General features: G+C 42.5%; 1 long non-coding RNA gene across 1 annotated transcript; it reads right to left on the bottom strand.

The window, feature by feature from the left end:
- Positions 1-43143: 43143 nt before the first annotated feature.
- LOC111968328 (uncharacterized) lies at positions 43144-58543 on the bottom strand. Its single transcript, XR_002877865.1, has 4 exons — positions 58218-58543; positions 43807-43914; positions 43351-43473; positions 43144-43271 (listed from the first exon to the last, which is right to left on the bottom strand). It is a non-coding gene; the product is annotated as an uncharacterized lncRNA (long non-coding RNA).
- Between the last annotated feature and the right edge of the window lie 13546 nt (positions 58544-72089).

Raw genomic sequence — 72089 nt, 5'->3', positions numbered from 1 at the left:
TAAGCTATGCTGTTGATTGTGTTCACTTTGTGTAAAGACATCTTCATGGAACACTGCCCTGTCTGTGGGTGTGTTCATTTAGTTTTCCTTCACAGAGGATCAGGTCTAATAGGCTATGCAGATAGCCCTTTTACCAGAGAGACAGAGTAGACGTTAGTACGAAGGTCCTGATTATGAAATAATGCTTTGCTGCTGTTTTACTCTTTAGGTTTCACAATCCATAATTTGACTATTTCCTTTTAGAAATGTTTTTCATGTTTGTATTTAAAGAATAATACAGGGTTGGGATGAAGACATGGACAAATCTGTAATTTTTGATATGTAGTAATGTCCGGATTGGGACATACAGGGGAGGGTTGGAGTCTTTGAGTAGGGATGTTATGCTGTGTGTGATGTCAATTTATTTAAATACATTAACTGATTCTTTAGGCTGCGACTGGCTGTGTTGTCTATGATGTCACTGAGGTGAGGACAGCGTTCCGTCGTTCTCAGGCCTGATGAGTCCAATGCCATTGGTTCGTTACAGTAAACATGATATTCAGACACCACATGGCCTGTCTCTACTCTGTTTATTTGAAACACATTAGGAATGTGTATGTTCACCACATTATGCAACACACGCACGCACGCACGCACGCACGCACGCACACACACACCACACACACTACACAACACACAACACGACACACACAGCACACACACACACACACACACACACACACACACACACACACACACACACACACACACACACACACACACACACACACACACACACACACACACAACATCACACGACAACACACCTCTCTCTCTCTCTTAATAGTAATGCCAACTTTGCAATTTAAGAAATGGATACATACCTTGAAATGCAAAAAATGACATTCATTTTGGGACTGGATCAAATCGTTCGCAGACAGTATCGAGGAAAGATCCTGGCGTTATAAGCTCGTTGTAATCGTAAAGGCAATGTTTCCCTGCGTTCACAGAGACTGCATTCCCGGTAAATGCTGCGGCACTTGCCGGCTCAAACTGGGAATGACCTTTGGCGTTTTACATGCGATCTCTCGCCTACTTCAGCGATACAGATTTTGAATTCAGCGCTTACAAAATAGACACTTAGCACGTTCCTCCTCACCTTCTGAATTCCACGCTGCATTAAATAGTAAATCAAATACATCGCACTGATTTTGTATTTTCAATCAAAATCAATCACAAAATCCACTTTCTTGGGGGGTATACATACATCACTAACCTCTGGATTATGAAGGTTCCCGGGGTGGATATTTTCTGTAGCTGCAGACACACACTGATCCATGTCCAGTGGATCTGCACCCTGCTGGCTTGTTGGGGCTGTTGGGGGTTGGAGAGAGGATTGAGAAGTGAGAAACTGGTGTTGGGGGGCACAGAGATAGACACAGCCTCCCTCTTGGTCTACGGAGGTGTCTAAGCTGACTGAAATGATGGACTGGCTCTGCGGGTGCCTGATCTGAGCAGGGCTCTTGAGTTTGAAATAGCTCCCGTCTCGGCAACTGAATCTAACGAGTCGTCATCAAGACCTCTACATGCCACTTATATCAACACCTTCCAATACCAAGACACACTCATATTAAACTCACATAAAACAACTCTCTCTCTTCTCTCTCTCTCTCTCTCTCTCTCTTCTCTCTCTTCTCTCTCTCTCTCTCTCTACTCTCTCTCTCTCTCTCTCTCTCTCTCTCTCTCATCTCTCTCTCTCTCTCTCTCTCTCTCCTCACACAACTCCCTCTCCACACACACACTCAGAAACAAACATAACAACACACACTCTCTTCTCTCACTCTCTCTTTCTCTCACTCTCTCTCGTCTCTTCATTCAATTTGCTTTATTGGCATGACGTAACAATGTACATATTGCCAAAGCTTATTTTGGATATTTACAATATGAAAAAAAAATGAGAATCAAAAGTGTCAACGGGACAACAGTAACAACAATAACCAAGGGTCAAAATAACCATACATTCAACAATAACAATAAACATACAGTAGAGTACATGTGTAGGTTGATTGGTCTGTCAGACACTGTCCCTCAACTTATGGCAGGCAGCAATGTAGTGCGCTGCCAACCCACAGCTCTCTGCGTCCTCCCCCAACAGAACGGGTAGCCTATCCTCATCAGACAGGTCTTCGAAACCTTGAATAAGGGTTTCAAATTTGGGTAAATGATGCTCTCTAATTGTTTTATATTTTTCACATTTTGTCAGGAAATGCAGCTCCGTCTCAGGTTCTGCTGTGCAGTGGTTGCTCTCTCTCACTCTCTCCACACACACACTCATAGAAACAAACTACAACTCTCTCTCTCTCCCCCTCTCCCACTCTCTCCACACACACTCATAGAAACTCACCATAACAACACGCTCTCTCTTTAATTTATGAAAATATTGCACACTCAAAATCGACAAGGTTACTATGCAAGTCCTTCACCTCCTCCACCAGAGAAAAAGAAGAACGTTCTGTACTATCGTTATTACCATTCAAGAAAAGACATCGAGAGCTAATCAAAACTGAGCTAATCAAAAGGTCTGCGTTCATAAACCACATTACTTTGACTTCACAGCACTTGCCACATCACATAACCTTGCATGACCATACCAGATATACAGTTTCACACTACCTAGAAACACAGAGACCCAGATCAATACACAGTGATGGGGTCCTTTAACATGTAGTCACCCTAATGAGAGTTTCACATTCCTCATTCCCTATCTTATTTTCATTTAATTTGTCCCCTTTCCATGCTGTTTCTGATAACTGTAGCCTCACAATTAGTGGTGTAGGGAGAGCGGAGTGAGTGGGACTGACTGACTGACTGCGTTGGGTTGGGGCGACTGGTTGTGATTTGGCATCAGTTTCAAGGCAAAAGGCTAATTAAACCAATCCCTGACAGGCCCGCACTTTGACGTCCCCTACAGGAGGGATTATCACTGGTGGAGAGAGAGAGAGCGAGAAAAAGAGAGGGGGGTGGGGGGGGTTGAAGGAATGCGAGACAGGAAGTGCAATGGAGAAAGACAGACAATAATTACTTATAAATAAAAATTGGATTTAAAAGTTGTTCCTCTCTAAAATGGTAAAGAGTATTACTTACCATACTAAAGATAGAAGCAGACAGGCACACTGACACAAACAGAACAGAATATCTGTCTGGGTTGTAACCCATCCCTTCAGACAGACATATCCTGGCAGTAGAGTGGACTGACTGAGGCACACAGGTTCGCGGCTCAATAAACACAGACCAGACAAAACTGTCAAACTAGAAAGGGTCATTTTCCTGAAGAAGAATTGTGTGCTTTGGTAAAACTATAGACATCCCGATATAAATGTGGGACGTGGATGTCTCTTAGTACAGAGCAGCAACATCTCCCTCATAATAACCAGCCTGGTTATTTTCATTACCGAAAACGACTGTGGGAATTAAAACTGCCGACACACACACACACACATCCCTGGGTTATGGAGAAGGTATAGCGGAATTATTTTCTTTCCTCTCCTCTCTGCCTGCCTGTCATGGTGGGCAGGCCTCCCCCTTCTCTCTCTCTCTCTCCTCCTGCTCTCTCTCTCTCTCTCTCCTCTCTCTCCTCTCTCTCTCATCTCTTCCTCCCTTCTCATCTCTGCTCTCTCTCTCTCGCTCTCTCTCTCTCTCTCCCTCTCCTCTATCTCTCGTCTCTCTCTCTCTCATCTCTTCTCTTCTCTCTTGCTCTCTTCTCTCTCTCTCTCTTCTACCTCTCTCTTCTCTCGTCTCTCTTTCTCTCTCTTACTCGTCTCTCTCTCTCATTCTCTTCTCCCTCTCTCTCTCTCTCTCCTCTCTCTCTCTCTCTCTTCTCTCCTCTCTTCTCTCTCTCTCTCTCTCTCTCTCTCTCTCTCTGCTCTCTTCTCTCTCTCTCTCTCTCTCTCTCTCTCTCTCTCTTCTCCTCTCTCTCTCCTCTCTTCTCTCTCTCCTCTCTCTCATTCTCTCTCTCTCTCTCGCTCTCTCCTCTCTCTCTCTCTCTCTCTCTCCTCTCTCTCTCTCTCTCTCTCTCTCTCTCTCTCTCTCTCTCTCCTCCACTTCGATTACGACGGCAACACTTCAAATGACTTAAGCCCCTGTTAGGTGTCAGCACCGTTATAACAGTCCACGAAGTAGTTTGACATGGATACAGTAAGGTCAAGCTAGTCACAGAGGCAACATAGCTATTCTCTCTGACCAAAAACCTCCACAGGGGGGACTGCTTCTGAGAAGCACTAGACATAGAGGGGACAGAAGGGTAGAAGAAAGAAAGGAATGGAGCGAAGGAATGAGGCAGACAGAGAAAGGCAGGTGTGGGAAGATGGATGTCAGGTGATCAGACACCTAAGAGGCAACGCCAGGATAAGGGGGCGGAGGAAGAAAGAAAAACAAAGGAGAGGAGCATGGACGCGTAGGTAATTCTTATGGTACACAGAACAAGTTTGTCTCTGTGCGGTGTCTTGAATTGAAGGCGGTTCATGGCGAATCAGAGGAGTCCCCAGACTTCTGGTGGTTAAATCTTAACCACTATTATAATTCACCACTCTCTGTCCTTGTACAATTGATGGCATGCCTGTTCTCATGGGTATGTTTCCAAAAGCAGTCATACAGGTATCACTGCAACTCATTCCTTGTGTGTGTGGAGTGTGTGAATTGTGTGGTGTGTGTGTGTTGTGTGTGTGTGTGTGATGTGCTAGTGATGTCTGTGGCAATGTCTGATGTGTCTGTGTGTCTGTGTGTGCTGATCCGTTGCAGTCCGACGTAGCTGCCGTCGCGTGCGTGCCCTCGCCTGCCCTGCACTCGCTTCTCTCTCCTCTCTACTCTCGCGTTCTTCTCTGACAGTTTCAGAAGAAAGCATGTAAATGACGAACAGGACTACATCAACGTTTATTTTATTGAGAGACATTCCTGAAATGTGGAGTGCATATATCGTTGCCATTTGACCCGGTGCATTGAGGGCACTGATCAGAGTGACTACATTGAAACGCAACCTCATTCTGAAGTTTCACTCTGACCTTTACCACCTCCACATGTCAATACAACATAAACTTATATCAAAAACAAATAACAGTGGACAGTAGGCACCAAGGGAAAATGACTCAATTTCAAACCGATTGAAACGTTGATTCCATTGTACCCTGTCGTCATTGTATAGAGTGTACATTGTACCACAAAGAGCATCATGCCGATTGCTTACGGATAAGACACGTCGGAAACACGAGAAAACAGCATCAACTTTATCTCCCTCTTCGAATTCACACCCACTGAGGACAATGGTGTTGTCTGGCCACAAAGAACCTGGTTCAAAAAAAAAAAGGTAAGCCACTATAGAGGGAAAGAGGTGCCATGTGTGCGGACGCAAGCCAAATTAACAGAGACACGTTTCTTTATTTTTCCCCAAATCCAAACTCGCAAACAAGGAAAAAGAGAGGAAGACTAACGTCAACACGGGTCCTGCTGCAACAATGACAAGCACAGTTCAGGTCAGGCCAAACTTCAAATCTTTTACCACATCCGTGTTTGTTCTTATCTTTCTTAGCTACAGTGACAAAAGCCGGGGGAGGGGGGGAGGGGGAGGGAATATTTTTAGTGAAAAAGAAGAGAAGTCTAGCGTAGAAGTAGAAGGAACATGAAGGGCAGCCAGGCAGCCATGCAGCAGAGCGGAGGTGCTGTGCCTGCGCGAACGGCCTCTTTTTCATATTCAGATTCGCCTGCCTACAGCACAGCATTATTGACACATTTAGGGAATGATCGCATTGTGGGAATTAGCACGGCGCCTTTCATTTCCAACCAACCAATACGGCGATTAGGGATGCTATTTTTTTTCTTTCTCACCTGCGCCTCGCATTACGCGCGGGCCCAAAGATTTACATAAATCTTTGTCTTAGATGAAGAGAAGAAGGTTTCGAGGACAATGAAGTTATAAGCATATTAGAAAATGGGAAAGGGGAAGAGAGGAAAGTGTTTTGGGCGTGGTGTGTGGTGGAGGAGGTGGCATGGAGGTGGGTGGGGGAGGGGTAGAAGAGAAGCGGGGGCGAATTGGGAGCTAAGAGAAGAGATGAAGGGGCGAAGGAGGGGAAGAGGAAAATAAAGTTTTATTCATTCTAAATCACCCAGTGTTGTGTTGATGCAAATATGCCCCCCCCCCCCATTCCCTCCTCCTACTCTGTTTTTGGCGTCATGTAGTAAAAACGAAAAAGAAAAAGACGTGCCGAAAAGGGAGGGAGGAGGAAGGTGGGATAAGAATAAGCATTAGCATGTCTGTAAGAGAAAAGAGAGAAGCGGAGAGGCGAAAGTGTTCAGCAGCGTTCTATTCAGCGTTGGGTGATTTAGTTGTGCGTCTCTGACTGCGTCTCACAGTGAAAGGCGTAGCATCGCTCTCCGTTCTCTCCCTGCTCTAATCTTATCGCCTGTAGCAGTCATTCTCCAAACTGACCTAGATGGTTGCGCCTCCTCTCTCCCCCCACATCCTCCCCCCTGCGCCTCCCTCCCCTCCCCTCCCCTCCGTTTGATTGGATTCCTCCTCCTCCTCCATTTTCTGATTGTGAATCTGCTTACATTAAAGCCAGCAGATTGGATCAGAATCTGACCACTGAAGGCGATTCTCTTTTTAAATGGAGAGGAGGTTAGAGTAAAATGGAGATTATAGGGAGAGAGAGAGAGAGAGAGAGAGAGAGAGAGAGAGAGAGAGAGAGAGAGAGAGAGAGAGAGAGAGAGAGAGATGAACCATTGAGACAGTATCAGCGTCATCATCTCCCAGCTTCCTGTGGATTCGCTTTAGTCTTCTCTCATACTTCATTTTATTACAGTATATCATTACACTCAGATAAAAGGCGCTTTCTAGAACCTTAAAGGGTTCTTCATCTCTTTTTGTCTCTTTTTAGTCCCTTTTTGTTTCCAGGTGGAAAGAACCCCTTTGGGTTCCATGTACAACCCTTTTCACAGATAGTTCTATATGGAACCAAACGGGTTCTACCTAGAACCAAAAAGGGTTCTCCTATGGGGACAGCCGAAGAACCCTTTTGGAACCCTTTCTTCTAAGAGTGTAGACAAATGAGCTGGTTGTGGATTCCCATCGCCCTCGCTCACTTCCTCCCTTTATGATTATCTTTGCTCTTTGTTTACACTTTCAAAAAGAGGCTACGGTCAATTTGAAAACAAAATGTGCTGTAATTTAAGCTATTTAGCCTCTTGAATTTGTGTTTGTACATTTGACAAATAATTGTATATGGACTCTGTGTCCATTTCAAATGCAACTCTTCTCATAACCATCTGCTATTTATTTTCATGTCTTAAGTCTCCAACTTTCTTCCACAGGGACCCCCTGCCAGGGCAAACCAGCGACCTAGTGACGGACAACCATCACCCCAAAAAGTTAGAATAGTAAGGAGAAAGTAAATTGTGATTTTTTAACAACTCATTTACTGCAATTCTACACACTTTGCCATGGGGCGGAGAGGTATTTTTTGCGGTTGTAAAACAAATTTCCTGCAATTCTACACATCTTGCCATGACTTATGCCATGTTCATATGATATCTGAGTCAGAGGGACTAACAAAATCAATGGGGCCCCCCTGTAGGTCAGAGCCCCTGGGCACGTGTCCTGTGTGCCCGGTAAGTAAGCTAATTCAGCCATGATTACTACAAGGTTTAGATTGCTAGGTAAGTAAGCCTATCCAGCTATTTAAAACATGTTAGCCAACACGGGCTAATTGAGTGACTGTCAGTGACTGACATAACAATAGGAAAACATTATTCATTTTTTGGGGTCTTGGGCTCCCTTGCGGTCGCGGGGCCATAAGCATTATGTCGCATATTGACCGCAAGCGGGTGCTTTTCAAAAGCCTATGACATATACTCCAGTAAGTGTCATTAGCTCCAGTGAGTGTCATTTGCTTTAGGAGTTAAAAAAAGATAGTTGACATCATAAGAAAGAAGATAATCTACACTTTTCTACTGCAAGTATGGATCTTAAAATGAGTTTATTCTGTTCGTACTAGCAATATTCATAAAAACATCTTCTTTTTTTTTTTTTTACAGTTTGAAAATCCCTGTCTTAAGTTATTAAAATGTAATAACTATATTTAATAATGTGATAACTACAATATTAGGTAACCATATGCTATTTTTTTTTACTGTGTGAAGGTAAACCTATCTAATGCAGAGCAAATAGTTAGTGTGAAGTGAGTTTGGTCTAGTGTCCCAAAACACACCATATTCCCTTATAGTGCACTACTTTTGACCAGGGGCCATAGAGCTCTGGTCAAGAGCAGTACACTATGTAGGGAGTAGGGTGCCATTTGGGACGCATACTATGTATCTGTATGCAGCAGAGGCAGTCTAGGCCGCAGCCAGCTCACTGTATCTGGCCCCTGTATTAGCCATGCTGGCTGTCCTGTAGCAGATGCATACACAGTAGCAGGCTGGAGCAGGGTCCATATGTCCAGCATATGCCTGGATGGACTCCTGCTGGTTACTACTACAGAGACATAGAACGCAACAGCCATGGCAACTCTATAGTGACTCGACTTCCTATAGAACACTCCTTATTTATTGCCCTCCCCTTTTCTTACTCTGACACCATTATCCCCCTCTCTTTCTCCTTCTTTCCCTCTCTTTGCTACCCATTTCTTACTCTCTCCTTTCTCTATCTCACTCACTCTCTGCCAATGGCGCCTATCCTTTATCTCGCCCCCCTCTGTCTTCCACCCCCTACTCCCCAACCCTCCATGCCACCCGTTCTCCCCTCCCCTCTCCCTCTCCCTCTCCCTCCATCCTTCCCTCACGATAGGCTGTGCGGCAGGCGGCGGGTTCCCCGTCGGTAGTAATAAAATAAACAAATGACAGTGGACTGACGTCCCACCTTGAAACAGAGGAAGAGGTTATTTACATATATGGGAATTTATAATCTGCACACGCTAGATCACTCAGCCACGACAGGTCCTACCAACACAAAGGAGATGTGAGATATAAGGGAGGGAGAGAGGGGTCACAGAAGAGGTGAGATGGAAGGGAAAGGAAAGGGGATACCTAGTCAGTTGCACAACTGGATGCATTCAACCGAAACGTGTCTTCTGCGTTTAACCCAACCCCTCTGAATCAGGGGGATAGAGAGGGGTGGGGGCAGAGAAGAAGGGAGTTAGAAGGGCAAAATAGAAAGCGGTGAGAGGGAGGGACAAAAATGTACAAAAGAGATAGGTCGAAGGACAGAGAGTGGGTCTCCTCTCCCCCTCTCCTGTCCTCTCTGTTCTCTCTGTGTTTGGGCCAGTACTGTGTTCTGCTGTGCTGTGTTCAGGGAGGATGTTGTTGTTGGTTGTGTTGTGATCAGTAGCTGCAAACTGGGGTCCTGTAGTCCTCAGGAACATGGCATTGTAATCTGGCCATGTTTTATTTATGGACCTTACTGAGGCAGATAACGGCTGTTTTAACAAACAAAGATGATTGCTTCAGGGGCCAACCGCTCCTCCTGAGGTAATTAAGACAAAGTAGCTCCAGGGCCAGGAGGGAGGGGAGGGAGGGAGGGGGGAGGAGGGAGGGAGGGGAGGGAGGGATTTATGCAACGAGGCAGCTATTATTTATCTTTAAAAAATTAGGGATTCAAAAGGTGACGGTGTTTACATTTACGTCATTTAGCAACTTCATAAATGGTCATACTTCTTTCGCATGGCCCTGTGGGAATCGAACCCACAACCCTGGCGTAGAAAGTGCAATGCTCTACCGACTGAGCCACAGGGACGGAATCAGAGGTGGAATCAGCCAAAAAAACAATTGAACAGTATACCGCTGTGTGTTAGGGTTGAACCAGGATGTGGACATGAATCTAGGGTTAAAGGTAGGTGTTAGTTTTGAACCAGGATGTGGACATGAATCTATGGTTAGATAGGGTAGAGTTAGGATAGAACCAGGATGTGACATGACTCTAGGGTTAGAAGTAGGGTTAGGCTTGAACCAGGATGTGGCATTAAGCAAGGGTTAGGGTGAGGGTTAGAGTTAGGGTTGAACCGGGATGTGGACATGAATCTAGGTTTAGAGTTAGGGGGTAGGATCAGGGTTGAGGCTAGGGTTGGGTTAGCATTGAACCAGGATGGGACATAAAGCTAGGGTCAGCGTGGGTAAATTCCACCAATCAGAGGCAGTCTGATAAAATGCAGTAAATGCAGCACCAATCACAGTGACTGACATCTCTTAATGGTGGCTCAATTCTCGGCCTGCCATGTTTATTTGTAAACTGAGCAGACATTATGAGATGCTGGCTGTACAAGGACTGAGCCTGCCAGCTGGCCCAATCTGTCTGTTTGGACTCTGCTCTCCCTTCCCTCTACTCAACCCCCTCTATAATGCCAGCCCCCCCCCCCCCCAGTCAATACACAACACACACACACACACACACACACCACACACACACACACACACCACACACACACACACAACACACCACCACACACACAACACACACACACACACACAACAACACACACACACACACACACACACACACACACACACAGATTGAGGGCAGGGATGTCAGGGGTTCTTCTGCCCATTACTACACCATCACTACAGGCGTGCGCACACACACACACACACACACCACACAACACACACAACACACACACACACACACACCACACACAACACACACCACACACACACACACACACAAGCACATTACACACTTACTTATACAGCATATTTCAGACATGGAATGCGTCGCAATAATGCTTTTTACAGGAAAAAAATTACAAGAAACAATGAAAATAAAAGCTGAAATATTTACTACACAACAAACATAAGATAAAAAACTAACGAATGACAAAAACTGAACAACTAAAAAGCACCTTACGGAAAAGCAAATCTAAACAGATGTTTTAAGATCTCTTTTAAATATGTCCACAGTTTCGGCCTGCCTCAGGTTCTCTGGCAGGGTATTCCAGAGGCTGGGGGCATAATGAGTAAAGGCTGCCTCTCCATGCCTCTTGGTCCTAGGCTTTGGGATAGTTAAAAGGCCAGTGCCAGAGGACCTGAGGGACCTACTGGGTACATAACTTAAAAGCATGTCTGAAATGTATTGGGGTGCACAAACGTGGATTGATTTAAAAACCAATTGAAGATTCTTAAAATGAATTCTAAAACTCACAGGCAGTCAGTGCAGAGACATTAAAACTGGTGTAATGTGTTCTCTCCGTCTGGTCTTGGTCAATACCCGTCTTGCAGCATTCTGTATGTTTTGCAGTTGACCAATGGCTTTCCTGGTTAGAGCAAACAGGAGAGCATTACAGTAGTCAAGCCTGCTAATAGAAGCATGGATGAGTCTCTCTTTATCAGCCTGAGAGAGAAACGGCCGCACCTTGGCAATGTTCCTCAGGTGGTAAAAAGCTATTTTGGTCACATTCCTAATGTGTGATAAGAAATTGAGTTCAGAATCTAAAATAACACCTAGGTTTTTTACCTGGTGTTTTATCTTTATTTCCCGTGAATTAAAATGTGCGGCTAGATTCTCTCGCTGTGCTTTGGCTCCAACAATAAGTACCTCGGTCTTGTCTTGATTTGGCTGGAGGAAGTTGTGAGCTATCCAAGTAATTATCATCGCTAATACAGTCCAATAATTTATCTGCGGAGCTAAAGTCCTCTTGTGACACAGAAATGTAAAGTTGTGTGTTGTCCGCGTAGCGTAGTGAAAATCAATGCTGTGGTTTCTGATAACGCTGCCAAGGGGTAACGTCTATAAGTATATACTGTAAATGAACCTTATCAATGAGACACAATGGGAAGATTCTTCCTTCTCGCTAAACACACACACAAGCACAGAGAGAGATAGCCTTGGGCGTTTCCAGTGACGTGACATGGTCGCCTAGCCTGTCTTCATCTGAAGGAGGAAGACAGAGGAGTGTTTGTCTGCGCGCGTCTTTGTGTACACGTGTGTCTCTTTCGGCGTGTGTGTTTGTGTGCATGTCTATTTCTTCCCGTGTGTTTGTCTGTGTGTGAGAAAGAGCGATGGAAAGAGGGAGAAGAGAGGAGGGGGTTTTCACCAACCAGCCTCCCTCCCTCCCTCCAGCCCCCTGGTGAGAAAACAAATTGGTCTCTGTTCCTGTTCACATCAATTGATGTTCTATTAGAACCAGATGGCCTTGATAGGCACAAACCTGTCTTGCAGAAAATACATACACAATGTCCATCTCCTTTCATTCTCTCTCTCTTTCTCTCTCTTTACTCATGGGGGCCATTTTGCCATAGGCTGATGGCAAGCGCCCAAAAAGTATGACTTTAGATCTTCTAGGACGGGTCTTCTTTCCTCCCGTCAAGGTTTTTTCTCTCTCTCTCTCTCATTCTATTGCTCTCTTTCAAAGTCCTATTTCTGTCTGTCCCTTTCTATTACACACACACACACACACACACACACACACACACACACACACACACACACACACACACACACACACACACACACACACACACACACACACACACACACACACACACACACACACACACACACACACACACACACACACACACACACACACACACACACACACACACACACACACACACACACACACACACACACACACACACACACACCCTATTCCCCATCTAGTGCACTACTTTTGACCAGAGCTTAATGGGTCCTGGTTAAAAGTATAGTGAACTACATAGGAAGTTGAGATGCCATTTGAGATGCATCCCTATAGCTATGAGAAAGAGTGAGCTATCGTCCAGAGGTATTTACCAGTGACTAGATAGAGACACCTGTGATGTGAGTAGAGCAGCATAGCAGAGGATTATACACCATACAACTAATCCTCTTCAAAATGCGCTCAGAGACCTAGAGCAGAACTGCCCCCTCAAGATTCTGAGCCTGCTTGGCAGGGTTGGTCCTGCAAAGCCAAAGCCCCCTAAAGGGAGAGCATACTATACAAGGAAATTCTCAAAGCTGCTAATGAGAACCTTGACGACCTTGTACCTAGCCGGGGGGGATTCCGGTGGGGTGCCCCCACCCAGGCAGTGGCAGTGCTGGCAACACTAGCTGCAGTAACCCATGGAGAGGGGGTCACACTCGGACATTCAGAGAGGGGGTATATTATTGTGGCCCTGGTGGCACAAAATCAAAAGTCTGACTGTATGGAGATGCTTGGGAACATGGTCAATACGGGGGATCGTGTTGTGGGTGTTTCAGGGGAAAGGGGTACATCTGACCTCCATCATCTAGGATGTTTTTTTGCACCGTTTTGCAGGACTTCTCATACAGCTGCAACTGTATATGCATTCGTAAATCAAGACCTTTCTTGAGTTGGGCTCTGGGATGGTGCAACTGTTGAGAATGTGAGCCTATGGTTGTGTTGGGGAAAGGGGTTGAGTGTGTATGAGTGTGTGGGTGTATGTGTGTATCCCACAACTGTTGCGAGGGAGTAAAAGATGTTTGGGACAATATAGGATGATTCCCAATAATTGTTTGCTAATATAATAATTGCTTGCAATAATGTCATTTTGGTAATGGCGAGACTGGTGAGAGGTAAAATCATTTGCATAAATTGCCTACATTACTACAAATAATAATAACTAATTATGGAAAATAAGAAACAGAATTTTAAAATATATATATATATATTTTGATGGTTATATATAGTACAAATCGAGGTGAGGGCGATGGAAATGCATTTGGCGGTTGATCTACTTCGGTTCTGTGAGTGGCGCTGTGTGCTCTTTTCAAAGGATGGATCCCAGTCTCTTCAGGGCTATGGGATACGGGTGGGTCGGGGGTGGTCTGCCGGGCGTTGGGATGACAACCCAACTTGGGATGAGGAGGGCTTTTAGCGGGTGGAATAGTGGGAACCAATTGGACGTTTACTTAGTAGCAATGCAAATATCATGGTACAGCTATATAGACACTCAATCATCATGTTACTCTTTAATGGTATGTTTCCAAACATATATTTTGATAAATAGAATTGAAAGTTGTGTCTCATTATGGTAAGTGGTGAAACAAGTATAGCCAGTTACAATTGTAATGGCTTAGCAGATAATAAGAAAAGACGATCAGTATTTACCTGGCTAAAAGAGAAGGAATATTTCTCCCATGGGCAAAGAAATAGGGGTGATAGTATTAATTAACAGTATTTTTGATCCAAATGTGCAAACAGATCATCAAGGTAGATTATTTTAAATATGTTATTGGACAATAAACAGATATGGCTTATTAACCTATACGGTCCAAATAATGATGATCCAAGCTTCTTTGAAAATATATATAAGAATGTATCAACTCTACAAGCAACACTAGACTCTATTATTATGGTGGGAGATTTTAATACGGTCTTAAATACCTCTATGGACCGGAAAGGAAATCACACTACAAACTATCACCCTCAGGCACTTAAGGAAATCATGACTGTCATGGATATATTGGAATTAGTGGATATATGGAGGCTTAAATACCCTGACCCAGTACATGGCGAAGGCTTAATCAAGCTAGTCGTCTTGATTACTTTCTTATGTCATTCTCTCTGGCACCAAAAGTTTAAAAAGTGTTGGTAGGGGACAGAATGCGGTCGGATCATCACATAATTGGCATATATATTCTCTTACAGAATTTCCACGTGGGCAAGGCTACTGGAAATGTAATCAAAGCCTACTAGATGATAAATTGTTTATAACTAGGACAGAAGAATGTTTAACTGACCTTTTCAGACATAACATAGGTACAGCAGATCCACTTATTGTACGGGACACTTTTAAATGTGCCTTTAGAGGCCATGCAATTCAGTACTCATCTATAAAACAAAAGCAATTTAGACCAAAAGAGTCCATATTAACAAAGGAAATTGAAGGACTAACAGTACAGTTAAATAGCAACAATAACTGTACCATAGAGGCACAGAATAAGTTAGAGGAAAAACAAAAAGAAATGGAGGAACTTATTCAAGAAAGATCCAGTGTAATATATTATAAAAATAAAGCGAACCGGATGGAATATGGAGAAAAATTTACCAAATTCTTTTTCAATCTTCAATATAGAAATGCTACCAAAACAAATGTATTGAAACTTGTTACAAATGATGGAGTCACGCATGATTCACCGAATTATATTTTGAAAGAGGAAGTAAAGTACTTTAGGAATATGTTATCGTTTCAGTCTCCTGCATCTCCACTAACCGAAGCTAATTGTATGGATTCTTTCCCTAATAATAATGTAAAATTAACATCTGTACAGAAAGACTCATGTGAAGGCCAAATTACAGAGGAGGGACTTCTTGATGCAATTAAAGCCTTTAAGGCTGGGAAAACTCCAGGGCTGGATGGCATACCAGTGGAAGTATACCAAACTTTTTTTGATATACTCAGAGGACCATTATTAGCATGTTTTAACTGTAGAGTTCTGTAATACTATCCAGGTCTATGCTCAAACAGTTCGAGCTTCTACTTTTAAAAATCCATCTCTCCAGAAATAAGTCTCTCACTGTTGCCGCTTGCTATAGACCCCCCTCAGCTCCCAGCTGTGCCCTGGACACCATATGTGAATTGATTGTCCCCCATCTATCTTCAGAGTTCGTATTGTTAGGTGACCTAAACTGGGATAGTCTTAACTTCTTATGGCTGAAGGGGCAGTATTGAGTAGCTTGGATGAAAGGTGCCCATATAAAACGGCCTGCCCCTCAGTCATAGTTGCTAATATTTGCATAGTATTGGATAGAAAACACTCTAAAGTTTCTAAAACTGTTTGAATTATGTCTGTGAGATTAACAGAACTCATATTGGCAGGCAGTTGAAATCAAAACAGGAAGTCAGAAATCTGAGCTTGTCTGTATTCACCAGAGTCCCTTAAGAAATCCAATTGAGTTATGAATGATGTTGCACTGCCTAGGGGTTCCACTAGATGTCAACCATCAATAGAAATTCCAATGAGACTTCTATGATGTTGTGGGAGAGAATGAGAGCAGAATCAGTCAGGTGTCCATCAAGCAGCCATTTTCTGATCATGCCTTTTCTTCATGCAAGACACTGACGTTCCATTGCTCACGCAGACAAGAACGAATACTCCGGTTGGAACTTTATTGAAGCTATATGTTAAAAACATCCTAATGATTGATTCAGTACTTAGTTTGAAATGTTTCTTCGACCGGTAATATCACATTTTGAAGTTTTTGTCCGATATAACGCTGACCAGAATTAGCGTTTGGATATGTAAACCAGACGCGCTAACAAAAGAAGGTATTTGGACATAAATAATGGATTTTTTCGAACAAAACAAACATTTATTGTGGACCTGGGATTCCTGGTGTGCTTACTGATCTAGATCATCAAAGGTAATGGAATATTTATCATGTATTTTATTGTTTATAGTGACGCCATCTTTGCAGCTGTGGTATGCTGTTTTTGAGCGCCGTCTCAGATTATAGCGTGCAATTATTTTTCCGTAAAGTTTTTTTGAAATCTGACATAGCGGTTGCATTAAGGACAGGTATATCTATAATTCAATGTGTATAACTTGTATTATCATCTATATTTATGATGAGTATTTCTGTTGAAACGATGGGCTATGCAAAGTCACTTGATGTTTTTGCATTTAGTGAATCTTGTAGCCTCAATGTAAACTCAGATTTTTTGATATAAATATGAATAAAAAAATAAAAAAAACATGCATCTATTGTGTAACATGAAGTCCTATGAGTGTCATCTGATGAAAATAATCGAAGGTTAGTGATGAATTATATCTCTATTCTGGCTTTTGTGAAGCTATCTTTAGCTGGGAAAAATGGCTGTGATTATTGTGGTTTTGTGGTGACCTAACATAATCGTTTGTAGTGCTTTCGCTGAAAAGCCTATTTGAAATCGGACACTTTGGTGGGATTAACAACAAGATTACCTTTAAAATTATATAAGACACATGAATGTCTGAGGAATTTTAATTATGAGATTTCTGGTTTTTGAATTTGGCGCCCTGCACTTGGACTGGCTGTTGTCATATCGGTCCCGTTACCGGGACTGCAGCCATATTAACACCCCGGGCGTCCTACAATCTAAGCTAGATGCCCTCAATCTCACACAAATTATCAAGGAACCTACCAGGTACAATCCTAAATCCGTAAACATGGGCACCCTCATAGCTATCATCCTGACCAACTTGCCCTGTAAATATACTTCTGCTGTTTTCAACCAGGATCTCAGCGATCACTGCCTCATTGCCTGCGTCCATTATGGGTCCGCGGTCAAACGACCACACCTCATCACTGTCAAACGCTCCCTAAAACACTTCTGAAAGCAGGCCTTTCTAACCGACCTGGCCCGGGTATCCTGGAAGGATATTGACCACATCCCATCAGTAGAGGATGCCTGGTTGTTCTTTAAAAGTGCTTTCCTCACCATCTTAAATAAGCATGCCCATTTCAAAAAATGTAGAACTAAGAACAGATATAGCCGAATCCCACCGTACCTTCTCCGCTATGCAATCCGGTTTCCGAGCTGGTCACGGGTGCACCTCAGCCACGCTCAAGGTCCTAAACGATATCATAACCGCCATCAATAAAAGACAGTACTGTGCAGCCTTCTTCATAGACCTGGCCAAGGCTTTCGACTATGTCAATCACCGTATTCTTATCGGCAGACTCAACAGCCTTGGTTTCTCTAATGACTGCCTCGCCTGGTTCACTATCTATTCAGATAGAGTTCAGTGTGTCAAATCGGAGGGCCTGTTGTCCGGACCTCTGACAGTCTCTATGGGGGTGCCACAGGGATCAGTTCTCGGGCTGACTATTTTCTCTGTATATATCAATGATGTCGCTCTTGATTCTTTGATCCATCTCTACGCAGATGACACCATTCTGTATACATCTGTCCCTTCTTTGAACACTGTGTTAACAAACCTCAAAACGAGCTTCAATGCCATACAACACTCCTTCCGTGGCCTCCAACTGCTCTTAAATGCAAGTAAAATGAAATGCATGCTCTTCAACTGATCGCTGCCCGCACCCGCCCGCCCGACTAGCATCACTACTCTGAATGGTTCTGACTTAGAATATGTGGACAACTATAAATACCTAGGTGTCTGGCTAGACTATAAACTCTCCTTCCAGACTCATATTAAGCATCTCCAATCCAAAATTAAATCTAGAATCGGCTTCCTATTTTGCAACAAAGCCTACTTCACTCATGCTGCCAAATATATCCTCATAAAACTGTCTATCCTACCGATCCTTGACTTTCGCAATGTCATTTACAAAATAGCCTCCAACACTCTACTCAGCAAATTGGATGCAATCTATCACAGTGCCATCCGTTTTGTCACCAAAGCCCCATATACTACCCACCACTGCGACCTGTATGCTCTCATTGGCTTGTCCTCGCTACATATTCATCGCCAAACCGACTGGCTCCAGGTCATCTATAAGTCTTTGCTAGGTAAAGCCCCGCCTTATCTCAGCTCACCGGTCACCATAGCAACACCCACCCATAGCACGTGCTCCAGCAGGTATATTTCACATCCCCAAAGCCAACACCTCCTTTGGCTGCCTTTCCTTCCAGTTCTCTGCTGCCAATGACTGGAAAAAATTTCAAAAATTACTGAATTGGAGACTTATATCTCCCTCACTAACTTTAAGCATCAGCTGTCAGTGCAGCTCACAGATCACTGCACCTGTACATAGCCCGTCTGTAAATGGCTGGCTAGGCCACTCCAGAACCTTAATGTGCTTCTTCTTGAGGCACTCCTTTGTTTTTCATGGCCGTGTGTTTTGGGTCATTGTCATGCTGGAATACCAATCCACGACCCATTTTCAATGCCCTGGCTGAGGGAAGGAGGTTCTCACCCAAAATTTGACGGTACATGGCCCCGTCCATCGTCCCTTTGATGCGGTGAAGTTGTCCTCTTCACCTGTCTATCTCTACGAGTACACAAGCACCTGTGCACGCACAAATGCACACACAACCCCCAAACCCCTATGCCAAGTAATCCCCAGCATTAGATCTCCACTGCTCCTCAACTGGCTAAGACAGGGGTCTTCAACCTTCTCTTGCCCAGGGACCGCATCCCAGGCAAACAGCGACCCAGGGACCCCCATCATATGTTGGCAAAGAAAAAAATCACATCTTGTCTTATCATCAGGTGAATGATAATGGCAAGGAGAAGTAATCAATATTTAAAACTGAATAGATTTGGTAGGTCGTTTTTCATTGTAATGAAAATTGTCATTGGATGAGGAAGTGTAAACTCTAACATGGCCAATTAGCTGGAAATGGTGACTCCAAACACATTTTCACTAAGAGCAGCTGTTTAGCTGGTTAAAAAAAGGTTAGCCATGTGTTGGCAAAAATGTATGTCCAAGTCAAGAAAGCTTATCTGCAGCCAGCGGCACTTGCCGCACCGGTAGACTATTGACTGATAACCTATTGACTGGGATCCTATTGACTGGTAACCTATTGACTGGGATCCTATTGACTGGTAACCTATTGACTGGTAGCCTATTGACTGGTAGCCTATTGACTGGTAGCCTATTGACTGGTAGACTATTGACTGGGATCCTATTGACTTGTAACCTATTGACTGGTAACCTATTGATTGGTATTTTATTGACTGGTAGCCTATTGACTGGTATACTCTATATGCGACTGGTGAGTATTGACTGGTAGTTTATTTGCTGGTAGTTTATTGACTGGTAGCCTATTTGACTGGTAGACTATTGACTGGTAGTTTATTTGACTGGTAGCTTATTGACTGGTAGTTTATTGACTGGTAGTTTTTGACTGGTACGCTATTGACTGGTAGCTATTGACTGGTAGTTTTGACTGGTAGTTTATTGACTGGTAGCCTATTGACTGGTAGCCTATTGATGGTAGCCTATTGACTGGTAGACTATTGACTGGGATCCTATTGACTGGTAACCTATTGACTGGTAACTATTGACTGGTAGCCTATTGACTGGTAGCCTATTGACTGGTAGCCTATTGACTGGTAGCCTATTGACTGGTAGTTTATTGACTGGTAGCTTATTGACTGGTAGCCTATTTGACTGGTAGCTTATTGACTGTAGCTTATTGACTGGTAGCTATTGACTGGTAGTTTATTGACTGGTAGCTATTGACTGTAGACTATTGACTGGTAGCGCTATTGACTGGTAGTTTATTGACTGGTAGCTTATTGACTAGTAGCCTATTTGACTAGTGGCCTATTGACTGGTAGCTTATTGACTGGTAGACTATTGACTGGTAGTTTATTGACTGGTAGTTTATTGACTGGTAGCCTATTTGACTGGTAACCTATTGACTGGTAGTTTATTGACTGGTAGCCTTATTGACTGGTAGCCTATTGACTGTGAAGTTTATTGACTGGTATACTATTGACTGGTAGCCTATTTGACTGGTAGCTTATTGACTGGTAACCTATTGACTTAGTCTATTGCTGGTAGCTTATTGACTGGTACCTTTGATTGGTAGTTTATTGACTGGTAGCCTATTGACTGGTAACCTATTGACTGGTTAGACTATTGACTGGTAGTTTTTTATTGACTGGTAGTTATTGACTGGTAGCCTATTGACTGGTAGACTATTTACTGGTAGTTTATTGACTGGTAGCTTATTGACTGGTAGTTTATTGACTGGTAGTTTTTGACTGGTAGCCTATTGACTGGTAGACTATTGACTGGTAGTTTATTGACTGGTAGTTTATTGACTGGTAGCCTATTGACTGGTAGCCTATTGACTGGTAGCTATTGGACTGGTAGCTTATTGACTGTAAGCATATTGACTGGTAGTTTATTGACTGGTAGGCTATTGACTGGTAGTTTTGACTGGTAGTTTATTGACTGGTAGACTATTGACTGGTAGTTTTTTGACTGGTAGCTATTTGACTGGTAAGCTATTTGACTGGTAGTTTATTGACTGGTAGTTTATTGACTGGTAGCCTATTTGACTGGTAACCTATTGATTGGTAGTTTATTGACTGGTAGCCTATTGACTGGTAACTTTGACTGGTAGACTATTGACTGGTAGTTTATTGACTGGTAGTTATTGACTGGTAGCCTATTGACTGGTAGACTATTACTGGTAGTTATTGACTGGTAGCCTTATTGACTGGTAGTTTATTGACTGGTAGTTTATTGACTGGTAGCCTATTGACTGGTAGATATTGACTGGTAGTTTATTGCTGGTAGTTTATTGGACTGGTAGCCTATTGACTGGTGCTATTGACTGGTAGCCTATTGACTGGTAGACTATTGACTGGATCTATTGACTGGTAACTATTGACTGGTAACCTTATTGACTGGTAGCCTATTGACTGGTAGCCTATTGACTGGTAGCCTATTGACTGGTAGCCTATTGACTGGTAGTTTTATTGACTGGTAGCTTATTGACTGGTAGCCTATTTGACTGGTAGCTTATTGACTGGTAGCTTATTGACTGGTAGCCTATTGACTGGTAGTTTATTTGACTGGTAGCCTATTGACTGGTAGACTATTGACTGGTAGCCTATTTGACTGGTAGTTTATTGACTGGTAGCTTATTGACTGTAGCCTATTTGACTGGTAGCTTATTGACTGGTAGCTTATTGACTGGTAGACTATTGACTGGTATTTTTATTGACTGGTAGCCTATTTGACTGGTAACCTATTGTACTGGTAGTTTATTGACTGGTAGCTTATTGACTGGTAGCCTATTGACTGGTAGTTTATTGACTGGTAGCTATTGACTGGTATAACTATTGACTGGTAGCCTATTTGCCTGGTAGCTTATTGACTGGTAGCATATTGACTGGTAGTTTATTGACTGGTAGGCCTATTTGACTGGTAGTTTATTGACTTGGTAGTTTATTGACTGGTAGACTATTGACTGGTAGTTTATTGACTGGTAGCCTATTGACTGGTAACCTATTGACTGGTAGTTTATTGACTGGTAGTTTATTGACTGGTAGTTTATTGACTGGTAGACTATTGACTGGTAGTTTATTGACTGGTACTATTTGACTGGTAACTATGACTGGTAGTTTATTTGACTGGTAGTTATTGACTGGTAGTTTATTGACTGGTAGCCTATTGACTGGTAGCCTATTGACTGGTAGACTATTGACTGGTAGTTTATTGACTGGTAGCCTATTTGACTGGTAGCCTTTGACTGGTAGTTTATTGACTGGTATCATATGACTGGTAGCCTATTTGACTGGTAGCTTATTGACTGGTAGTTTTTACTTGACTGGTAGCTATTGACTGGTAGTTTATTGACTGTACGCCTACAATTGACTGGTAGCCTATTGACTGGTAGCCTATTTGACTGGTATTGTTATTGACTGGTAGCCTATTGACTGGTAGTTTATTGACTGGTAGCCTATTGACTGGTTAGTGTTATTGACTGGTAACCTATTGACTGGCTAGACTGCATTGACTGGTAGCTTTGTATTTGTTGGTAACTATTGCCTGGTAAGTTTATTTTGTCTGTGCCTTGACTGGTAGTTTTATTGACTGGTAGCCTATTGACTGGTAGCTCATTGACTGGTAACCTATTGCCTGGTAGCCTATTGACTGGTAACCTATTGACTGGTAACCTATTGACTGGTAGACTATTGACTGGTAACCTATTGACTGGTAACCTATTGACTGGTAGACTATTGACTGGTAGACTATTGACTGGTAGCTTATTGACTGGTAGCTTATTGACTGGTAGCTTATTGACTGGTAGCTTATTGACTGGTAGTTTATTGACTGGTAGTTTATTGACTGGTAGTTTATTGTCTGGTAGCCTATTGACTGGTAACCTATTGACTGGTAGACTATTGACTGGTAGCCTATTCGCGGATGCTTTTTCAAAGACTATGTCAGATACTCCAGTGAGTGTAATTGGTTCCAATGAGTGTAATATGCTCAATATTAGGAGTTGAGAAATAAAGTTGACAATATTAGAAATACTATATAATCTTATTTTCTACTGTAGGTATGTATTTCAAATTGTATTTATTCTGTTAAAGTTTATTCTGCTGTTGGTAACAATATTAATAAAAACACAAAACATATTATTCCCCCCCCAAATATTATTATACAGTGCATTCGGAAAGTATTCTGACCCCTTCACTTTTTCCACATTTTGTTACGTTACAGCCTTATTCTAAAATTGCTTAATTTACTTTTCCCCCTCATCAATCTACACATAATACCCCATAATGACAAAGTGAAAACAGAATTTATTACAAATAAAAAACAGAAATAACTTATTTACATAAGCATTCAGACCCTTTGCTATGAGTCTCGAAATTGAGCTCAGGTGCCTCCTGTTTCCATTGATCATGCTTGAGATGTTTCTACAACTTCATTGGAGTCCAACTGTGGTAAATACAATTGACTGGACATGATTTGGAAAGGCACGCACACCTGTCTATATAAGGTCCCACAGTTGACCGTGCATGTCAGAGCAAAAACCAAGCCATGAGGTTGACGGAATTGTCTGTAAAGCTCCGAGACAGGTTTATGTCAAGGCACCGATCTGGGGAAGGTTACCAAAACCATTCTGCAGCATTGAAGGTCCTCAAGAACACAGTGGCCTCCATCAGTCTTAAATTGAAGACATTTTGAACCACCAAGACATCCTAGAGCTGGATGCCCGGCCCAACTGACAAATCGGCAGAGAAGGGCCTTGGTCAGGGAGGTGACAACGAGCCTCATAGTCACTCTGAAAGATGTCCAGAGTTCCTCTGTGGAGATGGGAGAACCTTCCAGAAGGACAACCATCTCTGTAGAACTCCACCAATCAGGACTTTATGGAAAGAGTGGCCAGACTGAAGACAATCCTCAGTAAAAGGCACATGACAGCCCGCTTGGAGTTTGCCAAAAGGTTCCTAAAAAACTCTCAGACCATGAGGAACAAGATTCTCTGGTCTGATGAAACCAAGATTGAACTCTAGGGCCTGAATGCCAATCGTCACGTCTGGAGGAAACCTGGCACCATCCCTACGGTGAAGCACGGTGGTGGCAGCATCATGCTGTGAGAATGTTTTTCAGCAGCAGGGACTGGGAAACTAGTCAGGATCGAGGGAAAGATGAATGGAGCAAAGTACAGAGAGATCCTTGATGAAAACCTGCTCCATTGCGCTCAGGACCTCAGACTGGGGCGAAGGTTCACCTTCCAACAAGACAAGACCTTAAGCACACAGCCAAGACAAGGCATGAGTGGCTTCGGGTCCCTGAATGTCCTTGAGTGGCACAGCCAAAGTCTGGACTTGAACCCAATCGAACATCTCTGGAGAGACCTGAAAAAGCTGTGCAGCGACACTCCCCATCCAACCTGACAGAGCTTGAGAGGATCTCCAGAGAAGAATGGGAGAAACTCCCCAAATTCGGTGTGCCAAGCTTGTAGAGTCATACCCAAGAAGACTTGAGGCTGTAATCGCTGCCAAAGTTGCTTCAACAAAGTACTGAGTAAAAGGTCTGAATACTTACGTAAATATGAGATTTCAGTTTTACATTTTTAATACATTTGCAAAAATGTCTAAAAACCTGTTTTTGCTTTGTCATTATGGGGTATTGTGTGTAGATTGATGAGTAAAAAAAACTATTTAAACTGTTTTAGAGTAAGGCTGTAACGTAACAAAATGTGGAAAAAGTCAACGGGTCTGAACACTTTCCAAATGCGGCGTATATATTTTCGCAGATCCCCAGTTGAATAGCCCTGGGCTAAGAGGAGAAAACATCAAACTAAATATAACACTGTATTTGTTGTCCCCTGCCTCTCTTCTGTGTAAACTGTAGCCATGTGTTCCTGTCCATGTCTTCCAAATGAAATCAAATATATTCTTTTGTTGTCACATGCTTCGTAAACAACAGGTGTGGACGAACAGTGAAATGCTTACTTACGGGCCCCTTCGCCACCATGCAGAGAGAAGGAAAATAGTGAAATAATAGGAAAGTAAAACACGTAATAATATAAGTCATAATTGATACACAATGAGTAACGATAATTTGGCTATATCCAAGGGATACCAGTACCGAGTCGATGTGCAGTGGTACAACAAAGTAATTGAGGTAGATATGTACATATAACTAGGAATAAAGTGACGGATAAATAACATTAGCAGCAGCGTATGTGATGAGTCAAAAAAGTTTGTGCAAAAAGGGTCAATGCAGATAACCAAATGTAGCTACCTGGGCTAACTATTTACCTACCTATTTAGCAGTCTTATGGGGGTAGAAGATGTTCAGAATCCTATTGGTTCCAGACTTGGTGCATCGGTACCGCTTGCCATGCGGTAGTAGAGAGAAAAGTCTAGAAAAGCTGGACTCTGACCATTTTTAGGGCCTTCCTCTGACACCGCCTGGTATAGAGGGCCGTCATACCAAGTGGTGATGCAACCAGTCAAGATACTCTCAATGGTGCAGCTGTATAGCTTTTTGAGTATCTGCGAGCCCATGCTAAATCTTTTCAGCCTCCTGAGGAGGAAGAGGCGTTGTTGTGCCCTTTTAACAACTGTGTTGGTGTGCTTGGACCGTGATAGATACTGAGTGATGTGGACACCGAGGAAATCAGCGTGATAGCGCTAAGATGATGAGCACGAATGTGTGTGAGTCTAAGTCTGCGATGGTGTTAAGATAATGAGCCCATTTTAATTAGTCTCTAATTTACAGCTGGATGAGTATGTGTCCGAGAGGTTAATGCTGTGGATTCCACAGGAGTCGATTGGCCTGCAGTATGTAAGCTAGCCAAGTGACAGAGGTATTGCATTCTTCCTCAAGGAGAAATCCAAACATTTGTAATTACGTAGCGCACTAAAGGGGTACATTTCCTCAGACCTTTTTATTAAGTTCGCAAATTGAGGTCAGGGATTGGAATGCTTCTAGGTATGCCACCAGGTCGGCACAGTGTTATTGACGGGGGAAAGCGTCTCAGCCTCTGCTTAAAAATGCATGCAGCTTGCGCCTTCCGCAAACGTAAATCCATCTCAATTAAAATATAAAACGTCTTATTTATTTTTGTTCTCCTTTTCAAATCTCACTCAGACACGTTCATTTTTATTGTAGAAGCCTGCAATTATCTTGGGAACTCCCGGGGGTGGAGATCGGTGACGCTATCACTTGCCCTGATGGGCAACTTGCTATATCCCAAATGGCACCCTATTCCCTATATAGTGCACTACTTTTAACCAGAGCCCCATGGGATTCTCCCTCCCTGAGCCTAGCAGACCCCTTTTCTCCCACTACCCCTGCATAGATACAGTATGAACAAGAAAAGGAACCAGCTATATTACTGTAAAGAAAAAGCATCTACTTTTAAAAATTCCCCCCTAAAATACATAATCAATAGTTTGCTCTGAGGGGAGCGACTGCATGGGGTTAGACCAAAATGACAGGGCAGGGTAAAACCAGGCCCCTGGTGAACAGGATGTTCTATGCGGTGTGGTGCTGGCCACACACCACCTCTACTTAGCTTCATACAGCCCTCTGCTGTTTCATCTGGCTGCAGGGAAAAGCCCTGCTAGGCCCCAGAGAAAACCTGTATCCTGTTACTAAACACCAGCTAAGTGACCACTGGCTCTGACCAGAGAGACTTCAGGGTAAATGACCAGGGAGCTGGGGACCTATTGACTCTCTGGGGGAAGATGAATGGGCTGACTCAGACAGACCTGGGGAAACTGAGTGCTGGTTAGATATGGATCGTGAGTTAATATTTGAGGGGGAAGGGGGAGGAGGGGGACGACAAAGAGTGGATTGACATAAGTATCTTTGGAAATATATCACATTATTCCAGGTTCAGATGAACCCACTAAATATAATATTATGTCTGTTGTTCTCACTTTCCCCCCCATTTACTGTTTTCATTCCACTCCGCTTTTACAATAAGTGCTGCTCGTAAGGTTTGCTCACCTTTTCAAACCTTAATAATTCAAAAGGCTGTAGAGCAGCACATCATTTCAAAACAGAGGTCAATAGTCACCACTCAAGAGTCTCTTCGCCCATTCCACGGTCACCTTGTGCTCACACGCCAAGGACCAGACTGCACTTCACCATTGGTTCTTTTGTTGAGGGAGACGGGAGGAAGAATCGTCCACTAGCCCACTGTTGTCTGACTGGTTCTCTCTCTGTCTTTGACATGGACTGTCATTCTCTCAACCTTTTCTGACTCGCTCTGGTTCTCTCTGTCTCTGACCTTCTCTCAACCTCTCTATCTTTTTCTTCTTCTAGCTGTTCTCTCATCTGGCCTCCCCTTAGACCTCCTTTTGATCTTCATCGCCCTGCTGTGGCTCCTCTCTGACTTTCCTCTGGCCATTATATCTGTTTTTTTTCTACCTCTCCATTGTCTCCGGCCTGGCACTATTGCAATGCCCCCAATTGGCCCATATTTGTCACTTCCTCGGCTGCTATCTGGCCCAACCTTGGATTCTCTCTGGGCTTCTCTCTGTTTTCTTTCCCTCATCTCTATTTTGCTGTCTCTTCTCTCAATCTTATCTGTTACCTTTTTGGCCCTGCATAAGCCCTTCTCACTGGCCTTGCCCTGACATTTCCTATATATTGGCTGTCTTATTCACCATCTCTCCTTGTCTGTCTCTGGCATTCATTTTGGCCGTCATATAGCCTTCCTTTCGATCTCTCTTCTCTGGCTGTTCCATGGTTCCCTCCTGGCTGGTCCAGATCACCTGGTCCAGAAACCCAGAGGTTAAAGCAGCCAGCTTGTCCTATTTGTCAGAACCACGCAGACCTGTTCTGGAGGGTTTTATACTTCATAACTCATGGTGGCATACAGCTAGACCAGCACCGGGCCTGAGAGAGAGCGACTGAAACATTATATCTTTCCCTCTTACCATCAAGAGAGGCGAGGCGGGGGCTTGTGGTGTTGTCCTAAGCCTGTGGTCAATGGCAAGTTCTTCAGCTCTTAAAGCAGCCCCCCCCCCTTCCCTCAACCCCCTCGCCCACTCCACCCTCCATCAATCGCCCACACCACCCTCATTCAACCCCCTTCTCCACACCACCCCCTCAGACCTTCATTACTCTCAGAGAAAAGTGGAGCCCTTTTACATTTAGATTTTGACCTGAGATGAGGCTTTAGAGAAGGGGGAGGAGAGAGAGAGAGAGAGAGAGAGAGAGAGAGCGAGCAAGTGAGAGGAAAACAGAAAAGACAGAAAATACAGAGAGAAAGAAAGGGAGAGAGGGAGAGAGAGAGATACAGGACTTACAGACATCTAACTCCATTTGAGCAAGGTTCAGACTAACATAGTGAGGGGGGGGGGCACCTAGGCCCAGAATTGTTTCAATCTTGCCCATTGTATTTGATAAGCAAAAGCTCTTACCGTTTGCCAGAGAGAGTCTAGCAAAAACCTGTCCCAATATGTATATGTTTTATTTAATGATAACATCTTTTCTTCCCTTTCATTGTCTGAGCAGTGAATTATCATTACATATTTTTTCTTCTCTCTCCCTCCATCGCTTGGGCTTGCATATCTGCAATCTGGGCTTGCATATGTGCGTCAGCGAGATAAGTTGACCTTTTGAAAATCTGGGCTTGCGATCAGATTGAACGGTTATTGCAATATTCCCATGTAGCAAGATTAAAAGAAAAAGGGCAGTTTGCGAATGCTTTGTGGTATTTGTACATACTTTACATGCTCATCAAATGGAGAGTTCCCTCAAGCTTTTCTCTCTTTCTTTCTTTCTTTCTTTCTTTCTTTCTTTCTTTCTTTCTTTCTTTCTTTCTTTCTTTCTTTCTCCTTCCTTCCTTCCTTCCTTCCTTCCTTCTCTCTCTCTCTCTCTCTCTCTCTCTCGCTCTCTTTCTCACCGTCCCTCCCTCCCTCTCCCTCGTTCCCCTCTCCCTCCCTCCCTCGTTCCCCTCTGTGCATGCCATTTGGTCTGGTAGAAGCGACCACATTCCAGCGGAACAAGACCAGACAATGGTACCGTGATTTACAGGAGACTATCATTTCTGAAGGGGGAAATATTTGCTCGACAGGTTGGACACATTTCACAGGGATCTCTCTTTGTGTCTCAGTCTCTGTACTGTAAACTTATGGATGTGTCCAAAATGGCAGGATATTCCTTATATAGTGCACTACTTTTGACCCGAGCCGTCCACTCTTACAAAAAAGGGTTCCAAAAGGGTTCTTCGTCTGTCCCCATAGAATAACCCTTTTGGATCCAGGTAGGACCCTTTTTGGTTCCAGGTAGAACCCTTTTTCGTTCCATGTACTGTAGAACCCTCTGTGGAAAAGTTTTTACACGGAACCCAAAACGGGTCTTCCTTGAACCAAAAGCATTCTACCTGGAACCAAAAAGGGTTCTTCAAAGGGTTCTCCTAACCCTTTTAGATTCTAGATAACCACTTTCTTTCTAAGCGTGCATGGGCAGTGTTCAAAAGGAGTGCACTACAAAAGGGAATATGGTGCAATTTGGGACACAGTTTATGTCTTCATGTTGGTTGAGTACAAACCATTTCCGGTGCTACTAAAGGATTAATAAATAAGCTATATACTGTAATGCTTGAGAGACTCTTCTGCTATTTAAAGTGCCTACAAACATTCGCAAGTACTCATTCAATTGTTGCTAGTGGCTGCACTAACATTGCACAAGTTGCTTTTGTTTACATTGTGAACATTGTCAATGTAGCTAGCAAGCTAGAGTTTCTGCAAGCTAGCTTACTGACTTCATGAAGTAAAATAACCAGTGGTCTATAGTCGAGGCTATACGCAACCAAAATCAACATTATTTCCGATTATTTCCGATTCAGAAGATAGAATGAACAGGTGCGTCAGCCATAGAGAATTGAAGCGCGGCGATCCTTGAGCTTGGACACTGCCGTTGAATGTGACACAAAGCAAGCACACATGAGCAGTATAGCAGCTTTCATTGATTTCAAAGGAAGTATTCTCTCAATGGCTGATGGCAATGCCGGATGGCTATAGTGTAGCAGGGCCGTTAGCCAAGTGTCTTTCAGAAGACACCTTCACTGGCTAATGTCATAGACAACATGTAATGGCATAACACAACACATTCGATAAAGTGGAACAACACTCTCACTCACGGTTGCACAAAAAGAGCTGTGCTCAAACTACGCCCCAAAATATTCTAATGATAACACTTTGTTTTTACTGCAAACAACCATTAAAGGGCTCAAAGGGTTCTTTGGGTCAGTATGGTTCCACATAGAACCATCACCCTTCCCAAAGAACCCTTGAGGAACCCTCATTGTTTCGTGTGTACACCACAAAGAGAAAGTACAGTTAATCAACCTTGAAGTATTGTCTGAGTATGAGGACGGATGACCTTCTGAAGATTGTATTCACTTAAAACACACATGTCAATTATCCTATGAACAAACAACATGTTTTTATGAACCAGAAGTACATTGAAAGAGCTTACACAATCCCGGGCCTGATGCACAGTTCACTCCTGAGACACAGTACAGTCTCTTGTACACAGAGTCCTGGGCATGTGAGGAGTTAACGCTGCAGCATCATGCCTGGCAGTGTGCAATATTAGGATCGGAATTATCTGACCTACCCACGTCCATATCTGACAGGCATTCTATTCAAAACAGGCCACAAAAAAAGAGAGGAAGACAGAAAGAGAGAGAGAGAGCGAGAGTGAAAGAGAGAGGTCAGAGCAACAGCCCAGATATTGGAAAGGAGGTTTACTCAAGTGCATCATTAGCCTCGCTAATAAAAGGCATCCCCCTGTCCACACCTCGCCTCCCTCTCTCTCATCCCTCCATCCCTCTATTAATATTCAGCCAGGCTGGCTGGCTGGGCTGCGACCTCCTTAGGAGACGTTTCCATGAGTCAGACCATCCCACAACGCACCGGGGTTCTGATCTTTCTCACGTAATTAGGGTGATAAATAGGCCTCCCTCCTCTACTCATTCTCTCCCTTTCTCCTTCTCTCTCTCTCTCTCTTGCTTACTTCTCCTTTCAGTGCTGTGATCTACCTTTTTGAATCATTATATGATCATGAAATTTGACACATGCTTATATATATATATATATATATATATATATATATATATATACAGTACCAGTACCAGACACACCTACTCATTCATGGGTTTTTCTTTATTTTTACTATTTTCTACATTGTAGAATAACATATATGGAATTATGTAGTAACCAAAAAACAGTGTTAATAAAAATCTAAATCTATCTTAGAGTATGCAAAGCTGTCATCAAGGGAAAGGGTGGCCACTTTGAAGAATCTCAAATATTTGATTTGTTTAACACTTTTTTGGTTACTATATGATTCCATATGTGTTATTTCATAGTTGTGATGTCTTCACTATTGTTCTACAATGTAGAAAATAGTAAAAAATAAAGAAAAACCCTGGAATGAGTAGGTGTGTCCAAACTTTTGACTGGTGCATTCGGGAAAGTATTGAGACCCCTTGACTTTTTTCATATTTTGTTGATTAAATAAAAAAATCCTCATCAATCTACACACAATACCCCATAATGACAATGACAGGTTTTCAGACATTTTTGCAAATGTATTCAAAATAAAAAACAGAAATACTGTTCAGACCCTTTGCTATGAGACTCAAAATTGAGCTCAAAGAATGCGAGAAACCAAAATACAGGTGTGCCAAGCTTTTAGCATCATACCCAAGAAGACTCAAGGCTGTAGTCGCTGTCAAAGGTACTTCAACAAAGTACTGAGTAAAGGGTCTGAATACTTATGTAAATGTGATATTTCCATTTTTTATTACAAATTAGCAAAAATGTATAAAACCTGTTTTTGCTTTGTCATTATGGGGTACTGTGTGTAGATTGCTGAGGAAAAACAAACAAAAAAATCAATTTTAGAATAAGGCTGTAACGTAACAAAATGTGTAAAAAGTCAAGTGGTCTGAATACTCTCCGAAGGCACTGTATATATATCTTTCGGTATATAGTTTTTGTTTAAAATTAGTATTTAATTGTTGTAATTATTAGACAGTAGGTACCATATTCTTCTTGTGACTAAGTATTATTTGTTTGTTTTAATTTTTACATTTGGACACTCTTGAAAATGAAATTCTGAAGAGGTTTCAATCTGCAAAATGTCAAAATTTGTTTATTACGTCATGTTTTTTATTTATTTTTTATAAAAGAGCCAAATTGTTGGGATAGTGTAATGAGACCCCTGAAATCTGGAATTCTGCTCTCATCAAGTGTAGACATGTTTAATTATGACTTTATTCCATAACCTGATCTCTCTGCACGCCACAGCATTGTTTTTGGCAAGTGTATGATGGTGTGTGTGTGTGTGTGTGTGTGTGTGTGTGTGTGTGTGTGTGTGTGTGTGTGTGTGTGTGTGTGTGGTATTATCGCCTGAGACGTTTCAAACTCATGTGTTAGACATGCAAAAGAAGTGGTATTATGATTTGCATGCATAGTAGTAAATCCTACAAGCCATGTCCCTGAGAGAACTGTGTATCTGCCAGATAGAGAGACAGGGAGGGAGGGAGAGAGAGATAGTGTACAAAAGGTTTCCGTCTCTCAAGCTGTTCTCACTCTAGATGTGAGTTCACTCCTTGCTCCTTCTAGTCATGCTCCTGGTGCATGTTTGGACTAGTTCTCAGTCATGGTCAAGTAGTCAAGAATAATACAGTGCTTTAGCCCTCCACTACAGGTAGAGACACAGAGACAGAGAGAGAGGGGGTGACAGAGAGACAGAGAGAGAGATACAGAGACAGCGAGAAAGAGAAACACAGAGACAGAGAGACACACAGACAGAGGGAGACAGAGAGACAGAGACAGAGAGACAGAGACAGACAGAGACAAATATAACATCTACATGGACAGGGAGGATTTCATAGCATTATTGTTGCATTTGTCTTTGTCCTCTACTAGTTGTCCTGGAAGTTACTCTAAGAGGTTTTTGTTCCTCGGCAGCTCTCTTTTTGGGAAGCCACACATCCTCCGAGGCAGATCTGATATCGCTGTCTGAGTGGTGGATAACATCTAGGAGCAGTATGTCTGTCTGTACCAAGCCCTTCCCTCCCTGGGGTGGAACTGCCTGCCTGCCAGTGCCAAACTCAGCATTAAAATATGATTTTGATGGCCATTATTAAGATAATGATCTTGTGCATCTGGCAGCAGATTACATTGATAGCACGGAACGCTAGGGCTGCATCCCAAACGGCACCCTATTCCCTATGTAGTGCACTACTTTTGACCAGAAAAAGTAGGGCACTATATGAGGAATAGGGTGCCATTTGCGATGCACCCTGGGAACAACTGTCCTTTCTAGTGACTCTCCACACATTCAAAGTGTCTGATTAAAAGAGTTGCTCTTGCCCAGGCAAGTGTTATGATCCGGCGGGCATGGTTGTATTCCAAGTGGTACTCTGTTCTCTATATAGTGTACTACTTTTGACCAGGGCCCATAGGGTTTGGTCAAAAGTAGTGCACTATGTAGGGAATACAGTGCCATTTGCAGACCCAGCACCTGGATAAAGTGACTAAGGGGGCAGCTGAAATCAGCGAGGGGGCTACATCAGCAAGGGGGTTCTTGCTTTGGAATTATATTGAATTCTGCTTATATCACGCTATACCACAATAAACATGAAGTTCAAGTGCAGAGACACCGAGATCATTGAGTACTTTTGAAGTGAAAGGTTGGGAGAAATCTGTACCCGATCTCAGCTCCCCTGTATCCTGTGCTTGACTTGGCCCGGAGCTGTCCAGAGATTGCGCAGATTGAAAATGCGTCTGCCTGAATGTGCATGATGCGTGATTCCAAGTTGTCAAATGAGGGGTTATAAGGTCATTAAAAACAAAGCAATTCATGAAGGCACATTTTTAAATATTATCAATCACTTACAAATCTACATGATAGACATGATCAGAATGACGCTTCAGTGTGTGTATGTGTGTGCTTCGTATGTGCTAGTGCTGGGTGGGCTGTTGCTGAGTGGGCCGTTGCTGAGTGGGCCGTTGCCCAAAGAGAGAGAGCACAATATTTCAGCAGCAGGTATAAAAGAATGACAGACTAACTAGATAGCCAACTCCAAACATAACTCGCTAGTTAACTAAGCATTCAAGTTGTTGTTGCCTTTCCACCGGTACTGTAGACAGCCTAAATAAATCTGCACCTTTGGGAAGCTGGGATTCCCCTCTATTAAACACTAGCCATGTCATTGCATAATTGACAAAGAACTTGCTGTGCATAGATGTCCCCTGAAACATTAATATTAGAGCCTTAAATATAAACATGTCTAGTTAGATACCTTGCTTTGAAAAGCCTACCTTATCCATTTCATCCCTGATTCATTTTTATAAAGACAAAAGTATTTGTTTGTAATATTTTGGTGGCAACCATCCTCCAGGATAGCTACTGGTCTAACCACATTGTAGCCGAAACATTAGCTGCTCAACAGGAACTTGATGAGCAGACTTGGGTGTTTCAGGGCTGTATAAAAAGCAACGCCTGCACATCCAGGAGATCTCCAGATGGAGGGTACACCACATGATCATAACATGTGACTAACAGTGTAGTTCTACTATGTGTGCGTGTGTGTGTGTGTGTGTGTGTGTGTGTGTGTGTGTGTGGGGGGGGGGGTTAAATGCCTTGATCAAGGACACAGCAGTAGGAGATGGTAGGCTTACATGGGATCAGACACAGCAGCCTTCCAGTGTCAATAATGCTTACTTTCTCTTGTAGGCTATAATACTAGTCATGAAAATGTTGTTAAAAGTCATGGAGAAGTCATGGAAATGTGTATGAACCCTTAACAGTGAATAATCAGAAGTCTTTATAGCATAATGTCATTTGTGAATTTCGGTGAACATAGTCTAATGGGACGATTTGGAAAAAGACAGCTCCTGCAATTCTTTCATTCAGTTAATTAAGCACTGGCTGTATTCAGCGTAAATGAAGGTCCTTCTAGCAGTCTTAAGGACCAAGATTGAGAGGCAAAGGTTGAGAGCCATGCATCCTCCGAAACACGACCCTGCCAAGCCGCACTGCATCTTGACACACTGCTCGCTTAACCCGTAAGCCAGCTGCACCAATGTGTTGGAGGAAAAACCATCCAGCTGGCGACTGAAGTCAGCTTGCAGGCACCCAGCCCACCACAAGGAGTCGCTAGAGTGCGATGGGACAAGGAAATCCAGGCTGGCCAAACCCTCCCCTAACCCAGACAATGCTGGGATAATTGTGCGTCACCTCATGTGTCTCCCGGTCACGGCCGGCTGTGACACAGCCCGGATCTGTAGTTACACCTCAAGCACTGCGATGCAGTGCCTTAGACCACTGCGCCACTTGCTAGGCCCTTGCAAAACCTGTCTCAATAACCAATACAGCACAGGTGTGGTCTACCAGGCTCAGATACAGCCTCCCCTTGAGTTACCCAAAAAGTGGACTAACAAGAACATCCCCAAACGGGAACTTAAATACATTTTGGCCACACCTATTCTTGGTGCTCAGGCTATGTATACCTATACACACTAAAGCGGGCATGTTCACACAACATTAAAGATTATGAACAGTCAAAATCCTGTTTTTCATGAAATTTGATGAATTTTGGATGAAACCAGATCAAAGTATGATGACCAAAGTATGAAAAATCATTGTTGCTTCTACATTGGTAAAGTTTGATCATGAAGTTACTGGTCCCCTCCCCCATGTCAAATACTTGGATTCAGAAGACGGGAATATAAAGGGGATAGGCTGACATCACCCTAGCTCTCATTTTAACACACCGATGGTAGCATGATGTTTTCTTACCTAATTTAAATAAGTATCGCCTTGTAATCAATATCAAAGAAGGCATGTTTTTTTTAATTGAACCTTTATTTAACCAGGTAGGCTAGTTGAGAACAAGTTCTCATTTACAACTGCGACCTGGCCAAGATAAAGCAAAGCAGTGCGACACAAACAACAACACAGAGTTTCACATGGAATAAACAAACATACAGTCAATAACACAATAGAAAACGTCTATATACAGTGTGTGCAAATGAGGTAAGATAAGGGAGGTAAGGCAATACATAGGCCATAGTGGCGAAATAATTACAATTTAGCAATTGAACACTGGAGTGATAGATGTGCAGAAGATTCATGTGAAAGTAAAGATACTGGGGTGCAAATGAGCAAAAATAAATAACTAAATAACAGTATGGGGATGAGGTAGTTGGATGGGCTATTTACAGATGTGCTATGTACAGGTGCAGTGATCTGTGAGCTTCTCTGACAGCTGGTGCTTGAAGTTAGTGAGGGAGATATGAGTCTCCAGCTTCAGTGATTTTTGCAATTTGTTCCAGTAATTGGCAGCAGAGAACTGGAAGGAAAGGCAGCCAAAGTAGGAATTGGCTTTGGGGGTGACCAGTGAAATATACCTGCTGGAGCGCGTGCTACGGGTGGGTGCTGCTATGGTGACCAGTGAAGTGAGATAAGGCGGGGCTTTATCTAGAAAATACTTATAGATGACCTGGAGCCAGTGGGTTTGGTGACGAATATGAAGCGAGGCCAACCAACGAGAGCATACAGGTCGCAGTGAAGGGTAGTATATGGGGCTTTGGTGACAGAACGGATGGAACTGTGATAGACTGCATCCAATTTGCTGAGTAGAGTGTTGGAGGCTACTTTGTAAATTACATCGCTGAAGTCAAGGATCGGTAGGATAGTCAGTTTTACGAGGGTATGTTTGGCAGCATGAGTGAAGGATGCTTTGTTGCGAAATAGTAAGCCGATTCTAGATTTAATTTTGGATTGGAGATGCTTAATGTGAGTCTGGAAGGAGAGTTTACAGTCTAACCAGACACCTAGGTATTGTGTATTTTGTGCTTGTCCACAAGTCAGTTTGTGTAGGGGCGTGGTTTATATAGCTAAATTGCTACTCTACCGGTGCCAAAATTCTACTGCAGGGTGTCAGTAAATACTATTAAAAGTTTCACTATTTATCTACAGCAAAGATACTTATATGTCTCCCCTTTCATCTGTGTCTGGTGTTAGCTAGTTACTGGATAACTACTGTAGGTCTTCAGCTAGCATGGAACAAAAGGATGAGAAGGGTCGTTCAAAACTCTGATGCAGTTGTCATGTCAACACATCCGTCAGTGTTGCGTGAACCACATCACAAGAGACATGCTAAAGAGACATGCTAAATGTATGCAATTTCAATACTGTTTGAGTTGGTTTGTTTATCACCAAAAAGCTTGAGGTGATTTTACTGCAACACTGCTCACTGCATCCAAGTTTCTTGACATACAGATGAAGTCGGAAGTTTACATACACTTAGGTTGGAGTCATTAAAACTCATTTTTCAACCACTCCACAAATGTCTTGTTAACACACTATAGTTTTGGCAAGTCGGCTAGGACATCTACTTTGTGCATGACAAGTAATTTTTCCAACAATTATTTACAGACAGATTATTTCACTTATAATCCACTGTATCACAATTCCAGTGGGTCAGAAGTTTACATACACTAACTTGACTGTGCCTTTAAACAGCTTGGAAAATTCCAGAAAATTATTTCATGACTTTAGAAGCTTCTGATAGGCTTATTGACCTAATTTGAGTCAATTGGAGGTGTACCTGTTGATGTATTTCAAGGCCTACCTTCAAACTCCTTGCCTCTTTGCTTAACATCATGGGGAAATCAAAAGAAATCAGCCAAAACAATAGTATGCAAGTATAAACACCATGTGACCAGGCAGCAATCATACCGTTCAGGAAGGAGACGCGTTCTGTCTCCTAGAGATGAGCGTACTTTGGTGCGAAAAGTGCAAATCAATCCCAGAACAACAGCAAAGGACCTTGTGAAGATGCAGGAGGAAACAGGTACAAAAGTATTTTTATCCACAGTAAAACAAGTCCTATATCGACATAACCTGAAAGGCCGTTCAGCAAGGAAGACGTCACTGCTCCAAAATCGCCATAAAAATGCCAGAATATGGTTTGCAACTGCACATTGGGACAAAGATCGTACTTTTTGGAGAAATGTCCTCTGGTCTGAAGAAACAAAAATAGAACTGTTTGGCCATAATAACCATCATTATGTTTGGAGGAAAAGGGGGACGCTTGCAAGCCGAAGAACACAATCCTAACCGTGAATCATGGGGTGGCAACATCATGTTGTGGGGGTGCTTTTCTGCAGGAGGGACTGGTCCACTTCACAAAATAGATGGCATCATGAGGCAGGAAAATGATGTGCATGCATTGAAGCAACATCTCAAGACATCAGTCAAGAAGTTAAAGCTTGGTCACAAATGGGTCTTCCAAATGGACAATGATCCCAAGCATACTTCCAAAGGTGTGGCAAAATAGCTTAAGGACAACAAAGTCAAAGTATTGGAGTGGCCATCACAAAGCCCTGACCTCAATCCCATAGAAAATGTGTGGGCAGAACTAAAAAAGCGTGTGCGAGCAAGGAGGCCTACAAACCTGACTCAGTTACACCAGCTCTGTCAGGAGGAATGGGCCAGAATTCACCCAACTTATTGTGGGAAGCTTGTGGAAGACTACCCGAAACGTTTTACCCATGTTAAACAATTTAAAGGCAATGCTACCAAATACTAATTGAGTGTATGTAAACTTCTGACCCACTGGGAATGAAATTAATCATTCTCTCTACTATTATTCTGACATTTCACATTCTTAAAATTAAGTGGTTATCCTAACTGACCTAAGACAGGGAATTTTTACTAGGATTCAATGTCAGGAATTGTGAAAAACCGAGTTTAAATGTATTTGGCTAAGGTGTATGTGTTACGTACATTGTTGGATGAATGAGACCAAGGCGCAGGGTGGTAAGCGTACATCTTTCTTTATTAGATGAACACCAAAAAAACAACAAAAGGATAAACGAACGTAACGTTCTACAGGCTACACAGTAACTGTACAAAAAACAAGATCCCACAACCTAAGGTGGGAAAAAAGGCTGCCTAAGTATGATACCCAATCAGAGACAACGATAGACAGCTGCCTCTGATTGGAAACCATACCCGGCCAACAAAGAAATAGAAAAACTAGAATGCCCACCCAAATCACACCCCAACCTAACCAAATAGAGAAATAAAAAGGCTCTCTAAGGTCAGGGCGTGATAGTATGTAAACCTTCGACTTCAGCTGTATGTGTTTGAAAGAGCTGTTAGTCTAGGTGAGCTCATGAATTTAAGCTTCCTGCCCACTCAGCCTGTCTTTTCAAATTTCCTGGTAGTTAGCCATGAGAGAAATAAAAAATTATATATCCCCAAAAATATTATGGGTGGTATTTGAATCACTCAAAAGGCTATTTTACAGGGGAATCAGAATGACGTTTCGGGACCTTTAACCGGACTCATGCTCTCCAGGCAAAGACAATGAAGAATTTGAAACTGGTAAATGTAATTAAATAAACCAAAAGTTTGTGAGCAGTTTGGGAGATCTCCAAACAACGTTTCCACTTGGAGAATGAGAATGGTATGAATGTATATTGTATTTAATGAATTATCAAAATGTCCATAACCAAACATCCTAAATTATTATGGGAATATGTTGGGATTAACAGTAAATTCACTGATGAACATATATTTCATGGGGCATTAATAAACACTGACAAACAATTGACACAATTGACACATGTGCAAAAGTCCCCTTATTCTGGTCTCGACATTTTAAAAAGCGCTCGAGACGCTTTCCTCACACATGAGCAGGAATCACAAACATTCTCAGGACGTAGCAGTGGTCATTTTCCCTCCAACTGATAACATTATGGTTCAGTATTTCTAACCATCCCCTTTAAAGAATGGCACATTCCAAACGAGCACCGGGTACATGATACATATTGACCAACATGGTGTGTCCATTTGGTGAATAAAGATTGGAGGGAGCAAATAAAGGAACATCATAGCAGTTGCCCCGAGGCAGATGAACACTTTGACCAGGCCCTAAACACTGTCCACTAACCTTTTGGCGATGCTGGGGCACACACTTCCCCGTATGGGCCTTTGTTGAAGCAGGTAAGGGAGCATTCTCTCCTGAACAATGCACAGTGGACACTGTGGTTATCTCCAGACCCCCCAGCAGAGACACAACTACCATGCCACACCCTGGAACATTTTGCGGCACAGTCATTTTCTCTCCAAGCCCTGCGAAAGGATCAGAGCACACCCTCTCTCGTCTCCGGGCTTTGAAGAGAGTTCGGTCATAATCAATTAAGAGTCAGTCAATGTCGGGATGAAAACCTCACACACCCCATCATAGGGCAGACACTCCTGCAGAGCGCCTCCCAAAGGAACAGCAGAGGAGTTTGGCCTCCAACACGGCGTCCTCACCATGGCCCAAACTGGTAAACTTGACCCCACCCTTATAAATCTAAATAAAATATTACAGGTGGAGGAGTATCACGTTATTCACTTATTGTGCCACAGAGATGAAGTGCTTTTTTTCTCGCTTTTTACGGAAAACCAAAAGAGTCATAACCACTCCAGTGGCTTTCCATAACCCCCCTAAACACACCGCCGTGCACTCTGTCCATTGTGCTGACACAGCGCAGAGGAGATACCAATTTTTTGGTGCCAAACTGTCACTCAATCCTTTTACAAAAAACTAAAACTCAGGGGGCATAGGTTTAAACTGAGGGTGCTAAGCCCCCTTTAGCCCCCTCGTGGAACCGGGTACCGTCATTGGTACACAACCCATGTGTAGCCACAGCTAACATCCATGCATGTCACAATAGTTATTTGTGCATTCAATGTGATGCGTTTCACAGAAGTATAAGTAATATAGTGTAATAGGAGATCACATAACATAGTCACACACAAACATATTAACAATATGATATAAGAACAATAGCTAATAGAATTATATCTGTTCCAGATTACTTCTCCGAGCTGACTGTTCCTAGGCGTATCACGTGGAAAAGGCACGTTACTTAGCAATTTCGTCACTTGAAAACGGGCGCACTGGCATTTTCCAGCGCTACGCCAGGTTCGGCAATTTACCTGTCGAACATCAGCTCGACCTGTCGAACATCAGCTTGACCTGAAGTGGCAGGGTTGGCAATATTTGAGGTGTGTCCTTAAAAACAAGCGCAAAAGTGACAATTTCATGCAGCGCTACTGGGAAGTTTTAAGACCCACCAAAAGCAGGTCTTAACGGTAACGCAGTTGGTAATGGCATGAATTTGGAGAGCAGAAGCGCAGCCTATCCAGCCATGACGCACAGTGCCCACGGAACGCGAGATGTGCATTCCGTTGCCTGTGAATCTCGTATTTAGAAACATTAAAAAACGATTGGTTTCCCCCCATTCCGTTTCATTTGATTAAAAACCAAGCATAACCTACCCTCCCCTTAATCAAGGCTGGATTAGCGGCTTCACATAGGTGCACCTTTTCATTCTGGCCGTGCATTAGCAATTTAGACATATTGTCATTGTTTTAAAAAACATATATTTCCCTGTGTTATTAAACTCTTTATGACAATGCATGACATATATCCTAATGCCTTTCTTTGAGGGATTAGTTCAACCGTAATGCAGTGGTCTGAAACGCCTGGTTTACTGAACGTACAATTGTAAGGTAACCAGCTCCAATAGGATTGTGAGTTTATTCAAAATGTGGGCATAAAGCTGAACCAACACATGGTGTGGCCTTCCAAAGGCAAACATGAATTTGTAATTTTAAGCTTTTTCAAATTCAGCTCACTTCGAGCAGAGTTTTGTTGAGTGAACAAACTTGAACACATTAGCTCAAATTCTTGTCCATTTTAAGTCCACTCAACTCACACTGATTAAAGAACTGAACTTCCTGATTTGGCCTTGTTTTGAAGCTTGGTAATTAAGAAATGCTAGAGGCCATGACTGAAGCAATACGAGAGTTGTCTTGGGTGTGCGGTTTGATGTGGGTGTTTCTTGGGTGTTTCTTTGCCATTCAATCACATCAAACTATAGCAGTAGTGAGTACAGACAGGTAAGCTAAGCTAACTTTGCTATGGAGAGAACAACGCTTTGAAGTTGAGGACTTCTCCCTTTGACTGACTCGCCATCTCAAGTTTGTCAGCTAATTCAGTTCTGTTTAGTCAAGCTGAAAGCCGCTAGCTAGCATAGCTTGAGGATAGCTGCAGCTGGCTAGACTAGCGGATATTTATCTGTCAAACCAGTTATGGCAAGATATCATGAGCCAGTGTCTGTAATGGGTTTCATAAGACACCTGTTCTGCAACACTTTGCTATGAAAGTAGCTTACAACTTATTTTCAAAGTTTCATTACCTCATGTAAAGACATGTTACCGTAGAAACAGTATCGACTGCGAGTTGAAAACACAATATTCTATAACCGGCTAGTTGTCTCGTCTCGTTTCTCCTTATGTCCATTGTTAGATCTTTCCCGGGGGACAAATTCCAGAACTACTAATATCCCTACAGGTGTTGGATACAATGTTGACATTGCACAAACATTGCCCAGCTTGAATGTAGATACATTGATCAACTAAAAATTGATGTGTGTTTGTGTTACAAAGACAAAACATTTTATGCTGTAAATATCATGTTTATGTGCTTATAAGTATGCCTACACTTAACTAGAAAATACAAATCATTTGCGAGTAGAGTACAATTCCAGCTGTCTAACCAGAACAAGAAGGAGGTTATATTTGTCTATATGGCCAAATCTAAGGATTTGGCTGTCTAAACACACACTAACATGCACAGCTCTCTGGGTGATGTTCTGTCTTCAAGTCTCCAGTGGGTGATAAAGTCCCTTCCATCTATGTTATGTATTACAGGTTATGGACAGGTGCAGTCAGTTGTCAGGACGGGTGGAGTGCATGACACTCCATCCTGGAAATGACAGGGTTTGCTTCAATCCAGGCAGAGTTCAATAACTACAGGCAGATGTGAGATGCAGGAGGATGGCACTCTTCTTATACCACTCTGTAGGCTTCTCCAGGAGGAAGCTTTGCATCGGTCAGTAGCCCACAGAGTAATATGAGAAGAGTGCAATTGCTGGACTTATGTAGATATCAAAACACTTTGTTTGGCCTAATGTTCAAGTGCAACAGCTCCACGTACAATAAACCATACTTCACATAATACTGTAGAACCAGTGTTCTGCTAATATAACAATGTGCAAATATTATACTTCCCATGTATGGTGTCCCATATAAGACAGGAGTACCCTGACGTGTTTGAAGAATACACAGCCCCCCCCCCCCCACCACACCCAATTGATAGTACCATTCGATTCAATAATAACAAAACATTATAAAAAGATAAAGATGTGTCTTGTATTATTTTAATGCTGAGTTCAATGTCTTTCCCAATTCAGACATCAGTATGAACCAGTATGAAGTATTTCAGTCATTGGACTCCATTTCAAAAGCATCTCTTCTGTCCTGCATCTGTAGAAAAGCGAGGAAGAGTTGATGAGGGACATGTATTGTACGGGTGATATTATTAAACTCTATTATTAGTAATCACCTTTTGTCCCTTCTGAGGTGTTGGCCAATGCCTGATGGGCATGGAAGCATAGACCAGTTCCATGCCCCTCTAATCACAGATACTGGTCATGAAGGAGCTTCTACAGTATATCTGACCCAGCTCCTATATCACAGAGGGAAAGAGAGAGAGAAATACTGTCACCATACAGTCATGGAAGCCAACAGTAAATACACGGTTGAACATAGCCAATCACAGATCCTGATTCACAGCTAACTCACATGGGAAATGTGCCAGCATGGCACTGACTGGTTGGCATTATTCACTCTGCCAGGGGTAGTCCATTGGCAAAGTGAAAAGGGGCACCGTCTTAGAACATAAAAGACACACAGCATTGATTACATTTTCAATGGTGGTTAGGTCAATTCCAGGAGAGATAGTATTTTGACCATTAACTAGATCAAATGTGATCAACCTGATTCAAGTGTCCCCCATTACCCTGATGCAGGACTGGTGTCTGGCCACTGCCTCAGCCTTCTGTAACAGCTCCTGATATGGTTCCCACGATGCTGCTGAACAACAAATCCACCAGGTTTTGTACGTAGCCTGTGAATGAAATAAAATATCATCACTCAGTAAACATATAGCGAGGAAAATGACTTTCTATAGTTTGGAAGTAATGTATATGCTAATAGAGGGACTGTAACTACAGAATAGATTCAGGCTGGTGATGCGGTTACTATGGAACTAGCTGTGTACATTGTTGAATGCTTGCTGATACCTTTTGCTATTTGCTGCTGGAGCCATAGCTATCTATATTTGTAATAGACAAGCACAATCCTTCATTTATTTTTGCCCTAGAAAATACACAATACACCTTTATGAGAACAGGCATGTTGTTTTGGGTTAGCAGACGAAGCCACCGAATGCTAGCTGGTTAACCCAGATTAGCAAATTAGATATCTATCAAAATCTTTGTCCAAGTTGAAATGAGTTGGCTTGGTAGTTAGCCAGTTCGAGTTCTAACATTATTGAAAGCAAGCTGCAAGCTAGTATCCAATGCCTGCCCTGTATTGACCCTAAATGCAAAAAGGGATTCAGTTAGCAAGATAGCTAGCTAATGTGGTCCTGTGATGCTACATAACATTACACATTAGCTTGATGTATTTAGTTACTTAGCAAAATTTATTTTTTATTATTTATTTCACCTTTATTTAACCAGGTAGGCAAATTGAGAACACGTTCTCATTTACAATTGCGACCTGGCCAAGATAAAGCAAAGCAGTTCGACACATACAACAACACATAGTTACACATGGAGTAAAACAAACATACAGTCAATAATACAGTGAAAAATAAGTCTATATACAATATGAGCAAGTGAGGTGAGAGATAAGGGAGGTGAAGGCAAACAAAATATATATATAAATAAATAAAAATATAAAAAAGGCCATGGTGGCGAAGTAAATACAATATAGCAAGTAAAAAAAAGTAGAGTAGAGATAGTAGAGATAGAAAAAGTAGAGATAGAAATAATGGGGTGCAAAGGAGCAAAATAAATAAATACAGTAGGTAAAGAGGTAGTTGTTTGGGCTAAATTATAGATGGGCTATGTACAGGTGCAGTAATCTATGAGCTGCTCTGACAGCTGGTGGTTAAAGCTAGTGAGGGAGATAAGTGTTTCCAGTTTCAGAGATTTTTGTAGTTCGTTCCAGTCATTGGCAGCAGAGAACTGGAAGGAGAGGAAAGGAGAACTGGAAGGAAAGGAAGAATTGGTTTTGGTGGTGACCAGAGAGATATACCTGCTGGAGCGCATGCTACAGGTAGGTGCTGCTATGGTGACCAGCGAGCTGAGATAAGGGGGGACTTTACCTAGCAGGGTCTTGTAGATGACCTGGAGCCAGTGGGTTTGGCGACGAGTATGAAGCGAGGGCCAGCCAACGAGAGTGTACAGGTCGCAGTGGTGGGTAGTATATGGGGCTTTGGTGACAAAACGGATGGCACTGTGATAGACTGCATCCAATTTATTGAGTAGGGTTTTGGAGGCTATTTTGTAAATGACATCACCGAAGTCGAGGATTGGTAGGATGGTCAGTTTTACAAGGGTATGTTTGGCAGCATGAGTGAAGGATGCTTTGTTGCGGAATAGGAAGCCAATTCTAGATTTAACTTTGGATTGGAGATGTTTGATGTGAGTCTGGAAGGAGAGTTTACAGTCTAACCAAACTATAGCAGTAGTGAGGCCAGTGTTACCTGGCGGTTTTTTTCTTTCTTCATTTCTAGTGCTGATTCAGGTGTTAAATGAACTCTATAACTGTTACATTAGCACTTGTTTGTGTAAAAGAACCCCAGTGTTGGTGTAAATAACTAGTGATGGGAAAACAATGCTTTCCGATGGCTTCGGAGCTTTCACAAATTGTGCCGGTTCACAATGGACATTAATGACATCTGCTGGTCAGCAATAAATAGCAGTGTTTGATTGTCAGCAGTTTTTATCTCCACTGTTTTCAGCAAAACTCCGTAGTGCATCGGTAAGTCGTTGGCTTTAGTAGTCAACAATTAGTTGGAATATCAGGATTGCATCTTACATCATGCCTTCCTTTTTCGCCTTCAACAATAAAAAAAAAACAGTTAATCTATGTTATTATTTGGGATGCTTAAGACAAACGATTATACTATAATAAATAAAATGAATTATTTGAACAACAATGTGCAGAAAGTGCGATTTCATATTAAACTATTTTCAAAATAGTTTTCCTTCACCACAATTCGACCTCATACCTTCAAAATCCTAACTATATTTGTAAGTACGGTGTCCAGTAGACTTCTGTATTTGAAAGCAGCTTGGAATCGAAGAATGCACCGGAACCACGGCAAAATCAGTGGGATCTCGCATTTGCAACACAAGTGCTAAAGAAAAAGCTTTGGATGTCATTGATGACATACTTCTGATGAAGTGATACAGGCATCGGCACACTGCTTCAAAGTAAGCTGCTTTTCGATTGACTCATGCCTGGATCTCCGCTATCAAAGTAACATCACTATTAATAACCAGTGTAAACATTTTATCTGTGACCAATGACCTTGAACCTTCTTGGATGGGCACTTTAATGTAAATCTATGCCAGCACCCAAGGGGGCTTGAACTTTCTAGCTCTCCCTGTCGGTTTTGCGGTGAGGTATTGTCTTCATGAGTGACAGAACACTGAGCCAATCACAGTGCAACTAGAGAAGATTACCAACCCCTACGCTCTGTATTTTCTTCTGGCTGCCCCTCCCCCACAGAAAGCACTGAGCTGGGCTGAAACACCTGCATTTTGGAGCTGCCTTAAGAAAGCAAAAGAAGAGACCATGTTTGTATGCGGCTTTATTAACTAAATACATTTTTTTTTTTTTTACATCGTTTGCAAACTGATATGTATTAGTGCCAAAATAACATGCAAAACAGGCAAAAACAAAAAAATCTTGTGGCTCTGTCCCACCTGCCCTGAATGACGGGTCACCACTGATTAGCAGGCTACTGGCATTACACAATTGGCTAAAAGACTGCTGTAGCTCTGTAGGTGTAACTTTTGTAGATAACTTTGACACCTTTTGTAAACAGAAGATGCTATACCGGAATGACGGAGTCCATTTAAATCATCTTTGCTCCTAGACCCTGTCCAAATATTTCAAGGCTGCGCTGAGACAATGACTTATCAGTGACACAAGCCCTGCTTAGATAAAACCTACCATTCTGTTGTCTGAGTTGTCGTAGTGCTGCTGCAAATGTACATTGGCCAAGGGGTATTAGCAATCATAATGTAAGTAAGCTAATTTATGTCCCTGAATGCCTCTGTCAATCCTACAGCTGTTGTATGCAGTGATCATGCGCCTATGGACCGGAGTTATACTGTTAGCACTGAGGTGGTTTGCCCTAGTAGCAATTCCACTACGTGCAGCTCACCCTGCACTATCAGCTCAAATATAAATATCACTGTCATGTCTACCTCTGAGAAGCCTCCCAGTAAAGCAATAAAAACAATCAAGAATCCCAGAAAAGTGCACAAAATAGCCCATAATTAACATATGTAGCCTAAGAAACAAGGTTCATGAAATCGATAACTTGCTAGTAACAGATAACATTCATATAGTGACTATCTCTGAAACTCACTAAACACCTTTGATGATACAGTGGTAGCAATACTTGGTTTCAACATCTTCAGAAGAGACAGGAATGCCAATGGTGGAGGTGTTGCTGTCTATGTTCAGAGTCACATTCCTGTAAAGCTTAGAGGATCTCCTGTCAAATGCTGTTGAAGTAATATGGCTACAGGTTCAAATCAAACTTTATTCCTCACATGTGCCGAATACAACAAGTGTAGACCTTACCGTGAAATGCTTACTTACAAGCCCTTAACCAACAGTGCCTCACCTAAAGCCCATTCTTGTGGGAAGCTGCTATAGACCACCAAGTGCTAACAGTCAGTATCTGGATAACATGTGTGAAATGCTTGATAATGTATGTGATATCAACAGGTACATTAAAACGGGTGACCTAAATATTGACTGGCTTTCATCAAGCTGCCCACTCAAGAAAAAGCTTCAAACAGTAACCAGTCCCTGCAACCTGGTTCAGGTTATCAGTCAACCTACCAGGATATTTACAAACAGCACAGGAATTAAATCCTCCACATGCATTAATCACATCTTTACTAATGCTGCAGAAATATTGTCTAAAGCAGTATCCAAATCCATTGGATGTAATGATCATAATACAGTCGCCATATGTAGGAAAACCAAAATTCCAAAGGCTGGGCCTAATATAGTGTATAAGAGGTCATACAATACGTTTTGTAGTGATTCCTATGTTGAAGATGTAAAGAATATTTGTTGGTCCGTGGTGTGTAATGAGGAGCAACTAGATGCTGAACTTGACATATTTATGAAATTGCTTATTCCAGTTACTAATAAGCATGTACCCATTAATAAGAAAATTACAGTAAAACGGTTAAATCACTTTGGATTGATAAGGAATTAAAACATTTGGTTAAGAGGGATGAGGCAAAATGAATGGCAAATAAGTCTGGCTGCACAGCCGATAGGCGAATAGACTGTAAATTGAGAAGCCATGTGACTAAACTGAACAAAAAGAAGAAGAAACTGTACTATGAAACAAAGATAAATGATAAAGAAAAAAGCTTGGGTGCAACTTAAATGCAATTTTGGGCAAAAAGGCAAACTTGGCCCCATCATTCATTAAATCAGATGGCTCATTCATCACAAAACCCACTGATATTGCCGACTACTTTAGTGAAACTTAGGCATGACATGCCAACAACCAGTAAAGTGTATTCATGGACGATAAGGGAAGTCAGGTTTCCACAAATATGTGACAAAAAATAAATATACAGTACCAGTCAAAAGTTTGGACACAGCTACTCATTCAAGGGTTTTTCTTTATTTTGACTTGTGGTTTTGACTTAATTCTCTGTACAGGCCAATGATTATGACAACGATTCTGATCTAACCGTAAATGAATATGTTGTGCCACTGGCCTGAGACAATTAAAGTTCAATATGTAGCCTAGTAGGCTTACGTTAGCTAGCTATGTAACTTAGCTGGTTCATTGTTGCCCATGCGAAGAAGTTAGGTTAGCAAGCATTTTAGCTAGGTAGCCTATGACAAACTAAAAGTGTACTGTATACAGTGTCATAGACTGTTTTCCAACATGAAAGGGAGGAGGATGGCATTGGTGTTCAACTAGTCCACATGCACACACACGGACTCACACACGACAGACAGAAATCAGTACCATGGACAGCCACATGGTATATAGCAGCATTGATTGGACTAGCTGGCTCGCTAGCTAACGTGATGTGTATGACCTTATTATTCGTATCTCAGAGCCATTTGTTTGGCTAGCTGTAGCCTAATGTTAGCTAGCTAACATTGAACCTGGTTGGTTAGCTACCTGCAGATTCGTGCAGGGTAGTAACTTCATGAATTGGGATTATGCTTCATTATTTACCTAGCTAGCTAGCTACATATCTGTGTGGGCGTGGGTACAATCACTGGGGAAGCCAAGCCAGGAACAAAATGCCATATTACTAGCTATATGTTTCCATAACTGCTTTGTTTATTCTGTAACCTGTCAGTCCATATGCCTTGCCACTGTGATATGAAGTCCACAAAGCATATTGCATGTTACAAACAGTTACATGACCTACAGCATGGTTAATCAGGTTAATGTTTCCGACATTTTCGGACTACTAAACAACTATTAATTTAGAACACCAGAGTGTTACCACAAGTCACAAAGAAAACAGGAGCTGCCTCCACTATTCCAGCACCATTTCAATTTCAGCATTTCAACATCAAATCACCTATGCTTAGTCTAATACAGTGACAAATAAATATTCCAAAAATAATTTAGTCCAGTCAACGTAAGCTAAAAATGATGTAGCTGTCCATGGTACGGATTTCTCTTTGTGCGTGTGTGTCTGTGTATGCGTGCGTAAGTATAAAAAAACACATTGACTCACCCTACTTGAAGAGAAACTACTATCTTCCTCTCTTTCATGTTGCCGAAACGATCTATAACTATGACAAACAGTATGCTTGCTCGCTTGCCTAACTTCCTTCCATAGGCAATGATTAGCCAGCTAGTTAATGATTAGCAATGATCAGCCTACTACATCTAGCAACATATTTAACTTCCATCCTCTCAGGCCAGAGGTACAATGTATGAGTTTATGATTGGATCAGAATCGCTGTTATCCAAATTCCTATCTCCATCCATGGCTAATTTAAGAAAGGGACAATTTTAGCTAGCCATCGGATGACAACACAACATTTCAATATTTTTTTCTGTCAAATTATGTTTGGCTTGATGTCATGTGATTGGTGTGAAGCCAAATCCAAACTGTCTTCCCTTGATATTTTTATTTTGGTGCGCCAGGACCATTCACAGTTGAGCTCACTCAATTTAGCTCAACGCTGATTGGCTATTATTATGTTTTTTAAATTTATCAAGTGTTAATCAATGCTTCCCTTGCGTTCTTTGCTATGGGGCGGCAACAATATTGTACTCTTTTTGACCAGACAGCATCAGATAGATAGGCTAGATGCGCTCGGATGCTTCCTCCGGTGAGATACATTCAACCTCTTGCGAACTGAAGGAAAATGATCAACCGCTGAGAGACGAAAGAAACATTATTTCATGTATTTTTTTTGGGGGGTAACTTTTTGGGATCCATGAATACACACCACTGCCTATCGCTGGATTCAAACCTGCAACCTTTGGAATCAGATGCTTATGCCCATCCGCCATCCCCGTCCACAACATTGACACCTACTTGAATGTAACGGCCCTTCACTGGTTTCCACGCCATCTCCCGACGTCCTCAGACTTGGATGTCGAATACTGACTTGTATCACAGGTGACCTGCCTGTGTTTGCAAATCTTGTGTCTGTCACCATAGCAGATCTCACCAGTACTGATAGCAGCTAAGTTGTTAAAGTCACAGAGAAACTGCTGTTTTCTGGCACAAACTGTTGCCATGATGCCGTTGTTGTGAGGTGTTGATTGACTTGGTACGAAATGTCAGGAAGAAAGGGACAAAGACTTATAGAGGAAGATGAAAACAAAGCTGCACACAAGTCTACGTCCCAAATGACACCCTATTCCCTATATAGTGCACTACTTTTGACCAGATTCCTATATAGGGTACAGGGTGCCATTTGAGACGCAGCCACCGTTGCTCATTAAGCAGGTAGAAACGTACGATGAGACACTAGAGTTCTTAACCAGACCTACTACAATGGTTCTCCTCTTTCGGATACAGAATGTAAGTTTTAGTGCGAAAATTAACATAAAGGATATGGAACTGCTAAAGATGTTAGTGAAATTTCCTGTTTAATGCAACACAACATACAACGCTAAAAGTCACATCAGCACTTCTTACTTTCCTTATTTACTGGTTCGTTAATTGCGGTCTCTACATGGGGCGTCAGGTAGCTTAGTGGTTAGAGCGTTGGGCCAGTAACCGAAAGGTTGCTGGATTGAATTGCCGAGCTGACAAGGTAAACATCTGTCGTTCTGCCCCTGAACAAGGCACTGTTCCCCGGTAGGCCGCCATTGTAAATAAGAATTTGTTCTTAACTGACTTGCCTAGTTACATTTAAAATACCCCTATCATTGAACTGCAAAACTGTAGTGTTAACTATGTTGTTGCTTCATCTGCTGCTTTTAAAATCCAATGAAATGTATTACCAAGATTTACACACAATAGGACTATATACAGAGGGATTTTAAAGTCTTGTGCCTCCATAGAATTACATTATTGTTACGTGAACTCCATGACATTTTTTTCACGCTATTTGCTCACTCAACCCTATTAGCTGACTGGGTAATGTAAACCCATTCACTGTGAATCCACATCTCCCAAAAATCGCTTTTAATACATGTTAACACACCATAGAGAAGTAATAGTCGAGGACAGCATTATCCAAATCTAACCTCATGAATAATGTAAATCCATGTAGGACGCTTGCTTTGTCGTTGCCGGTCCTTTTGAACGGCAAACTCTCTCCGCTCCTACAGATTCATCTAGAACGCATTTGAATGAGCATGGATGTAAATCATGTAAATATTCTGTCTCTTTCTGTCGTTGTGCAAAAAAAAAAAAGTAAAGTCAGAACGAACAAACGGGTCATTTGAAAATCACGGATACCTGATGACATGCTGTTATGGCTTTTAAATTGCTTAAGTAAATACACCTTATGGAGGCTTGAATTAATTCACGGATATAGCAATTATTCCCCGAGGCATATCCTGCTTCCGCTCTACAGTCATAATAATCGTTAATGGACCCCTGCATTTGTAAGATGCAAATTAGTAATCTGTTCATGACAGCACATATCTTTCTGTTAGTGTGGTGTTTGTGTGTTCATGTGTTTCAACTACACAATAAGGTCCACAGGTCTCTTAAGACATGTGAATCTGCAGGTTTAACATGATCACCATATCTATATAGGATAAAGGGTTGTACGGGTGGATGGTTTGAGCTGTCTGGCTGGTATTGGTGAGCAAGGAGTGTCGGGAAGCAGACGATCCAGTGCAGGGTTTTTACTTTAAGGCTCTTGGAGCAGGTGCAGGTATTTACGAAATATACAAATCCTCCAACAAGATGCTGGACCAGGCTGAAAGTAAATAATAAACTGATAAAAAAACGAGTCAAATGAATATAGAGCTTGAAGATCAGTCTGACTAGCCCGTACGGCATAGAACAAGCCTAACTTACACCTGCAGACACAGGCAGCCATTTTCCTTTCCCATAAATCTCTACACCTGAGCATTTATAACGTGACAGAGAACAAGTGACAGGAAACAGGAAACACTTTTAATTGAAAGCACTTTGTCAAACTAAACCAATTGACACTTAACAAAGTAAACAACTCGACAATAACAGTTGAAATAGTGTAACCTGTACGATGCAGAAATATATATAATACTTTAAAAGAGCTGGACTAGAGCAGAAACTCTACACCCTCAATTAGTAATGGAGTGTCCCTTCTTAATGAGCAGACCACGGTCAACTGTGTGCTTGGTGGCCACGCCCCTCCGCATGCTACAAGACAGATCACACACACAAACCTTTTTATGTACTGCTTTAGACTAGCAAAATGACTAACAAAGTTATCTGAGTCATTGCTTATGTCCTCTGTCATTTATATTCACTGTTTAGAAATGATTTAGGATGCATCTAACACAGGTAACACACTCAACCAAAATGAATAATTTGTGAGGTGACCAAGCAATTATATCAGGATGCATACTGTGAAAGGGGACTAGCGAGGAAGCCGGGTTAGCTTTCTCAGAAGGGATATTTAGGATAGGATAGATATGTGGTATATATTACAGATATTGGCAGATATTACTATTACATTCATACCTTATAATGCATTTAAGCTGTGGTTAGGTGTACGGTGTGTCAAAGGGGGGTGATTGGCTGTTGTCCATAAGGTTCTCCATATGGACCTCTCTCTGTATTTGTGTGTGTGTGTGTGTGTGTGTGTGTGTGTGTGTGTGTGTGTGTGTGTGTGTGGTGTGTGTGTGTGTGTGTGTGTGTGTGTGTGTGTGTGTGTGTGTGTGTGTGTGTGTGTGTGTGTGTGTGTGTGTGTGTGTGTGTGCGTGTGTGCGTGCGTGCGTGCGTGCGTGCGTGCGTGCTTGCTCTCGTATGAGAAAAAGGAGGTCAGCCTCCTTGTCCATCCTTTCACCTGCACATTCTGACAGATGGACAGAGAGAGGGGATCAAGAGAGAAGGAGAGAGAGAAAGGAGGAAGGGGGGGGCTTTGGCACTAATTGCCCTTTACTGCTTTGTGTGGCGCTCTGGTCCTCAGGTTCACTCTAATTAGTGGGCTCCGAGTGTGATCTCCGGGCATCTGGCCACTGCCTCCACCATTGCAGTGCCAAACAACACCAGGGCTGGGGAGACAATGATAGCCACTTATCCCCTTTATTCACAAAGAGGGAGCCTTAGCGGGTAATCATTAACGTGGGTGATGGACGGAGGAAAGGAGGGATGGATGGATGGATGGAGGGAGGGGACAGTGTCTGACGGAGCAGTCTAGAATGGTGGGGTCTGTGTGGGGGAATGCCAGGCAGGGTTTGGGCCTAGGAAAGGTAAAGGGGAGTCTCACTGCTGTAGGCAGTATCAGTGAGGAGAGAGCACGGGGAGTCGTGTGTGTGTTAGGGGTTCAGTAATAGTATGGTCTGAAACCCCAGAAGAAAGAAACTGCTGTTGTGAATTAGCATGCACTATCGTCCAGGCATCATGGTGCATTCAATTGCTCCGTATGCATGGTGTGGATTTTTAAATGTATGTACACATGCAAAGGCTTCTGAATTGCGGGAGGGACTAAGGAACCATGGACAGAATGTGTCCGGGATAAGTTAAGAAACCTTAGTAAAACCTTGTGACCTTGAATGGGGAAGTAAACTCAATGTACCTCCGAGCAAGAGCACAAAACATGGCCACCAAGAATCCACACGGGTGTCACCCACATTTCTCAGAACAAAGACACTAGAGGGAAAATATTTTCTCTGAAAACAGTAAAAACAAAACTCTCTCCTTTTCTGTCTCTCATCATCTCTCTCTATCCTTGCTCACCCTCTCTTTTTCTCTCCTCTCTCTCTCATTGCTCAAGGCTCATCATTCGCCAGGCAGGCAGGCTGAGAGCGATAATCTTTTTCTTCTTATTTTAACCATGATCAAGGCCCTGTGTTTGCTTATGTAATACACAGGCAAATGTTAATCTGGTTTAAAGGTGCCCTCCATCCTGGCCCGTCTCTGATAACACAATTAAAGTAGTGACACTGTCATGGCGGCAAGCCTGGCAGTGATTAACAGACAGGGCCATGCCAGCTGAGGATAGGGAAACACTTTCAAATGAAATATACACTCACGCACACACACACACAACCTTCATATTTTAGGGACATTTTCTGAACCACCACGTTTCCTCCCCTACACAAGCCATATCCGCTTCCCACCAACACCAATGGAAGACAAACAATGTATCTAGCCAATGTTGTTTACCATGCGGTTGTTTGTTCATGGTCCTGCTGCGACAACAGAGGGTACAAGGTGGTTAATCAATAAATGAGCAGAGGTGTGACATGTGTGTGTGTTGTGTGTGTGTGTGTGTGTGTGTGTGGTGTGTGTGTGTGTGGTGTGTGTGTGTGTGTGTGTGTGTGTGTGGTGGGGTGTGTGTGTGTGTGTGTGTGTGTGTGTGTTGTGTTGTTGTGGTGTGTGTGTGTGTGTGTGTGTGTGGTGTGATACCTGGATGAGTTATGGGATGAGATGCGGCTCAGAGTGCCATAACGGACCGGCTCCTAAATAATGCTTTGATAGCACAGCATGTAAGAGTGTGTGTTTGAGAAAGGGAGTGCGTGTGTGTGAGAGAGAGAGAGAGAGCTGTGTGTGTAAGAGCATGGCACAGAGGGAAAGAGATAACAGTCACTGGAGATGAGAACCGTTGACCTCTTGTGATAGATTGGCATTAAGAGAGTGGGAAAGAGAGCAAGAGAGGATTAAAAAGAATTCTGACAGGAAACAGCCCGTTTTAGAGTCAGCAAGGTCATCATGGTGACCCGGGTTGCGTTCCAAATGACACCCCATGAGCCCTGATCAAAAATAGTTCACTATATATTGAATAGGGTGCCATTTGAGATGCAAACCAGGAAGTAGGGATAGACATGGCGACAGTCGCCCAAGGAGCATACAAGGGCTTATTTGATTAATGAGTCACTGAATCATCTCCGAGTCAAAACTGTAGAACACAGCAACAGTCAGGCAGGCACTATGGCTTGGAGCACCTGAGGCCTGCAGGTTGGATCCCTTCTGACATGACACACCTGTTAGAGCAGGTGAGACCTGCAGGTTAAACTGTACCTGCTTGGACTGCCTCCAGCATCCTATGACCGTAGGGTGCAAGGGTTGAAGGGAATCAGCTGCCAAATGTTTCTGTATGAATGTGCCCAAATATGTGTCACACCCAAGATCCCATAGATCAGGGATGGGGAACTTTGATGGAGTTGTGGGCCACATAAAGCTGAAACTCATCATAAGGGGCAGTACTGGCTTGTGGGTCTGCGTAAAAAAATATGGCCGTTTTACAGCTAATTTTCTGCTATTCTACACATTTTGCCATAGGGTGGAGGCAAATATTTACAGTGTTCAATATGATAACTGATGATCAATGGGCCCCACCCTGGTTGGTAATTCAACCATGCTTACTACAAGTGTAGATAGCTGGCCGCCTAGACAAACTTACCAATCCCCCAAAAATAAGAAAAGCTCACATGGGCTAATTAAGTGACTGCTGATGCACAACCAAATTTCGAAATTGCCCATTGCGTATTCTACTATTCGAACTCTCAGCAGTAAGCTGAGACCCTGACTGAGTCCACCCCCCCCTCCACCCCCCCTAAATGAATAGGATTCGCAGGACTACAAAAGGTCCCCAGTTGCCCCTCCCAGCCATACATAGATAACAGCCATGGTGGATTTTATTAAGTAAATATATCTCAGTGATAATCTGCTGCCATCAAGATAGCGTAACATGTATGACATATTGATTGATAGAATGCTAGATTTTGATCTGTGGTCGTTGAGTTGTACAACTGCCTAGAAAAATGTCTCTGGCCTTCAATCAGTAAGTAATAAAGTCTTCACTAATCTAACGATACCGAACATCTCACTGATTACATGATAATACTATGCTATATTTGCCGTTTAGAAAACACTTTTATCCGAAGTGATTTCAGTCACACGTGCATACGTTCCGTTTTTATCAAGTATCTATAACTGCTAACTCTACTCTCTCCAAGATACGGTCAGTGTTGGTTGGTTGCGAGAATGTTGGCTGTTGATGGACATCATGATTAAGACTGGCTAATCTTCCATTCCAATCACACTCACAGTAGGACATGTTTTATATTTCTATACTTAGGTGACCTGTTCACTTTCTTCCTGCATGTTCAGTTCCAGCAGATCATTGGCAAATCAGAGGAGATGTACTGAAGGTATGCAGCAGCCCAGATTGGATTGCATGGCTTCTTAAACGAAAGCAAGTCATTTCATGGCTAATGCGCTTAATTTGAGAAAATAATTCAAGATTTTCACAGTTGTTACTTGCCATATAATTTATACAGTGGGGTTGCCACTTTTAAACAGGATTTTTGTATAAATATATTTTTTCATTCATCAAATGTACCCAATGCAAAATTAGAAAACATATCATTATTTGTCTGTTTCAACGTTGGACTACAAAGCGGGTTACGTTTTTTTGGGCCTTTTTTTGGAATGTGTTCAAGTGACAAGTTGTATGGCAAAACAGAGCATTTACACTTTCAAATTGAGATAGTTCTGTTTATACTTCATCCGAGAACAAAAAAACATCTAAACTTAACTCAAGTTATTTCCCCCAAAGCTATCTACATGAGCAACAAAACACGTCGACTGACGTGCATAGCAGCAATTTGATTGCAAGCAATGTACGATTAAGCGAGCGCACGTAACACAAAGTGCATAGACTTCAATTGTTAAATAAATAAATAAATAGTTATGTATATAATTAAATAATGAATAAATAAATCAGGACTATAAAAGCTGATTGATGTCCAGGAAGGGCTCGTCTCTAATGGAAGCTGGTTGACAGTGATTGCGAAGGCCCATTTAACAGCTGATGTTTTGTTATGATTGGACATGTCACTCTTCTTCTGCTGATTAAAAAGGGAACAGAAAAAGCTCAAATGCACCCCTGCCTGTGTCCTCTCCTTTATGTTCCTTTTTTTTCTCTCAGGCAAAAGCGATGGGTGCATATTATTTCGTCAGTTAGAACGTACGTGTGACATTCAGGGGGTTGCAACGACACAGACTGCCCTTTCCTTTCTCGCTTGGAAAAAAAGTAACTTCTCTTCCAAGAAGTTAGTCACGAAATAGATGTTTGTGGTCTCCAGTGGGATACAAGTCAGTGGATTTGAAATGGTTTCTTCAGTGTCACTCTACTTAGAAATACTTGCAAACTGGAGTACTGAAGTACTCATCTCTCTCTGTGCTATGTACTTGAGGACATCAGTCATTTGAGGTGTTATCTTCCTATGAAGTAAGACATTGTGTATTGTGACTTTACACCTCTGAAGTTGGAAAAGTAACAATAAGCCAGCCATATTTCACATCCTGACTTACTTAACCAATTTTCACTGAAGAAAATACAACACATACGATTGCACCGTTTGTTAACAAGATTTGGAAGACATCATAGCTAACTTCAGAGTAAGCATCGTTCCACATAGCTGTGTGTCTTTCCTTAGCATGGGAAGAACCCAACAGGGATTTGAGACAAAGCTTTCACTGTACTTACCGTCCCCATAGAGCCTCTGCCAAGTGGTGCCTGCCGGTGGACGCTCTATGTCGGCAGACAAACACCAGCGAGCGACTCCTCCAATACCTGCCATATGGGTGGACAGTGAGACGACAGAAACACATCAGGTTCTCTCTTTGTTCTCCTCACCTCTAACGCTCTCACAGGCTGCCTAAATGGGCTGGCTAAAGTCCCAGAAAACAAAGTTAGTGGCTTAGCGCTAGCTTGAAGTTTTAGCGGCGCCTTCTTCGTTGACCTTTGGGTTCAGATCCTCTGTTGAGAAATATTGTAGGGAGCGCTAATGCTAAGGAAGTGTAGATGGGTGCTAACAGATGGAGGCCTGGAGGGGTCAGTTTCTCTGGAACGGCTATTAGTGTAGAGTACAGTATGGAATACACACTGTGTTACATTCAGGCTTTAGAGACTTCCATGGTGAATTAATTGATTTCACCAGGCTGCTACTGTTAAAGTTCAATATGTACCAACACATGGTCAAACTATTCAAAGTTTGACAGGATGCGAGTGTTTAACATAATTTAAGTTTTATAAAGCATTTACATACTGTACTGCCCTACAAAGGCAAAACACAGTAACTACACTTTTGGTAAGAATTTAATTAAGACTGAAATTAGGCTTTGTAGTATGTCTTTTATCTTGTGACAAAGTGTCCTGGTTCAATTATRTTCAGTTTCAGAGAAAATGGAGTGTGAAATCTACAGTAACTACAAAATAAAAAGTAAAAACAAAGGCAAACAGCAGTAACTGGGGCGGCAGGTAGCCTAGTGGTTAGAGCATTGGGCCAGTAACCAACAGGTTGCTAGATTGAATCCTCCAGCTGACAAGGTAAAAATCTGTCGTTCTGCCTCTGAACAAGGCCCGCCCACTGTTTCTAGGCCGTCATTGTAAATAAGAATTTGTTCTTAGCTGATTTGCCTAGTTATATAAAATAAACTGAAGTTACTGCATCTGGCTTTGTTCCAGTATGTTTTTACTGCAGTTACCCACTCTTCCATACAAAGACAAAGAGCAGTAACTAAGCAAACAGCTACATTTCTTGTAGGTAGATAAGTGATAATTCACTGATCTTATTATGAAGTAATTTTTTTAATGCATATCAACCATGACCACTGATTTGACCTATGACCCCTAAGTCAAATAAATGACCATACAACGTCAAACAGAAAAAACAACAAGAGAGTTGTATAAACACATTTAGATTGTAGATACTGCACAAAGTCAAACATTTTTTTTTAAAGTATAAACATTCTGCATGATGAACTAGTCTTTACCTTATAGTGAGAAAATGCTTGAGGATTACGAAATAAAAACATTTAGAACATGAAAATATAATTATAAAAACAAGGATCGGACCGTTTTTTCTATTTTTTCCTAAAATGACATACCCAAATCTAACTGCCTGTAGCTCAGGCCCTGAAGCAAGGATATGCATATTTTTTATACCATTTGAAAGGAAACACTTTAAGTTTGTGGAAATTTGAAAGGAATGTAGGAGAATATAACGCATTAGATCTGGTAAAAGATAAACTACCGTTTTTTTTGTTTGTACTGTGATCTTTGAAATGCAAGAGAAAGGCCATAATGTATTATTCCAGCCCAGGTGCAATTTGGATTCTGGCCACTAGGTGGCACACACTGTATGTGCAAAGTTAACTCGCAAAAACTTTCCATCAAACAGAAAAACAACAAGAAAGTTGGATAAACACATTTAGATTGTAGATACGGCACTTTGCCTTTGCATTACCCATAAAGTTGTTTAAGGTCATACAAAGACAAAGTGCTGTATCGCCGTTTTAGGAGTCATAGGTCAAATGAGTGGTCATGGTTGATATACATAAAAATTACTTCATAATAAGATGATACATCAGTGAATTATACTTTTCTACGAACAACATATTTGACAGTTTCACTGTTGGCATAGTTACTGCGTTTTTCCTTGTAGCTCTCAACAGTTTAATAGCAAAGCAGTGAATCAACATTCTTCCTCAAGTGAATAACCAAGAAAGGTTGAATCATTTCGTTGTAGCCTATGGTCAACATCGGAAGAAGGACTGAATTTAGCAAACAAAATCAATTCTTATTTTGCACACATTTGTCTACTTTTGTCAAGGCCAGAAGAGTAATGGACCACTGGAACTCAGAAATGATGACACCCACCCTCCTTCTTTCTCTATTGTGGACATGACACCTGGGCTCTGATCAAAATAAGTGCACTATATAGGGAATAGGGTGCCATTTTGGAGGCATCCGTAGTGTGGTTGTAATTCCCTGGCAGATACACTCTTAAAAAAAAGGGGTCCAGTCCCCATAGGAGAACCCTCTGTGGTTCCAGGTAAAACCCTTTTTGGTTTCAGGTAGAACCCTCTGTGGAAAGGGTTCCATGTAGGGTTCTTCAAAGGGTTATCCTATGGGGACAGCTGAAGAACCCTTTAGCACCTTCCCCCCCCCTAAGAGTGCAGAGAGAGAACTGGCAATCTAAAGGCGATTAACAACTCGCTAATTCAAGATCAATGGGGCGTCTGTTTAACGTGATTTGTTTAAGGGATTTACTGAGCACACACCGTCCATAAACCACCGCATTGAGCAATGTCACCACAAAGTGATGGGGTTTCCATATCATTCCTCCTTCCAACCTCGACACCCTCCCTGTTTTTTCTCTTCCTCTCTTAAGACGCTATCTTAAACGGGAAGACCGGACCTAATGTACTTTCTGTATTTGTCTTGGCACAATTGAAAGCAGAACAGGTCTATAGACTGTCTTTAGTGGCCTCTTGGTAAAGATAAGATAAGGTCATCACAAGCCACTGCATAGTGACACAGAGAGCAGTCTTTCTGTCTGTCCTGTCACTATAAAAACATCATTTATGGTATAGAAGGATGAAAAAACACTCTGTATTTCACTGCCTGACGCTGCCTGTTAGGCTGGGCCAAGTTTGGTATAGCTGCGCAATGGACCCTGGTCAAAAGTAGTGGACTAAATAGAGAATAGGGTATTGTTTAGGACACACTCAATGTCTTTCTGGCACACGTTCAGGAGTTTTAATGTACTGTTATAATCAGGCAACGACGGGCGCTAAAGGGCTTATGCTAGATACATTTCCCCACGTTTCAGGGATTTGTGAGGGGGCAGTAAGCCACAGACAGAGCCCCCCATCTCTCCTTATTATTCCCATTCTTATTCCCCGTATCAAAATCTTCATGCCCCCCCCCCCCCCCAGTACAGTTTTCATCCCTCATCCCATCCCATGTTCACCACTAGCGGCCCAGTTACATTTAATTTCTTTCTCCCCTCTTCTTTTTCTGAAATAAAAAGACAAAATGCCACGCGTTGGGGGCAATAAGAGAGGCTTTGATGGGAAATGATGTGCAAGTCCCCATTTTACCGGCTTTATCCCGTTATAAAAACCTTTGTGCTGTACCGGGCGACTGGCGGGCGGTGTGGTGACGGGCGAGGTGTGAGTTCATGCGGAGCAGGCAGGAACAGAGAATAAAGGCATGCAGAGCCTGAGCCTGAGCCAGGCAGAAGTTGGGTGTTAAAACGAGATTGGCCGGAGATTATACCAGGTTCTGGAAGATTCAGTCACAAGATCTAACTCTCGGCTTTTCTCCGCCGGTAACCATGCCAACCTCACTGGAAGCTATTAAACGGCTCTGCATCTCAAAATAGGAGAATTTTCAAAAAGCCAAAAATGATGGTAGTCTACCCTATATCAGTCCCACACCTGGATTAGACACTCAGTTAGGAACACGGGATGCTTACTGGACAAAGTACTTCTCAGAGGAGAGGATTTTGATGCGGAGACTCATTTTCATACATATGTTTTCCCCCCTAACTTTTATTTGATTAACTTTTGATAGTAGTTTGATATGAAAATGGTCTGAGACCAGTCATGTATCGAGAATAACTTTTACTGTTCTAAGTTCAATTGAAATAACTCTCATATATAAATCATTATTAACAGCCACGTCAGTTTACAATTTATTTTGTATTTTTTGTTATTCAAAAGACAAATGCAAACCGCTAAAGTGAGTGCCACTGGAAACTCTCCAACATACATTTACAATGGAAAGCAATGATGAGAGATATACAAAGAGAAGTTCATGCCTTTGACATACGACAAAACCCCTCCTCCCTCTCTCTCTCTCTCTCTCTCTCTCTCTCTCTCTCTCTCTCTCTCTCTCTCTCTCTCTCTCTCTCTCTCTCTCTCTCTCTCTCTCCCTCTCTCTCTCTCTCTCTCTCGTCTCTCTCTCTCTCTCTCTCTCTCTCTCTCTCACCATCCATCTCCTGACTCCCTGAGAAAAGAAAAAAAGGGAATCCACACTCCAACCTGAAAAGAATCCTCACCCATCTCTCTCTCCTCCGCTTCTCCTTTCATTTCCACCACAATGTAAACGACAAAACAAAAACACAAACTAAATGGTGGTGGAGGTGGCTTGCTGAGGTTTTCTCTTACACCCGGACCAGTGTTTAGCTGACAAGAGGCCTGAGCCTTCTCCTCTCTTCCTTTCTATCCCCTGATCAAAAAGCAAGGCAACAGATGTCAGCCTTTAGAATTCCCCCTTGGAACGTGACCTCTGGGGGTCAAGGCCCTATACATCCCCTCTGGTCCCCCAGGGCCCCATGCTGGGCCGAGGCTGGGCGGAGGGAGGGTTAGCATGGATAGGAGGGAGGGTAACCCTGGGTAGGCGGGCCAGAACAGCCAACCATCCAAGGGACCAAGGCTTTATCCTTTCTCAGGATGTTTTCTCCCACCCAGCTCATCCTTGTGCCACTGTTAGTTATATCTTACATCTCCCCTGTCCTGAGACAGGGAGAGGGAGAGGAGTAGAGAGAGATTTCCATCTCTTAAACAACCCCATTCCCCACATCCTTGATTATTCTTGTTACTGATTGTCCTGTTTGTGACAATATTGACTATCATTATTGTTAACTATGTTGTTATTGCTATTGTTATTGAATAAGTACACTTTGGCAATATGTACATTGGTATATCATGCCAATAAAGCAATTGAAATTGGAATTGAGAAAGAGAGAGAGGGGCAGAGAAAGAGGGAAAGACAAAGAGAGAGAGAGAAACAGTAAGTGTACGGAGGGAGTGAGGGGGGGGGGCAGGGGAAAGTGGAGAGGTGGTGGTAGTGTGACGAGCATGGCTAAAGCAGTTCTCTCGCTCCCTGGGAACAGAAACATCAATAGAGTGGGGGTATTAGCAAAACTGAGGCATAGGTTAGGCAGGAATTAATGAACTTTCAGTCCGACTCCTTCTCCCTGTATTGATAAGATGAAGTTGGAAAGCCTCTCCGGTTCTGAGTGGTGAACTGAGGAGGAGAGGAAAGGAGAGGGGAACGAGGAGGAGGAGAGGGGAAAGGGAGAGGAGGAGGAGGGGGTGACTCTGGAGAAGAGTGGAGAGTTTCCTGAAATGAAAAAGGGAGGTCTTATCTCTGAGACAGGTTGTAAGACCAGCAGCTGAACAAGGCAGCTGCGGATGCACACACACACACACACACACACACACACACACACACACACACACACACACACACACACACACACACACACACACACACACACACACACACACACACACACACACACACACACACACACACACACACACACACACACACACACACACTCAAAATAAATCTGTAAGTGAGAGAGCATTGACCCCAGTGTTCAGAACACTTGCCTGTGTCTAGAGCTACACTGAAACACCTGGACTCAGGTCAGATAAAAACACAGGAAGACACATCCTTATTGAGGGAGAGAGAGAGAGGCTGTAAGAAGGGAGGGAAGAGTAGAGGCAGAGAGGTAGAAAGGGAGGGAGTTAGAAGTGAGGCAAAGCCTTTCTCTTTTACCAGACAAACACAATTTTGATGTTTGTGCGTGTGTATCTGTGAGTCTCCGTGTCTGTGTATGTGTGTGTGTGTGTGTGTGTGTGTATCTGTGAGTCTCCGTGTCTGTGTATGTGTGTGCCAAACCGGGTTCTGATTCATTTGTGAGTCGTGTCTCTGCCCAAACTCGTAAGAAGAGCATTGACTTCATGGGGCTCTTTTGATATATGGTTGTTTTAATAAGAGTTCATCCTTTATGTTACTGCTGCTCCAAATAGCAATGAAGATCAGACAGTAGTCTACAGTGGGAAATAACAGCTTCAATCTTAACGACAGAACCACATTTTGATTGTAATCTACCTGCCTTCCAAAGTAGAAACTACATGAAAAGATCCAATGTTTGTCTGTTGATATCATACTCACGCACTGAACTTTGAACCCGAGTCTGTTTTTCTATTTGGCTAATTTTACTCTGTGTTTATGAATGACAAAACCTACATGATTGTAACGAGACACGAGCGTGTCATCCCACCCAACTTCAAAGCCGGTTCCCTCTCAATCTTTTTGTATATTGAATGCCTGGAAAAAGAAACGTATTTTTTATTTTTATGCTAGCAAGGAGAAAATAAAATCCCTGACCTCCTCTTAATTAAGAGGAATCTTCAGAGTCGCAGGGAAATGCTTTACATGTCTTGTGTGATCCTTCGCCCACTGCCAAATATTAAGACTTTTGAATGAATAAATTAGTGAGTGGATTGAGGCAGCAGCCAAATCCTGCCTTTGTGATTAAGGAGGAGACTCCATCAGATTCCCGCATTGCTCTTTGTAAAGGAAAACGTGTTGCAAAAATCCCAAAATGCCTTTCTTTCTGGAGCACGCCTCCCAACACACACACGCAAATGCAGGCATGGGCACACATGCATACAGTTGCATACACACACACACGCACACACGCACGCACGCACGCACGCACGCACGCACGCACGCACGCACGCACACACACATTGTCCTACCCCCTGCCGTCACATACACACATATTCATGCTTCCTCAAATCTCTCACCACCCCACCCCACCTACAAACCCCTCTCTAAATGCAACACAATGAGACCCATCTAGTTGAACTAAACACAATCCATCCATCCCAGACCATTTGAGCTATTGTGTCAATCTCCCACTGACTGCATTATACTCCCCAGATGAACCCCTCTTCTATTAAAGAAGAAATAAAGAAGACATAAAAGAATAAAGGTATTCACATATACAGTCCTCTTTTATCAGTTTATGGCTGATGAGAATTTTTAAAGAGTCTCTCGCTCTCTCTTCTCTCTCCCTCTCTTTCTCTGTCTCATAATGGGTTTAAAGTCTTTGTTTTCCAGTGATGGCTTCATTTTAATTAGACCCATTGGAAGGCTCTAAATTCTGCTTTTGTAATCTCAAACATATCTGGTCTTCTTGATGAGATTGTCTGTTTAATAGGTGGTAATATTTCAATTGCCAAAACGTGATTATGCTCTTTGTTGGTATCGCCGTCTGTGCTCTGTGCCTTAGGAGTCACACGCGGAATCTCTGAAATTAGGTTGTTATGAAAATGGCTCAATATCTACGTGCCGCAATGATCAAACAACGTACTTTTAAAAACAGAGATTTGTAAATGTTTTCAACATTGTCATGATTGTTGCGTCCATATCATCTGGAGCCTAAGATAATAGTATGTATCAAATTGAAAAGATATTTCAACGGATTTAACAAAACGTCCCAGATCTACAATATTTCAGATTAGTAGATTCAACACAAGTGTTTAAAGTCTGGGTGTGCTTTTGTGTTTAATATGAAAATATGTATTTTTGTGTCAGTGTAAATGTGTGTGGGTGAGCTGTTTTGTTTTATATGATGTTTACTATTAATTACAGCATAGTATCTCTCGAGAGAATACCCAGCTAGCACATTTGGTTCCTTTGAAGTTTTTTTGGTTTCCCATTGGTTCTGGGAACGAAGCCATACGTTTCCTGGCCGGTAAAAACAGTTTTTTAAACATTTGAGAAATTTGCCTGTTCGAGGTACGTACATTTTTAGGTTGCAGGGAGGTTCTGAGAATGTTTTACTATGGAGGTTTTATTAACGTTCGGAGAACATGTTTCAATAAGACTTTTAATAACACTGCTAGCTTAGGTTAACTGTTTTTAACTCCAAGTACAAATATGACACATGGAAATTCATTTGTTAAAAACATTAATTATGCAAAACACATACTTTTTTTTGTATTGTGGCACGGCATCAGTTAGATTCAAACCTATGATCTTCTGGTCTCTATTCATAGAAGTAGTCCGTTGCGCCACCAGGATAGAGCTAGCATGCCATGTTGGGTTTTTAACTCATAAAAAGCTGTTCATTGTAGTATATTCTTACTGAAACCTATTTTAAAAGAAACAAGCACTCATTAAGATCAGGTTTGGTCACACTTAACAAGACGATAGAGTTTTGTTGATGCTGAGAACGGAATGTATATATTTTTTTAAATAACATTATTAGACCGGTCTTTGAATGTTACTAATATTTCCTTGTGTTTTTATTTACGGAACATTTTCTTAATGTTCAGAGAACATGAGGAAACAGGCCAGAAAACGTTATGCTGAAATACTGAAATTCCCACAGAATAACATTCTCTGAATGTTCTAACAACATTACTTTAAATAGCAGCCAGGTCACCCATGATACCAGTCAGTATTCAATGTCCATCCATGTCTGAGAATGTCGGGAGATGACATGGAAACTGGCAACAGTGAGCGCTGTTACCTTCAAGAGCCTTGGACGGGATGGTGGATTGGCATAAGCATCTGATTCCAAAGGTTGCAAGTTCAAATCCAGCGATATAAAGTTTAAAAATATATATATTTTGGTTTTAAGCCTACCTTAACACTTACCTTAACCATTCAGTATTAATGCCTAAACTGAGGAATTTGGAGTTAATGCCTGAACTTAACCCTGCCCTTAAAAAGTGAATGCCTAAACCTAATCTTAAACACTTCAACATTTGACGTTTGGAACAACTTTGAAATTTGATGTTTGAGAAACGTGGATGAACGTCTAATTCTGACGTGAGACTGTGAGAGCTGGTTGTTAAATAGAACCACGAGGAAACCTGCAGAAAATGTTATGCTGAAGTACAAGATCCCTACAGAAAAACGTTGTTTCTTAACATTCTCTGAACGTTCTGAGAACATGAGTTTAAATAGAACCATGAGGAAACCTGTAGTACATTTTATGCAGAAGGACTGAGATTCCCACCTAAGAAACATATGGTTCTCAGAACGTTATGTGCTGGAAGGGTATCCTGCACCATTCCCAGAACGTTGTGGGAAGGTTGTATGCAAAATAACCATAGGACAACCACGCTCTCACCAAGCTCTACGAAACATATGGTTCTCAGAACAATATGTGCTAGCTGGGTAGTCTCTCTCTTCACCCACACCTTGAGTGACAGGTGACATGGTGAAATTAACAAAACTGTTGAGCACTTCAGAAATTCAATTACTCATAGAGTGAGTAATAGAGACAAAGGGGGTGAGGGAGGGAGAGAGGGAGATAGAGAAAGAGTGAACATGGGAGAAATAAGTATAGTGTGTACCACACCTGGTGTGTCTAAACGGAGGGCTGCCATATAGAGGTGACTCCCCCCCACGTGTGTGTGTGCACTTCGGCAGACGAAAGTTAAAGTCGTCACGCAGAATGGAAGAGAGGAAAAGCAGGAGAGAAGGAAGGATAAAGATAAATGCCTTTGGTCATGAAAAGTCATCCCATCCCTCCATTTAGCTCCCTCTCTTTCTCTCTCTCTCTCTCTCTTTCTCTCCCTCTCGCTCTTTCTCTCCCTCTCTCTCCCCCTCTCTGTCGCTCTCTCTCTCTCTCTTTCTCTCATTCCTTTTCTCCACTTGCAATTTTCGCCTGTCGCTTCCAAGCTAAGCCTTGTTGTAGCCGCACGAAGAGGCAATGCCTGCTAAATGCCAGCTTCCACCACCATTTGTCTTTTTTCTAAATGTCTTTTTATCTACCTTTTGTATAGAGAGTGTGTTGTGATGATGCAGAATTATTCAAATCCCTGCATCAGGGCTCTTTATGTGTGTGCATCCGGCAACTACGCCGCTGCAAATGAAACAATTAGGCACAGACTTGACTCCAACGCCCTCGGGAGTTAGTGGTGTGTGTGTGTGTGTGTATGTGTCAGTGTGTGTTCATGCACACGTGTGTGTATGTGTGTGTGTGTGTGTGGGCTTACACAGTTCCACCTTAAAGCTCCACTGTTCGTCCCACCCTGTTTTGCTTGTCTTAGAGCTGACAACCAGAGAGGAGGAAGAATAGCAGAATGAAGAGGAGGAGCAAGAGGAAGAGGAGGAGCAAGAGGAAGAAAAGTAGAACTGCCCAGACGTACCTTTAACGTGTCCCCTCTGAGGTTTGTCTGGATCTGTCAGCTAGTGTGTAGATGCGGAGTGGAACCCGAAGACTATACAGTAGTGGCCGGTCGTCCATTGGCCGTGGACTGGTAGGACTGGACTATAGCTGGAGGTAGAGAGGGTAGAGGTTATAGTCAGATGTTGTGTCTGTACAGGGTTATCTCCAGAGCTGGTCCACTCCTCAATATAATCAGGCATAATATAATCCGTCTCACTAAGTGAACAGAAGAGAGAAATAGAGTGGGCAAAGGCAAAAGGCAGCCTGATATAGATCATGTATCACACTGTGTTCAACTATTCATAATCCTGTCTCATCTAAAGAAATCACCCTTGACATTACACATCCCCTCCCCACCCCTCACTACCAACCCCCAGACCTAGTCTGTTAGACAGTATTGGGAGTATTTCCTAGACTTTGAGCCCTTAATGAAGAGAGCTAGTGTGTCCCCTGTGACTGAACCTCGGCTTAGTTCTCTCTCTCTCTCTCTCTCTCTCTCTCTCTTCTCTCCTCTCTCTCTCTCTCTCTCTCTCTCTCTCTCTCTCTCTCTCTCTCTCTCTCTCTCTCTCTCTCTGTGTGAGTGAGCCTGCCTGCCTGCCTGCCTGCCTGCCTGTCTGTCTGTCCTGTCTGTCTGTCTGTCTGTCTGTCTGTCTTGTTCTTGTCTGTCTGTCTGTCTGTCTGTCTGTCTGTCTGTCTGTCTGTCTGTCTGTCTGTCTGTTGTCTGTCTGTCTGCCTGTCTGCCTGTCTGCCTGTCTGCCTGCCTGCCTGCCTGCCTGCCTGCCTGCCTGCCTGCCTGCCTGCCCTCTCCAGAGAGCTGGCCTGGATAGAGGCCAGTCTTAATGGTGGTGTGAAGGAGCAGTGGAGAGCTTGGTCTGACAGTCCACAGCGCTGTGAGGTGGTGGAAATAGGAAGGGCGGCTCCGAAAGTGAACCGTGGGTAATGACATGGGCCGGACATCTGGGAGATGTTAATTAAGAATGTGTGTGTGTGTGTGTGAGAGTGGTTAGAGAGGATGAGGATGGAGGGGTTGAATAATGTCATTGAGCATTTGTAGAGAGCTGGTGTGTAGACTGGTCTCTCGGTGTTATCAGCCAAGGACAAGGTGCTGGCCACTTCAGGCTTCACGTCTGAGCGGGTTTGTGTCTTCCAAGCTTAATGAGCCTAGCTGCTTCAGTTAATTATTTATCTGTAGGAGCCAGTAGGAGCATCCTCATGGAGGGCTGAGAGGCACAAGAAACATTCAGTAACACTCAGCAGAAGCCAGCATTCAAATAATAGGCAATACATGGGCCCAAGGTTGGACCCGTGAAAGCAATATAACTATTTAACCATAGAGATACGTGTAGGAATGGACGATGTAAGAATGCATGTTAAAACTAACTGAACTGGGCCACGGACAAGAAGATCAAGCAGCATAATGAACACCGCTGGATGACTGTCCCAAATGTCACCCTATATCCCTACTAAAGTGCACTACTGTTGACCAGAGGCCAAGGGCCCCCACATAAAAACTCACCAGTAGTATATTGTATGTCTATCAACTTGAGAGCAGAAATGACAGCTAGTTACAACAGAGATATCACTAATCAACTGTTTAGAGAAACTCGCTCACCCTCGACGTTTGTTGTCAGTTTTCAGCGTGACACAATTCGCATTCTACAGTATTGCTAGCTAAGACCTTTCAGAAGGTCAGAAATGTGGAGCAAGCATGCAAAACAGTAGAGATTTAGATTAGACTGGACCTGTTGACACCCAAACTAAGGTAAGACATGCGTTTTGCTTGCAGGTCTCAAAAAAATACTTGGGTTAGTTTAACCTAGCCAGTTAGGTCACAAACATCCCATTGTTTTATCAAAGTTGGGAAAATAATTGCACTGTACAAACCTAAGATGAACATGAATGACATTTGCACTCAAGGGTGGCCAAAAACGACAGCATGAAGCCACGCCAAACATGGGTTAACTTAACCATCAATTGTTTTTCTATTCACTTTCATGTTGCGTTGGCCCAGCAGATTGGTATTTTTCAATATTTTCTATATAATCCATAGGTTAGTTTCATGAGGCCTGTCCTATTGGTGGCTTGGCTTTCACATAGGTATTTCTGGCCACCCGTAAGAGTAAATATCATTCCTGTTCCTGTTCATTATGTTATGTTTGTAAATTGCAAATTCAAATGTCCTTTTAATTATTTGTGCATGTTATATGATTTTCATGTACAATTATAACAGTTAATGATGAACCCTTGAAGAGAATTCCTGGTGTGATTGGTGCCAGGTGTCTGACCTGCTGGGTGAACGGAGGAAATCGAAAATCGGTCAATCGAATCTCCTATGCTGAGGCGATTAAAATAATGTCAAATTAGTGAGCGGTTGCTCTTGCATCACTGTCACAAAGCCACACCGCCACACTCACTTTAGAAGTTCAGAACGCGAAAGTGTAGGCTGTAGAGACATAATTACGCTCAAATAGAAAAATGATTAAACTAAATACTGAGGGTTTCAATCATCATAATGGAGGTGTAGATCACATCTCACATTCCAGTGTTCCAACTTGTAAACAAGACTGCATGGGATTTCTGTTAATGTAACTCCGTACAGCCAATGGCAATGTTCGCTTTAGGTATAATGCCTAGAGGCACTTGTGGATTTGACAGCTCTAACGCAGTTCCACCCCCGACACGCCAAAACAACCGCTATGCGGATGTCGGATAAAGCGGATCTGATTGAATAGAGCCTTCACTTGGGTTAATGAGCTGTGATGCACCGGGTCAGATCAGAAGGCTGGAGGCGTGGCTTAGTATGGGCGTGACTTTCAGATTGTATTGTCAAAACATGTCAAAGGTCCTGAACAGACATTCTGATTCCAATGTGGGGCGGTGTGGCTTTGTGACAGTGATGCAAGCGCAGCGGCTCACCAATTTGACGGCTCCAATATAGTTCCACCTCCGACACTGCCAAAACAGCCGCAATGCGGGTGTCTGCTATCGCCCGTTAACACTCAATCTGATTGAATCTAGGCCTAAGTGACCCTACTAGCTTGGTCAAAAATAACCCAAAGTGTTTTCTTTCCACTATTTACCCAGCTCCGGGTTGTTTTTACATTTTTTTATACTGTAGGCCTAATTGTATCTTGATGTGTAGATGAAAATGGGAAACTGAACATCTTGGTGTAGCAGGTAAGCTAGCTAGCTAGCCAGAAATGTGACATACGCGCTCATGCAATCATCAGCGTAAAATATCTATTCCACTTCCTTATCGTAAACGTTTGCGCGAGTGGTGGTGCTGTTAGGGTCAGTGCTATTCAGGATCCTTGGGATGTACCCTAATCTTAACCCCTACTCTTACCTTAACCCTTCTTAAGCCCTACCCTACCCTTACCTTAAACCTAACCACAACCCTTACCGTAACGATTTAAAATGTCAACTTCAATGGGGTAGAGTTGTCCCAAGGATCACGGATAGCAGGGACCGTGCTGTTAACAGGTGTTCTATCTAAATGTTAGAGCTGAATGATGTTCACAGGCAGTGGCGCCAGTAGTATTCTGGATTTCTGAATCTGAGGTAAGTTCCACCTCAGG

Source organism: Salvelinus sp. IW2-2015, linkage group LG9, assembly GCF_002910315.2.
Source record: "Salvelinus sp. IW2-2015 linkage group LG9, ASM291031v2, whole genome shotgun sequence".
NCBI lineage: Eukaryota > Metazoa > Chordata > Actinopteri > Salmoniformes > Salmonidae > Salvelinus > Salvelinus sp. IW2-2015.
The sequence above is the reverse complement of the archived record's forward strand: the minus strand, read 5'-3'. Positions and strand labels throughout refer to the sequence as shown.